Genomic DNA, 71469 nt, shown 5'->3' with positions numbered 1-71469 from the left:
ATTCAGTTTCAGTTCTTCTAGCAGTATTTTCTTTGGTAAAAAGAAAACGTTCTTCCTCTCATTCATGTAGAAAATGACCACAATTTACTTGTTTCCTGTCAGTTCTTGTGACGTTCCCTGCAACTGCTCAGATCTGATACACACTCCAAGAACAAGCAACTCATGACAAACGACTCACTTCATGTTTTGTTTTTCTCTAGATGCCATTCATAAATGGAATCACCCCCTGACACGCTATGTTTTCACGCTCAAACTGCAGAATGGTTCTACACATACTGGGAGTATATGACTCTAGCTCTGTTATACAGATCCAGCACATAAAACACGCTCACCACTGAGGTGGTATATCCCCAGGCGTGTCTGCCATCATGATAAACATAACTGAGCCATCGACCAAGGATAATGAAGCCTTGTACTGTAAGAACATACTGCATGCTCCTCATTCTGCCTCAGGCTTTACAGATGAACAGTATGATCTCCAGCTGTAACAGTGATGGAAACCTGATATAATTGACTGAGGGATTATTTGANGTACCGCTTATATGATGAACATTGACGTCTATGTGCCTTATTCTGTATTTGACATAATTGTTTCAATAAAAAAATATATATATAACTCAAAATATTGAGATAGCTAAGTCAATATATTGAGATAGCTAAGTCACTATATTGAGATAGTAAGTCAATATATTGAGATAGTAAGTCAATATATTGACTTACAGGATATATTTTTCTTTTTTCCTGTGGCGCAAACAGGCTTCCATAATTTACTCCTGCAATTATTAATACTATTAATTATTTCCTTATTTCCCCTTGTAGTTATTTGAGCATTCATTTTAGCATTTATTTAGTGATTATTTGAGAGATAACTTAAATACAGTACAGCTGGTGCAACAGAGTACTGTCATTGTTAAACCTATGTGTAACACAACTTGGTGAATGATTTGGCCATTGGTGATATTTTTAGGTGTGCAGGTGGGGTAAAAAATATAGCTGCCAACTGCTGCTCAGGCTGCATCCTTAACCAATAAAGGTTAGCTTATTCCTCACCTTTGGAAACTAACCTTGTGCTATTTTTGTCATAAATTTCAGATACAAGATCTAGGAGCTAAATCAACATTGTGGATAGGCAACCTCTCTATATAGGTAAGTAATTTGAACATGATACAATCATTTCATTTCTTATACTAGATAGCATTGAGATGTTTTTGAAACTTGTCTTTTTTTTAGGTGTAATATGTGAATGGGCGTGTGGCAGTGTAAGGTGTGTGGAAAGTCTGTTGCAAGTAGATACGAGCTGCTTAAACATGGCAAATTACAACATGAAGAACATGAAGCGAGTATTGTAAATAATTATATTTTGATATTAATAATGCTCTGCTGATGTAGAACTTGCTCACACTGTTTTGTGCAAGTGTAATTGAAGAACGTGACGTTTATTTTATTGTTTGTTTCAGATTAATGCAGAATTCATGCAAATGACTACTTTACCACTCCAAGCCAAGTTCCTGGCAGAGCTTGACAGGCACTCGCCTAACCTACTGAAGGTCTTCCGCAATCGAGGAGGGGATGCTGGAAGGAAGATCCGGCTTCTCATTGTGTCGACAGCTAGGGTAAGTGCATAGTGCATGAAATTATTACGCCATATGAGCATCTTTTTTCTATCCAACACTGTATTTAACAGGTTTAACAAAATCCTTGAAAATATAGATTTATTTTGTACAGTTCATGTTAGCACTGTCACACCACCAATGAAGAGCAATCTGAGGTGCAGCTCATGTTAAAAGTCGTCCTTATTTTTACCACAACATGCAGGTTTTCTTGAGATGATAGTTTTAAAAATTGAACACAATCAAGTCATATTGTTTATGTCCTATTAATAAAGGGAAACTCAATGTAGAGAGAAAGGTGTCCCAAGTATTCTTTGATTGAAAATATTTCTAATGCAAGCAAAATATTGATTTCACATTAATAATAAATCCCAATCATGTATTTATTTCAGCACACAATGGTCAATTTGAATGTGTTCACATAGCTACACATTCAATGCTGTACATGCGTGGTTTGTTTTTATCCAAAGGCTTGATCTTTTCAATACCCTTTAAATGGTGTGCTGCGCTTTGACTAATCGTTACATTAGAATTTACATTAATGCTTTTATGACTCTCAAACACAGTTCACACATACCAAGCGGTTTGTATATGATATGAATAAATGTAGCAACATTCTGATATTAAAAAGTACATTAGAGTTTATAGCACATGTATTTTGATCAGACATACATATGTCAACCTTCTTCTTGCAGGTTTTTTACATCAACAATAACTAATATACTTGTACAATAATTTTTTGTGCAAAGTCTTGGTAAAAATGTAATGTCCTTTTGAAATATTGAATATGCCTTGTTTTTATAGAGTGAGGACATCAAGCTGAAAAGAGACTGTGTCCTGAAAAGTCTGTGTGCCTACCTGAACGAGAACAGCAACAGTCTCATCAAGGAGTATCTGGTAAGTCATTTGACTGTAACATTTTTGTATTAAAGGTAAGAATGTGTCAAGTGTATAATGGCTTAAACTTAAGTTTGTTATTTTTATTACCCTAGACTTTTTTTTGATCATAAATGTCATTGTGAGGTATATCTAAATAGATTTATACTGTGCAATTTTCCAACTCACATTGGTTTCTCATACAGCATCTCTGTAAAGTATGTGTATTCATCGGTATTCACTCTCTTTCCTACACGGCTTGTTGGAGCTCCTGCCCCCCTGTGAGCCCAGTGTGCTCTGATTTGTCGCGACGTGAGAGGCTCGTTGCTGCTCGCAGCTGCATGGGTAAAAACCCTATGGTAAAAACCATAGACTGTATATATAAAGGTAAGAACGTTTACCCATTTAAACAGTCATGGTAGATACCTTGTTTGTTTTAAATATCATAAATACACAAACAACAATGAATACTTACAGGTTGTGCACCTGAATATCCCGCTGGTCCAAACAAAGTAGGAACAGCATCGTTCTTTAGTGCCCTATGCTGTACATGTCCGGCATGAATCGCTGAAAGCTTTTTGAAGCTTTGTTTCGTGAAAGGCTGGCAGAGGGTGTGGCCTCTGGGTATCCCCACGTCAGAATGCCCAGGAAGTAAACAATGGAAAATGAGAAATCTCCAACGAGGCGTTTTGGGGAGGTCTTTTCTGTGTTAGAGTTTTACTCCCTACAGGGTGTACTTTGAGGGTTTTTGACTCCGCAGACCGTTTATATGCATACAAACCTTCATAACACACAAGGGGACGGGTAATAACCATAGACTGGTAATAACCGGAAAAGCATGACATGGGACCTTTAACGTAACATTATCTAATTGGAATCAATACATAAACTTTATGTAAAAGTTGGCATTAACTCAATTAATCCGATCTAAAAGTTACTTAATTATTTCAAGTCAACGTAATGAAAAAACATAGCATTGAATGTGAGTATTTACATTAAACATACAAGATCAAATTGAATGGAGAATGTACATGTAATTAAATTACTTAAAGTCAACGCTTTTGGCTTAATTCGTTTTTTGAGTGTACAGTAGCAGGAGGAGGCATGACAATAGAGAATGTGGTCTTCCATTCTTTCTGCTGCACAACAGCTCTGTTACGTGTTCGATTGTATTTATTCTGACAAATACAAATGGCTTTTTATGATTTATTTCTCTGCGCTGTTTCTGTTTGTATGACTGATTCCCACCAACTGCAAAAACATCATGCAGTTGTTACATGGCTGCTGTTTTCTGGTCTTATAACTCAGGCTTTTAAGCATCAAGGGAATGCACAAGTGAATTGTTAAGTCTAGCTATACATTTTTAAAACACCAAAAGGCAGTGGACATTGCCAGTCTTGGTGGAGTTGAGGCGGGGGAGACGATGCAACAGTGAAGATGGTTAGCCAAGATTGATTTTAAAGCAAATATTTTATATAAATATAAACACAATATTTGATTTCCTAATAATATTTATTGGGTGACAAAGAGATCAAAAGGCGCTTTCACACCAGAGTACTTTTCCCCCTGAACTAGGCTGATTGAGGGGGGAGATTTGGTTTCACACCAAAAAGGATCTGGAACTAGTCCCTAGTTTGCACAAACCTTTTCACCCCCAGATAGTCCCTGCTAGAGAGGTAGTACTTTCCTGAGGAGGAAATGGTTCGTGGCAGCGCCATATAGATAGAATATAGATATACATATAGACAGTCTCTCTATATGGCGCTGGTTCGTGGGTGTGTCGGCCACACTAACAATTTCTGATTGGCTGGGCGAATTGCAAACCACGCCCCATAAAACTCAGAAAAGTGTTGTGAACCCAAAGCAGAAGAAGAAGAAGAAGAAGTGAGGTCAGCGGCTTCATTGGCCTAATCCTACCTCAGGGACGCGATCTACTAAAACAGTTCGAGGGACTAAAGAGTTCGGGGGGAACAAGTACCGGCTAAGTACTTGGTGTGAAAGAGGCAAAAGAGAGTTTTTGAAGGTTCACACTGATTCCAGGACAGTTTAAATCATTTTTCGGGACAGTGTTAAAAAAAAAGGGCCTTGGATGAGGGGCTGGCTGGCTGATATGCTTTGCACAACTAAAATCACTGGATATAAGAAATGCTACATTCTAGCACCTACAGCAAACCAAAGTCACATCTTCCGGTGCAGACTGAAAACTCATCTCTTTCGAGCGATAAAATTATTAACAAAGCACTTATATACTAATAAAGGACTGGCTTATCTAAAGCCAGTTGAGTAGCACTTGAAATGTTTGGCTCTATGAAACCTGATGTACTTATATGATTCTGTTTTCTTCAAGGTTGTATCTTCCTGGTCGAATGTACTTATTGTAAGTCGCTTTGGATAAAAGCGTCAGCTAAATGTAATGTAATGTAATGTAATACTTAAGTTGCCATATGTAAGCTGAAAATGGTGTGTGCATGTTATTAATGCTCTTGTGGAGGAAGAATGTAGCGTGTAAATCTTTTCAACAAAATGTAATCTGTGCTAGGTTGATGCTCATTTCACATTATTTTGAAAGACATTTCACTTTGCACTAAAGCAATCACACACTCAAATTCATCAGCGTACCATTTGCTTCTCAAGCTTAAAGTGTTTTTCAGACTGCAGACTGTTTACTGGAAGGTGTATTATGGTATTGTATTTGACACAGTGAGATGAGTAGTAAGCATACATTAAGTGGCAATCCAGTTATTGATAGTTGTTGCTGTATTAGAAAAACAGCATTAGCAGTATTGGATTTCTTTAACATGTTGTTCATTATATGCAGGGCTGTTGTGGTCCATATAATAGAACATTCTCAGCCAAGATATTAGTCATTAATCAAAATGTTGGCTTTACCCTCAGGGGTCACATGGAAAACCACAATATTTAGCAGTTTCTTTAAAATACTGAAAAGCTACCTCAAGCAATTTTTAACCAACATTTGCAGGAGGTTTCTTTTTGGCGAGCCACTTTATAATTGGGAAAATGAACTTGTAGTAGTGCTTGCTTGCCCCTTTGGCAATTTACCTTTGCATAGTAAATGTAGATACGCTAGCTCCCTTGTTCAATTTGCTTTACATGAGATAGCTTCCCTTTTCTCCCCAAGGAGTCCCAGCAAGGCTGTTCTCAGGTACTCAGTCATGCGCTGCGAGGATTTGCTGTTTGTTTTCTTAAGGTCTCAGTCATCAGTCACACACAGCTAAAGTAGATCATTGTTTTGCTATAAACTAGGATAAGTAAAGCATGGACAGCTAGCTGAAGTGACCCTTATTAAGATGGATTGGAAGAGGATAATCTCCAAGGTTAAACAAGCTTCTGTTGAACTGCCCCTTTTTACAAACATATTGCCTGTAAATATCCAGTTAGAGATTACATCAAATGTCTCAAGGGAATATTTTCTTTCCTTCTCTACTCTCCCTCTCGTGCAGTATAAATCAAACATACAGTATATTATTGGATCTACTTCCTTTGATTAATTATAAGGAAGGTAATTTGTCTACACAGTAAATAGGCTGCACAGTGCACACAGGCTTTCTGTAGTTATGCCATCAGGTGTTAGTTTTGTGTACCTGAGGTCTGATTGGCCGTGTAACTAATTCAGTCTCGCCCTTAGAGCAGAGGGGGGGTGGGGGTGTCACTGGGAGTCGTTTTTCACTGTGTCTGCTGGGCAGATTACCTGTCAGATTAGAACCCGCCCCTGTCAGCCGCTCAGACAGGTGGCCAGCCCAGATACATCAGGATGGCACTCAGCTCAAACACAACAAACACGCACACTCGTAGCTAAACACACAGACATTTGGAAGCGCCTTCATAACCACCAACATGTGTGTGTGCTGCCTGCAGGATAAAAAGTGACTTGTAATTACATACATGTAAACCATGTACACTCAACACTAAACATGAACCCATTATTTATTCATATGCTTGTTGTTATGGTAATTGCATTCAGCTGCTTTTAATATAACAGCAGATTATGATAGATCTAATAAAGCAACAGCATGTGGTGTAGCCCTGAGATCAAAACAGAAGGGTTTAATATTCTGCTAGTTTTCCTTTGTGGCATTCGCTAACTAATTCAGTTTTTTATTAGTTTGTCAGTTAATATGCTAGCAATAAATGTATATTTTTCTCAATGTATCTGCCTCTTCCAGTCTTTTAACCTTTTCACTATCAAGGCTATTTAACCAACACCTTTCCTGTATACTTTTTACATTAATAAGACATGCTGTTTCAGAATTCAAAAGGTAAAATAGAGGTAAATATCTTAGCAGACCAGTTCAAAACAATGCCAACAATGTAAGTTAATGGAATAATTCAAATGTATCTTGTCTCTATATATAAAGAGTTATTCCACATAGAAAAAGCATCACCCCTTTCTCTGGCATTTTATTCACTCTGCTGGCATGGCTCTAGCAATTGCAATATATCAATCTTTGAATCCACCACTTTGGTTTAGACTAAAATGTCTCACCGGGTATTGGAAGGATTGCCATTACATTTTTAACAGACATTAATGGATCTCGAGATACTTTATCGTACTGGCCTTTTATTTATAGCCATCATTGGGTCTTATTTTGTCAAATACTTATGTTTATGACAAAGTAGCTGTAAATCTGATCAGCAGAGGTGGGATAAGTCACACGTTCAATGAATCTCAAGTCTTAACCTTTTAGTCTCAAGCAAGTTACTTGGGTTAGGGTTTGATTTGAGCTCACACCCTACTGTCCTGCAATTCTACAATGACAACTCAACCAAATGGTTACTTTTAGACTAGCACTATACTGTAATTCTTACTGAGTAACTCGGCACTTTTAGGATTTAGATGACCTTCAGAAAGGCTCAGCTAGCTGCCTAACGTGAAGTCCTCTTAATATTTAATAGGCTAGCATGCAAAATCCTGCAGCCTGTGTTACAGTTTCTGCTGGCCTTTCAGGGTAAAGACCATTTTCCTCTCTGTCTCTGATATCAAATGAATACTCAATGTTGCCTATCTGCGCCAATTAAAACCTTTTGTCATTAATGTAGTGTACTGTCCTGCACCAGGTGTTCTTACAAACGTTAATCAAATGTATATTCACTTTGTGTGGACTTCTGTAGTCATTATTTCCCTGGCTTTGCTCTCTGGACAGCTGTGAGACACATATCTCCCCTCAGTGCCAGAGGCAGCCTGTGTTTCACCTCCTCCTGTTAACCCAGCACCTGGGAGCCCTCTGTGGACGATTAATGAAGTCCTTCATGCTCCGACTCAACCAGAGGATAGAAGGCTGGGCTAATGGAGCTCAAACTGAAAACTGCATCAACAGGAGAGGAGACTCACACACAGGTCTGTGACATCACAGACAGACACCAGACCATCAGCAGCATGCAGCAGCCACTGGTGCAGGACCAGACACAGGGATGTGGTTCATATTAACATGTTGGAGATGAGAGAGAGAGAAGTGCAGTATTGCAGGCAATCAGTTGTGAATTATGTCATGTGAATATATAGTATATTTGCACTAATGTCCCCAATGTGAGGGCTTGTGAGATTACTTTTTATGTTATTGTAGTTTGTTTCAGTATTACCTCTGCACTGTTGGAAATGTACTTTTAATTCAGCCTCACTGCCCTTGGGAGTAGAGGCGCATATTGTACGGCAAGAAGATATGAAGAGTTTCATCCATTTATCTCTACAGAATGGGCTGAGTACAAAAGTAGTGTAAAAAAAAGAAATATCAAAACAAGGTTTTGTATGGTAATTTAGATTTATTTTCTTTTTTATACACATTTTACATAAACGTTATGTATTCTGTTCTGCTCCTGTCTGGGAATGGATAGAAAAGTCTATACTGTATGTGGCATCATTCTCTTTGATTTGGAAAAAAAGCAATACAACTGTTTGCAGGAGTCACTTTACACAATTTCAACCATTCATATACACATACTGCGATACACCCGTTATCATTAAAATGTGTCTGAGTATAATTGTGTTTGTTATACTGACTCTCAAATAAATCAAAAACATGGGATGGGCATTGGTCGAATCCCATGTCAGGCCAACACATAATTGAATAAAGAAAAAGAAGAATGTGCTGTGAAAATGTACGGAATTTTGAGTCTATTCTGACAGCAGTGTTCTCAACAATCAAAATAGGTAGCTTTTTTTGCATTTCTTTACAGGTATTTCTGATGTCAAGCACAATAATGGGAGTAATATAACTGCAACCTGGCATTACACTGTTTGGGAAGTTGGTCTTTTTTAAATGTTACATTTTTTAAAGTACTGAGCCACACCTTCCCTAGTATTTTTGAAATATGTAATTCTTGTTCCTTACCAAAGATCTGGTTGAGGTAGATGGGACAAGTCTGAGATCCTGTTGAGAAAAGAAACAATCTGTTAGAGCTTCATAGTCTGTGCTTTTGGAAGCCAACACGGCACTGTTCCATAATCACTCACATAAACACAGGATGAGTTTTACAACCCACAACAAAGACAGCAACAGTGGGATTTAATTATATTATGCAACACATTATTCTCTGTGTGATGTATCTTAATGCAACAGAGTCTTCCACAGCCTAATTTCCACTGTCACTCTGCCAAAGGATGACTAAATATCTTTCTTTCCTTTTCTTCTACCTTTTCTACCACTCATTTCCTTTAGGACTGCATATGTCTCAAACATAGTTTCTTTCTCTCTCCCTGTTCTCTTGAATTTCCGTCCATGCTTACATTATATATTTTCGAGCAGCTCGTTCAAGGGCAGCTTGGATAATTTTCCTGGATCGAGGCACTGAGAGCTAGAAACTAGAGGCATAGAGTGGAGTGGATACCTGCTTAAAAGCATCTAATTGCCATCGAACTAACAGTCACTAATTAATTGGTCTTTTCCAGCCTCCGGGGGCAGCGTGATGTGATGGGTGGTCTGATGCGTTGTTGTGGCTACAGTACCTGCACCTCTGTCATCAATATTACACCACATCTAGGCAGCACATAATCTCCCCTGATGACTGCTTCATTAGCTCCTATTACAGTGTCACCGCACCTGTCTGCATGCCAAGAGCCATGGCAGGGAAGGAAGTGTTTTTCCTAGCATCTAGCAATATTTGTGCATCCGGTATTATAAGTGTTATCTTCTTGTTTCTGCACCGGGGTTGTCTGAGAGTGATTTGTCTGGCACTGTCAGGGCAATCATTTGTCAGCATTTGAAGTCGTTTTTTAAAGAAGGAGGCGTGCAAATGCCAGGGAAATGAGAGAGCCTCGTGGCAGCTCCACAGCATGAATACGTTAATGGGTTCATCTGAATACAGATGGATTTCAGTGTCGAATTTAAGTGCTTAAGAGAACTTCAAGCCACTTAGGAGTGATGAAAAATGTTCCTTGGCTTTACTAATTTCCAATCTCCCTCTCAGTTATGCTGTCTCTCACACGCAAATTAAGCTGTAGCTTTTCCAACATGATATAACGTGGTGTTGCTCTTGTTTTTCAACTTGTACAAAATGAACGATGTGAATTTTTTTTATATTACTAGTCTTGTGATATAGACTCTCCCCAGCCGAGGAGCTACACACACATACACACACAGTAAGGTATAAGGCCTGTGAAAGCCACTTATCTCAGTAAGTCATTTTGGGGTTGTGAGGCCGTGAGACGGTCCACTGACTGTAGCAGTGGAGGAGTTCATTGCAGGCTCTGCCATTCATACTCCACTGCGCTGTCTGGCAATCTGAGCAGCATCTCTGTGACATCTGTGTGACGCGCTAAGTGCATGATGTTGGGTACAGCTCAAAATATCGGTCTCCTCGATAAGGATTGGCAGCCTGTGTGTGGCTCTACCTTTACCTACTGTAAGTTTCAATGTTTTTTCTGAAGATGCCTGTCAAATGATGTGCATGAGAAATTGTCAATACGTGTGCAAGCGCATAGCTGTGTTGAAGCGTGTAAATGGATACATGTCTATGTGAATGTACTTTGAGGGTTCAGACTACATTCCTAACAAGTCAAGGTGTCGTATTGAAGAAATTAATTGAGTCTGACACACTTTAACTCCATCATGGAATAAAGATAGGGGCTCTTTTAATGAGCTGTTTCTGAAGAGCTGTTGTAGTGAGTGTCTTAAGCAGCGGGATCCATTAATATTGGCATGGTGATTAAAGGATTCCAACAATTCATTCTCTTCCATTAAATCCACATCACAGTGGTTTAATCTTCAGTAAGAATCCATCAGATTTTCACAACATAAAATATGCATGTTACAGCAGCTACAGCAGTGGGTTTGACAAGAACCAAACAAACAGAAGAAAAAATGTGGGGTGTTTGTGTTAGCCGAGTGGTTAAGAAACAAACCATGTTCTGCTTTTCCTCCCAAAAGAAAAAAAATACAGTGTGTATACAGTTTTGATGTTTGTTACCGTATACAACATTTGCTAATTAACACATTTTAAATAAACTGCAGCTGATGGGAATGTCCTTAGTTTGGGCAGGTATTCAAACATCAACCTAAGTGTTTGTCAAATTAAAATCCTGAACATTTAGACATTTCACAGAAGATGTATGATGTGGTGTTAACCCCCTATGTGTGATAATCTTGCAAGTTGTTTGAGGCGAGGCATTGACCTTGAATTGTAACAGTTTGGATAGGATAGAATTGAAGGCAAACATGTCTGCTGATAAATACACCCATGCATCCAATGGTTTCAGAAATGTAGTTCAAAACTACAAATGTCAACCTTATGGTGGACTCAGGATAAGTCAGTAGGATTCATCATCTGGGAACCCTGTAGCAGTAAACTCACCTTGGAACATTTTGACAACTGATGACTGAATAAAACAGATCAAAGCTTTCTCTAAACCACTTTGGTCCAAACATCAACACAAAGTAACTTATCATTTAGTGTACTTAATGCCTTATGCAGTGAAAATAGGGATGGATGATGTGTTGGCTCACCATCATAATAAAATTAATATGAAGCAGGAGGAAACAGTGTGGATGAATATAGGGCAGAAGAAGGGTGAGCTGATGAGGATGTAGACCTTTGAGAAGACAAGGTCAGGGGTAAAGGCGAACAGATATTAATGATAGTGAACTAATCTTGTGAGGAAATGTCATCACACCAGGAGGTTAATTTAGGATCAGCAAGAGAGGGTAAGAATTCAGAGGGGCGTTGAGGTGTCAATATTAAGAAATAATGTCAAAACATCTATAAAACAAAACAAAATTACTCTGGCATCCGTATTTATAACTTGTCTGTATGCTGACAGTCAGAGTAATTGCCACTGCGTATCAGTCAGCTCTTTGACATTACCACATCCTAACTGTCCAAAATGATTTATTACCCCGCACATTCAACACATTTGGGGTTCTCTTCCTTCCCCAATATATTAAAACCTTTTTCCCCCCATTTTTATTTCTTGTAAAGATATTCATGTCTCTCCATCTCACACACACACAGGACGCTTCCTTCACTTCATCTCCCAGCCATTTAAAAAACGAATGTATTAAAATGCTGCGTTCTGCAGTTCACAGACACCCACTTGGCGGATTAGTGGCAAAGCAAGGAAGCCATGTTTAAACAGTGGCTAATCCGTTAATTGAATGCAGATTTATTCCAGCCCCGCGCTTGGACTGGATTTAACACACTCTACTGGGAGCATGTGGGGCGGGTGGGGGGGATGTTCCCTGCCAGGGTCAGACACTGCAGCGGCATATTGAAAATTGATTTTCAACCCTTTTTAGGAAACCACTGTCATTTAAGTGTCACATTAATTCCTGTCCTGCTGTCCCGGTGAGCGATGCTGGGCTAACCTCACAGGGTTGTGCTGTCAGAGCGCACACATTCTCCTGACTGAACGGAAAATGACCTTCTGTATCACTTTAGCTGTGTAAATGAATGTCAGATTCAGGCAATCAAATAATCCCTCAGTCAATTATATCAGGTTTCCATCACTGTTACAGCTGGAGATCATACTGTTCATCTGTAAAGCCTGAGGCAGAATGAGGAGCATGCAGTATGTTCTTACAGTACAAGGCTTCATTATCCTTGGTCGATGGCTCAGTTATGTTTATCATGATGGCAGACACGCCTGGGGATATATTCGATATCAAAAAAGTCTTCCGTTTACACGGATACGGCTCAATAAACGTGTCCCTTCACACGAGACCGCTCGACCCGCAGGAGACGCTGTAGTACATATGCCGGGCCTGTAAGTGGCGCTGTACTTCCGCCACAAAATACACCAAAAGCAGCGAAGAAGACCCCCGAGCATGGTTGCCTGGTTGCCCTTCTGTTTATTCTCCACAGTGGATTTAGCAACATGTAGTTCATGTAGTTCTCCATGTCCACTTGTTGCTGATGGTTGTGGTAGAGGAGCTGTAGATGTTGCACTAACATCTGTAGCATGGTCATTAGCAGTAGCTACTGACAGTAGCTACTGACCATGCTACAGCAGTGAGCAGCAGAGGTGGGGGAACATGGTCCAACAATAGTATGGTCGTCTTACCCAGACTGAGCAAGAAAGCAAGGACAGACTACTTCTGGTCCTCACCCGACGCTAGTTCCAAATCGGATGGATCGATCACCGATCGTGCAATCAATCTTGTAATGTCGGAACAGTAAAAAAATAATCGGAATTGGTACTTCGATTGTAATTTCACGCTGCATAAGTAAGATATAAACTTCATTATAGTCACGAATCCTGGTATCTGGATGTTCATATATCTCCGATATAATTGAATAATAGAAATTAAAAGTTTTATGGTTTGTCTAGTACTGGTAAAATCGGTAAGGAGTAAAGCGAGTTAAATTGTGACAGAAACGTACACGGACTTAGACACTCTTGTCGTGGTTAAATGTCCGGACCGTATTATAATACATGGATTGTGTTGCATTGGCGTCTTTGCCTGGGGAGTTTGCTATTGCACAGAGGGTTGCACCCTATCTAGACGTCTGGCTTGCGGAGAACCCCCCGGTTTGCCGAGGCACAGATGCAGGATAGTGCTATTAAAGGACTATTGCTACTTCGGGGCNCCAGAGGGTTAAAACATCCATTAACCTTTATGTGCAATAAGTGAATCCACACAATAGGTTTATTTATTCAATTAGGTAATGTTACGTTAAGGGAAGTTTTAAATAAACCTATTGTGTGGATTCACTTATTGCACATAAAGGTTAATGGATGTTTTAACCCTCTGGAGTCTAAGGGTATTTTCTCAATTTTTAGATGTTTCCTTAAATCACCTTTTAAATGTACTTCTTATAATATGGTGTTACATATCCAAATGTTCAGGACAATCTCTGGTCTTGCTATAAAAGCAAATTACTCAACTTAGAGCACTGTGTGATGAGACAAGTAGCTCTAGAGCTTAACATTTGACATCCGATTTTCGGAAAATCTTCAAAACTCTTGTGAAAACCAAGCGGCAAACTCTGGGGAAGAGCAGGGACGCTAATACGGAAGTGCCTCAAACTGCAGTTCATCTAGTGGCCAGTAGGAGCAGTCTGCAGAAGTGTGCAATTTCCATAGACCCCAATGTTAAAATGCCCAACTTTACAGCAGAAATAAACATGTTTACATCGTGGTTCAAAAAACCATATTCTCTGTCTAGTTAGATCCCCCCCCTTCATGAATATGGACTGGGGGGGTGAATTTTTTCTCAAGTCAACTGTTTAATTAATATTAAGCCTTAAAGCTTTTGCATAAATTAGGGCGTGGTCACTTTGATGGACNAGAAATGCGGGAGTCTCCCGCGAAAATCGGGAGGGTTGGAAAGTATGACACACACACACACACACACACACACACACACAGTTTTGTCACCATTTCCATAGCCCCACCAAAAATATTTTCCACCAGCCGCCACTGCTGCTTGTGTATACTTACACAATAGGTGTACTGTTCTCTCTATGTGTTGTCAACCCAGTCTCATGGCATTTCGTGTTAACCAACACAATTTTCCCCTTTTTTTCGTGTTGCACAGCACGATTTTAAAAGCAATGTATATATACATATCAAAATAAAGTGTTACCGTTGTATGTATTGATTTAAATTGACATGCATCCGCTAAGAAAAATAGTCCGTTGCTACCGTTTTTTAAACAGTCTGAATGAAACGGCAGCTCTCTCCCCCCTCCCCCCTGATCTTTCTTCTCCAGCAGCTAAATTAACTTAGGTTACTCTGAGTGACCATAGACTGTATGTGACAAGCTTACAGTTAGTGACGTNGACTAATAAAGAGCCAATATACTGCTAATATGCATGTTAATTAACAACTATCATATAAGCGGTACAACTTCATATTAAGGTACACAAATTCACCATCAACTAGTTGTTAATTAACATGCATATTAGCAGTATATTGGCTCTTTATTAGTCTTTATAAAACACTTATTAATGTCTTATTCTACATGACCAGATTATACAAGTAAAGTAATATGCCATTAGTTGAGAGTTTTTCCTCAATAACCCTCTAATACCAATACAAAGGAGGATGCCTCATCAATACCAGACTTCCAGGACAGACCATTTAATAATATACTCAATAATTGGACTTAAAATAAAAGGTCATCCATAAAAATAAAAAATCGAACTTAGATGCCGCAAAAGCATCAGGACCGGATGGCATCTATCCCAGGATTCTCAAAGAATTGTGTGACAAACTTTTAAAAATTGCTTGATGAAGGTGTGGTACCACAGCCTTGGAAAGATGGTCATGTACGGAATGATGTATACTCGGACGCCTATAGGAGAGGACGCTGGCGCTGGTTGTTCGCCGCTTCTCCAACGGAGCTAGTCTAGGGCTAGTTTAAGACTAGTTTTACATTCAATTTTAGATTGTATTTACTTATTACCAGTGGCGGCTGGTGGAAAATATTTTTGGTGGGGCTATGGAAATGGTGACAAAACTGTGTGTGTGTGTGTGTGTGTGTCATACTTTCCAACCCTCCCGATTTTCGCGGGAGACTCCCGCATTTCTCCCGATTTCTGACAAAATCAGATTTACTCACGACTGTTTCCACTCGGACTTTAATACAGCTACACCATTGTTTGGTTTCCATGGTAGCGCGTCTCTTTAGCAGCGCGCGCAACTCAAAGTCTGAGAGGGTGAGGAAGATGAAAACTGAACAAGAATCGACAACTCGACCCTCTGATCACTCCTTTCCTGTAAAATACAGGTCCAGCCCACACATATGCTCCATGGTGCCACAGGCATTGCCCTTACAACTACAATAAGCATGCAAATGTTAATCGACAGCTCCGGCGATCCACTAGCACCGGAGTCGACACCTGCAGACGCAGCCATCCCCCACTGTAGCGTCACCTTGGATACGAGTCTAAACAACTCACAGACACACAGGCCAGGGCGCTGAAAGGGCGCCCTTTGAGCATCAGATCTGACGACGCTGATTGGCTGAAATTATGTTTCGGCGGCATAGTTTACAGATAGCAACAGTCAGCTTGTTGGCTGCAGCTGCTCTGGCTGAGGGCTCCTTTCTACCGCCCGGACGAGAGAGGGTAATGATACACGCTGCGGCCAGGCAGGAAACATGTGACTTATCAGTAACTTTAGACATCGTAAAACAATTTTAAACGAGATTTTATTGTAGATTATACATTTTACTGATACCAACTATATAATATTTACCTTGTTCTTTAAAAATAAAAATAAAAATAAAAATATTTTTTAATTTATTTTTAATTTGTAATGACTATCAAACATGTGGGAAGAGCCGCCACTGCCCCTTAGTGTATATCACCTTTTAAAGTTATAATTTCTATTTTAATGTTTGGTGTCTTTGTTAAGCGAGCTGTTGATTTAATTTTATACTTTCAATAAATGATTTCACCTCCTGCTAACAAGGTCACTCTACAAATGCTAGAATACGTTTTAACCATGGTACAAATCCTTATAAATGCCATGACTATGCCCCATCTTTCCAGCAGAGGGCACAGTTGCACACAGTCTTCAATGATGAATGGAGCATTGTAACTTCTGCTGTCATACAATCATGATCAATGTTTATTTCTGTAGTGAAAAGGTCTACCCAGGTTGAGGATGTACCTTGTGTCTCCTGTCCCCAGGACTGAGGCTTAGGTGGGGCCCTGTACTGTGTTGCCGTGGTCGTGGCACTCCACTTAGGTCCGTCCATAGCACCCATCTGACGTGGGATCTTAACAGACATGTCAGTCCAACCTCCTCCATTGACTGAAGGCTCCTCTCTGCGGCTGGACGTCACTGAGGACATGGACAGAGTCAAAATGTCAGTTTTGTCAAACAGAGACAATCTACAGTCTAACAGCAGATTCTGTAATTTAGAGCTGAGATTACTGATTCTAAAACCATTGTTTACAGGCTTGTTTGGTTACCAAACCCAGGCAATCATCTTCATGTATATCCTCCATCTCATGTAATAAAATCAACATTTAAAAAAGGAATCTATTTCATCGTTTTCCAGTAACTTCATCTCAGTTACTAAAGAATAATAGTTTATCTTTGTCTTTACCAGCTCCAGTAGTTGTCTCCCCCTTTCCAGTGGCTTTTGAATGCAGGGAGTCTGTTTGAGAGAAATATGTGTCAGTAATATAGAATATGTCTAGATATGAGGGAAATGTTTTTAAAACTTTTTTAATTCAGGAATATAAACAACTTCCACATATAGACTCTTACATTATCTAGAATATTCCCTGCAGCCTATAAAGTAACATTTATAGAATAACTGTGAATTTATAACTGTGAAACTATGTGTTGGTCAATTACAAAAAAAAGTAGCACAATATTTTCACTCTCTTGCCTTGTGCTTTCCTCATGTGGACACATAGGGGATCCAATCACTATTTGAATTATCCCATAATCACTATGAAGGATAGGTACATCCTTTCTTCAACAGGGATACAAAATAATTGAGCCAAGGCGGTGATATAAGGGCCAGAGGAATCCCCTCCTGGAATTTACACCCAGCTTAGACGGTTATTATTGCATCTTAAATAAACGTTTGTCAAACTGCTATGTACCGTGGTTTCCTTTGTTTTTCTTGGTGTTGGTAGGTGCTGTGGCCACAAGTGCCTCAGCGTTGCTCTTGGGAGCCTCCGCTCCTCCTGGGCTACCAGAGTCCCCAGAGCCCGGGTCCTTCCTACGCTGCTGTTTCTTCTCTCGGTTACTAACTTTGGTCTCCCATGCACCTGGTGGAAACAAATAAACAAAATTAAAACGGTTAGGCGACTTACCATCTGCAATGCAATGATAAATAAGTATGTTAGATGGTTGACTGGGGATGAAACTTGTTTGATTCCTTGGAACAGGTAAACTGAATGGTAAATGTAGGTGAATCAAAAAACTGCAGAGGTCAAATAAGTTGGGAATACTGAGAACGAGGTAAAACAAACAAGTCATATAAAGAAAAGAGAAAATGAGTTACCATCATCAGTTTCCTTCCCATCAGTTTTAGACACATGCTTGACAGGTTGCACAATTGTCTTGGTTTTCTTCTTGTTCTTTTTCACCTGCCCCGGGGCTTGTACCTCATGCACCTGTTTATGGAAAAAATAAAAAGCTAGTTTGAAATACAGTATGCGAACTATAAGAAAAATACAAATGTCAATTATGTATCTTTGTTTTGAATAAGGCCATGCCAGGTAAATGTCATTTAAACAACAAAACTGTCTCATAAAACTGCCTGCCGCTCATCATCTGTTCCGCTTCATTTAGGCAACAGCTTCTCAAATATACCTTCTCGGTTCTGATACGAGGAGCTTGCTTGGAGACAACCTCGACCACTTTAACTTCCTCTTGTGCTACAGCCACTGGTTGTCCGTTGGATTGAGTGTTCTGGGGTAGAAAGAAAGACAACAAATTAACGTGTTGATGATCCATTCAGCAAACACAAAACTAATCTGAAGTCTGTTAACCCATCTTTCATTTCAGATCATTTGTAGAATAAACTAACTGTTTTTTATTTTGGAGTATACTTCATAAATGTACAATACAAAAATTGCCCATCAACGTTTTTGAATCCACTGAGACTTGTTAAACTAGTACACAGGATGCATTTATGTTGTTTCATTTAACATGACGTGTTACACCTGACTACAATGCTGAAGTCGAATAGAGACCTACGTTCACAGCTTTCAGAGCAGCTATGTGTAAACCGTGCCATGTTCACGTTACAAGTACCATTTTTAATTAGACGTGTAAAGGCAAGCAGTGTGCTTATTAAGTACAGTGTGTTTTATATTATAGTTGTTGGCCTGCGATAACATTTTAACGAGTTAGCATGAACCGTTAGTTAGCTCTAGTGGCTTGTCAGTTGGCTATATCAGCTAGCTAGTTAGCATCCTATTCTAGAACCAGATACCATGATTCATTGTATATTTAGCCAACTGGTTTATTTCTATATTTTTGAAAGTAGGTCACATGATGGTCATAGATATTTTGTTGTTGTGTAAACAAAGTGGGCTGGCTAACGCTGGCTTTAGCTAGTCACTGATATATGATAAATTAAAGCTGGCTACCTAACGTTACCTTCAACTTTACTGATAAATAATGGGTATACATGTATAAATTAGCTTATGCTAACTGAGTGAACACTTTGTTTAGGGTTAATTGTGTTAAGAGACATCAATGAATAGACGCACTTGTTCTGTTAAACCGTGATTCAGCAGCTCGTAAACCCTGCCCACCTTTTCAATCGTTTTCTTTTTGTTCCTCTTCTTCGGTTCTTCTGGTTTGGCAGTTTTGGCCAAATTGGCCTTGCTCGGCTCACCGTTGCCTTGGGGGACCGGGAATCCCCGCTTTTTCCCAGCAAACAGACCGCGACAGACGGCGGCCCAGGACAGTGAGAGTACCAGGAACAGACCCACCGCGGCCGTAGATAGGATGACCCAAGTCGGGTACACTTCAGGCTTCAGACCCAAATCTACCCCGAACTGAGCCCGGACATTGTCTTGTCCCCAATAAATCAGCACTTTCAAGCGGCTGGAAATCAGCTCGGCTTTTTCCAAAGCAAAACCTCGCAAATCCACAGCCATCTTTCCAAATCACGAAACACTAGCGCTAGCTCACTGCTGTCAGCTATCATTACCAACATCCGTATGCTAACGGAGGAGTGGCTAATGTAATCTGATTGATGGATAAATCACTAAAAAAACTACACTACGCAGTATAGGACACTGGTTTATTGTGAGCATTTGGATCTCAACATTATCTGTGAAATAAATGTGCCTCTTTGATAGCTGTGTTGAACAGAACATTCATCACAAAAACATTTTGATAACAAAAAAGGACATTTCAGTTTTTAGAAAAAAACATTTTTTTATTGTACAATAAAAATGACATGTTTTAACAATCCACCATAAAAGGCCAGTTGCCAGAACTGCATCTCCATAAAACCTATTGTAAATATTAACCATCTTTACATTTCCAATGAGGGTCAGAATAATCACTCATCACCACACATTCATGTTTAACTGCGGAGTTGACTGCCTTTGGCATAGCAAGCTTTCTGTATTGTGAAAATAAATGAAAACCTTTCTTTAACCCTGGCTTTTAATTTTGGAGTGATATTATAGCCTTAGATTTAAAAATTGTTGTCATCATTTCTTATCCCCGGTGTTTGTTTATCTTTTTTTTTTAAACAGATTTTTAACATGTTATTATAGTTTTCGTTAAGTCCGTGCATGTGAAGAACTTTAGGCACTAGGTGTGTATGAAACTACAGTATATCAATAAATAAAGTTGAGTAACCAAACTGTGCTACGCCAAGGTGAAAAAAGAAAAGCCATGAGCAGGCCTTGAAGGATCCATTAGTTCACCCTATGTCACTTTGCAAACAATATTTACTGATAATTAAAGGTCGGGTAGGTAAGTTTGAGAAACCGGCTCGAGATACACTTTTTGTTATATTCCATGGAATGCTCTTAACAACTCGATAGCAATGAATATCTTAAGTGCTTTAGGCAAAAAATCCATAAAAAAATGTCATCTGTGGAAGCTGTAGTACTGTAAAAAGCACGGCTAAAATGATTGGATGGCCTACTTGCCTGTCAGCCTTCCATCTGTGCACACAAACTTATCTCGAGCTGGTTTCTCTAAAATTACCTAATCCCTATTCCCCAAGAGTTGTAAATGTCTGCTGGACGAGTGCAGCTTTAACCTTTCAATCATTAATTTGTCCTTTGTAGTTCCATGATTGTATTGTAACAAGACTTTAGGCCAGTTTTAGTCAATAACTGCTTTAACAAAATAAATAGATAGTCAAATGTAACAAAAAATGTAACAAAATCTTATTTCCTTTTCAGAAGTCTGCATCCAGAGTGAATTCACTGTCTGTCATGCTCGACATTACTCCAAATCTCTGATACTCCCCTACTCGTTTCTCAAAGAAGTTGGTTTTCCCCTCCAGTGAAATGGACTCCATGAAGTCAAACGGATTTTCAGATAGGTATACCTTAGATAAAGGAGAGAAAAGGTTACTCAAATGATTCACTTTTTCATTGTGATTTATTTTGTCAGATAATGTGTAAAGCAGTGGTTCTCAACTGGTCAGGCCTCGGGACCCACTTTTTACTTGGTCAATACATCGCGACCCTACATTTTGAAGCACTCAAATCTATTCAACAAAAAATCATGCTGTAATATATACGCTTTTCAGCATACAATATTAATACAAGTGAAGTACAGTGCATATATCCCTTATATCCCTTCACAGAACTAAAGTATGCTTTTAAAAAAGGTTTAATGAGATGATGGAATCAAAGCTGAACTATATAAAAAGGCACACATGCTGTAAATCCAACCCCAGCAGGGGGGTCTGGGGGGAATCTCCACCAGGAGATTTTTAGAAATACTAACATAAACTATGCATTCTGGTACACTCGGAGAAGAAAATAAATAAATCTANGGCCTTCAAAATAAAAGTTTGACTTTCCCCCCCCCATATTAATACAAGTGAAGTACAGTGCATATATCCCTTATATCCCCACAGAAAAAAATAATATTTTATGCCATTGTTTGTTTTTCACTTTGTTCTGACATCTTGCTGCGAGAAGAGCAAAGAGCAGATAGTCTGTGTGACTTACTTTAAATTGTGGGTAGGGTAGATAGCCCCCATTGTTCTGTGACCTGTCAATCATCAAACCGGGGGTCATATTTCATTATGTGTTCATTTTTATCTGAAGTTGTACCCATGGATGTATAAAGAAGAGTTCTACCGCAAAGTTATTCTCCGGGGGACTTCCGGCAACAATCTTGATTCTGATTGTCGAAAAAACATCAGCAAAGATATTTTATTGAGAAGATGATCACTATGTGACAGAAGTTTTCAAAACCGTTTATGGTCTCCGGTACTTCCAGTCCAACACCGACTGCATGCACAGCGTTAGAAAATCGGGCCTTCAAAATAAAAGTTTGACTTTCCCCCCCCCAAAAAAAAAATAAATTCCAACTTTTTTTTTCTTCACTCACACTTCCGCGACCCACTCGAAACGGGTCCGCGACCCACTTTTGGGTCGCGAACCACTGGTGTAAAGCATTATATTGCTTTGGTTGTACTTCAATTATTCTCAACCCAGGGTTCCTCTGCTTTAACACAGCAGCCACAACAGTATAAAGGGGTTCAATGAGTAATAACCATTTATGTATTTTATATAAAAAGTTACCTTGGCCAGTCCGAGGTCAACAAGAAGCCGGTCGGCAACAAACTCGATGTACTGCCTCATCAGACAACAGTTGATTCCAATGAGGTCAACTGGTAAGGCCTCCGTCAGAAACTCCTGCAACACAAAATACGTTAAAGAAAAGTCTAGATTTAATTAGATCTAGACTTCATATAATGTAAATCTAATCGTATCTTGTGTAAAGCAATGGTAATCAATATAAACAAAGCAATCAGTAACAAACAAGCAGAGATTAACTGTATGTTTACACAAATGATAATGTGTGATCTGGGTTGAGTGTATCTCTCCAACATAAGCTGATTACCTGCTCAATGCTCACAGCTTTGGTGATGATGTCCTTCACCCTGTCCTCTGATGGCTTCTTCACCAGGTAGCTGTACAGCAGGCAGGCAAAGTTACAGTGCAGACCCTAAAAACACATCAGTATACATGTCAGAGTAGTTGATAGAAAGAGAGAAAAACATACATTGAATCAGAATACCTTTATTAGTCCCACAGAGGGGAACATTTGCAGATATAGGTACCATTTCCATATTAAAATATAAAAAAAAAAACACAACTAAAGAGCTATATATTTTTTTGTTTTGGCAATTATTCCAAATGTTTCTAACAAATGTCAAACCTAGACCAATCTGTAATTTCAGAAAGGTCAAGATACGTTGTATTTCATCACCTTTCATTGCCGTAGTATCCTCTTTGCTCCATGCATCATCATTGTGGTTGTCTACACAGCCTAACCATTACGCAAGTGTGTCCAAGATGTTAGGTAAACCTAAACTTGATCCTGAAACTGGCTATGATTTTATATTTGTAGCCCGAGATCCCTCTTTTCTTCCAGCTTCCCTTGATTAAACAACATGTCTTTTGATTGTAAATTCATCTCACCTCATCCCTGCTAATCAGCTCGTTGGAGTAGGTAAGGCCGGGCATTAGTCCTCTCTTCTTGAGCCAATAGATTGCAGCAAAAGAGCCAGAGAAGAAGATGCCCTCGACTGCCGCAAAAGCCACAAGGCGCTCCGCTGAGGACAGAAAGTGTCAAACCTGTTATTAGCTATACATAACAAGAAGCTCCTCTAGGCGAGGATTTCTCCTTTTAATTTCATTAACAATATGATGGTTCGAAGTTGCATCTTCCTCACCAAATGACGATTTGCTGTCATTTATCCAATGGAGGGCCCAGTCTGCTTTTCGTCTCACACAAGGCAATGTCTGAACTGCGTTAAATAAGTTGTCCCTGAAACACACATAGTATACAATTTGATTTACTTTCTTCAAACATATAGCCTCAGCAGACCAAATACAGTACATATATATAGCTCAATCATTTTTTTGCATGTCAACAGGAAATGCAGTATTTTACCCACAATTCTCAACAAATAAATCCAAATCAAGTATTAGCTTAAAACTAAAAAGTGGAAAGCTTGTAAAGGTACAGACTGAAAGAAATGCAGCAAAAATATGTACGGTTAATACTTTATTTGAATTGCCTGTTGATCAAGAGGCTATGAGATTGTTATCTTCCTAAACTGTAGGTACATCAAAGCTGATGCAGCTGGGAATGCAACTTTCATCTCAGCTAGTAGACCTAGCCCGTGATAAACAGGTGCAAATCTAACGGTTGGATTTGAATCTTCATAAGAAGTTGTCTGTGGTTATGCACTTTCTCAAAATGCACTGAGACAATCTTTACCATCTAACTATATTTTATTTGCTTAAATGTTAGTTTTTTCTCATCGAGCCACAATCGGTCGAGCTGTGTAATTTGATTTGATGCTCATTTTCTACATCACAAAAAACTAAACTAGTCTAAATTGCTTAAAATTAACCTTTCAACAGTCACCTTCATGTAAGTTTGTCTTCCAGGATCTTACAGGATGGGACCATAAACAAAACTAACCTCTCCTTCAGGTCCCTGACGTATGTGTTGATGAGCATACTGTACATCTCTGAATGAACCGTCTCTATAAGGATCTGGAAGCTGTAGAAGGAGCGTGCTTCAGGGACCTGCACCTCCTGGCAGAACCTCTGCACCTGTTAGACAAAAACAACAAGTTTTTTGTTTTTTTTAACCCTGGCACATTATCCTTGTGTAAAGTATAATCATGCTCTGAATCCATTAGTGCCATCTGTTGTTTACACAGAAAACGTTCCAAAAAAGCACACAATCTACAAACGTATGCAACATCCAAAATCCCTCACCAGGTTCTCATTGACGATACCATCACTTGCAGCAAAGAAGGCGAGGATATGGGAGATGAAGTGTTTCTCCCCAGGTTTCAAACGGTCCCAGTGTGGCAAGTCTTTGGATAGATCAACCTGAAAGAAGCAACACCAACAGTATAATCTTCTGTCATATATGCTGCGTCTTAATCAGGTTTTCCCCATGATAACAGGCTTGGAGAATGACACAGTGTCTCATAGTTTTGTTTTTGCGTGGGGCTGTAACATATACATAAGTACTTATTTGTGGGAAACCAGGAAAATAAAACAAACACTTTTATAATGTAATGCAAATACAGTAGTATTTCATTTACATTACATTAAAAGATACTGCACATTCTAATTTATACAGCATATTGAATTACATGTACAATTCAAAGTCATCTAACCACATTTAAAAGAAAACTTCCCAGGCCATTGTATTTTCTTGGTACAGTAAAACTGAAACCCACCTCCTCCACCGTCCAGAAGGAGGCCTGAGCCTGCTTGTACATCCTCCAGATCTCGGGGTACTGGATGGGGAAGATGACAAACCGTCTGGGGTTGTCCCGGAGCAAAGGTTCTTCCTCTTTCTCTGTATCATTTTGACAGTCTGGGTCTTTCTCTTTGATGCCATTCTACAAAGAGCCAGAGCACACCAAGGAAACACATGTCACCTCACTTTTGATATAGTATTTATTTTTAAATATATATTATCTACATTATATACTCATCCCTGTACAACCAAAGAACACATTATTACAACCACTGTTTAAATACACCTCCCCACCTTAAATAATAATTATTGATACATATGTAATGCTTTCTTTTAAGCATCTATTCTTAAACGCAGTTATAATTAAACTTTGTAGCTTTGTAAATGTTATCTACAACATTACTGATGAACATTAGCTAACATGAGTAGAAAAGTCAAGTGTATGACATTTAAAATCATATTTATTCAACTAACAATAACAAATGTCTCTGTAGCAAACGCCTCTATTTATCGGTAAACTGACAGCAGTGTAGCTTATTTTTGACGTTACGTAGTCTCTTGCTAGCTCTCACGCTACTCCCGAGTGATGTAATGAAAATGCTTACCGGTTCTTTAAGATGTTCAGACTGCCGACTCATTAGGTCCATTTCTTGAGAAGACTATTATTTCACTGTCGGTGTCATTCGGGGTGCTAAACGTGGTGCATCTATCTGTTACTCCGTCTCATAACCTTGTGTGGACAGTGAACACAGCAGCTGTAGCTTTGTTGGCTAACCCTTTAAACTGACTCAGAGGGAGTGTAGCGCCTCTAGTGCTCATAGACGAGACATGCTACATTATAAAACCACAAAAATAAAAGCCCAACAGCAGTATGCATCGACTTTAATAACTCTGCTAACATCAGCATACCAGTCTCTCATTTGCAAAAACAAGTAGAACAAGAAAAAATCAGTCAGTCTTTCAGAATGATAAATTCTTTAATTGAAAAGGAATGCAATTTAAAATGAAATCTTTAACAAATAGCATGCCGATGTGAGTATGTGGAGGAATTTTTCATATTTTCCTTTGTGTTTGGAATGACAGCATGACTTAAATGAAATCCAGATCGCTACACCGGTATGTTGTGAATCCCCAACCTGAACACATCATTTGTGCACGCCCATGCGCCGTTTTGGCATTTCAGCATAAACACTTGATGAAAGGCCATCGGTGGATCATCATCTACCTGTTACAGAAGCAGTTGAGAAGTATTTGTGAGCACAACGATTATACTCCAATTTCTACCGAAGCAGAAATGTATTATACACATCACACAAGATAATTTCTGTAACCATACATGACATATTCAATGTTATGTTTTTGTAAATTAACACAAGTTGTTTGGACTATAGTAGCAAAGACAATCAGATGTAGCAGGTCAATCAACAAAATGTTATTTATATATATCCAGAAACATATAATTACAACTTAAATATATATTCTCCTTTGGCGAAATATGCATTATATGTAAACTACAAAAAACTCAATTTGTTCATCATCAGATCAAAAGACAAAAAAACAACAACACTCTAGAGAAATGTATATTAAATACCACTATATTTATATAGCCTATTTTAGTAATATATATTAGAAGGAAATTACTGCAAGTGTTTCCACAGCACATTGCTCTGATTCAGACAAGAGGTTGTCTACAAAAATGTTCAAGCTCACCTGCAACTGTCCAAACACCATGATCAGGATACAACTGTCTACCGTGGGTTGGAAGTCTTGTTCTGTGATAATGTGTTTAATACGCTTGAAAGGCAGGTTCTGTAAATGGGGAACAATAGCATTTATTAATAGTGTACAATAACAAAAACGGGATGCTTTGATATGAAGTTTCCAGTCTGGAAACTGTTTTGCTCCTCATTTCTGATACATGTCAGGAAAGGCTACTTTTTAAACGTTTGTATGAATTAATGAAAAATAAGCACTTACTGCTAATTTGCCAGAGATAGCTTCTCTCCCTTGAAAAGGTGAACCCTCCCATGTCAAACAGGAATCAGGGGCCTGAGGAAATTACAATCAATGTTTATTTGACCATGAATCACAGTATTTACAACAGTAACTTCAACTATGAATGTAACGCTAGTGGATATTTGGTTTATAAGTGTTGATATTATCCATAATAACAGGCAATAATTTAATTGAGAATGAACAAACTTACATAAAGGTTACCCAGTGCTGTCCTGTTGGTATTGTCAAACTGGTTGTAATATTCTTGGACAAAACCCTCCCCAATCTTTTGCCATATTTCCTTTTCGCAAGCCATCTGTGAAGCTTTGGATCTGTAAAATCAAAAAGTATTGTTATTAGCAGTCAGTCAAAGCTGCATTCAAATAATGGCTGTTTACTGATGACACTTCAAAAATATATTTTCTAACATAGAAATGTTCTGGTCATTCCAGTTTTGAACAATACATACATGTAAAAACAACATCATAATAATCAGGCATGGTCACATTAAATAAACACTATGTATTGCTTGTTAATGCTTTTAACATGTACAAATAGTACTGATCCAAGGATTCTACCCTAGATAGAAATGCCAATCACTCAATTAGTTACAGTTATAACAACTTGACTCATGATAGAGAAAAGCTCAATCTGATGTTGTAAAAAGGAAATTAAAATCTCAATCCAAAGCTTTTTACACCTTTATCCTACGACAGGTTGCCCTACATTTAGCACTCTACATGTAATGGTTACTGGACAGGTAGGAGAAGACATTTGTCAACATAGTATGTTGACACTTTCACTATGGGAACATTCTCCCCAGATATGCTTTGTATTGATATGGGGAACATTTTGAGAGTTGTGGTAAAAGGTGATTTGTGAAGGTGGTCTCTCAGTGAAATTAATTCAGACAACCCATAATTATGTATATTTACGTCTCTGGAGCTGGTTAATTTGGCCACGAATGAACAGCTGGAAAACTTCCTTTACAATGTGTTAGATGTCAGTGTTCCCAGTGTTGCAACGATAAAACAGTTTAAAACCGTGACAAAACCAACAATTCAAACTTGTAATGCTGAATTGTTGTGTGATGGTTGCTAGTCATGCAATACGTTGTTGTCATTATCTCTATGTGTAACGCCTGGACAAAGCTGCATCATTTAAAAAAAAATATTAAACGAGTCTCAATAAAGATTAAAAACAGAATCAGGTCCATCAGAAAGCACTGGGCTAGCCTGGGGGTTAGCTACAGAAAGTGTCACGGCCATAAGCCATTCAAAAGCGTAAAGTTATAGCTAACGTTAGCACACAGATTTACTTTTCTCGGAACCGTTTAAGTTAATGTGGTCTCGCTGTTATATTCGTCTCAACAACACCGTGTTACTACAACTGGGGAAGCGGTTCTTTGGTAACATTGGACTCAAAAACAACACTTTACCGTGTCCAAAAGTTTTAGCTTACTTTTTCGATCGGCGGGCGAGCCAGCATGGAGATCCAGGCAATAACGATGGAGGTTCCCGCTTCCTCCGAGTTATGACAAACCGATCACGTCACTTACAGCTGACCAATAAGGGCTAACAACGTTGAAATACTTCTGCCCTGTGTTCAGCCTGTCAGGAGCTCATTCTCCCCGACTCCGTACCACCTTCAACCATGTATGTATTTATGATTATGAATAGGCTACTGTAGTACAGATGGTTTGACTCTAGTCCTGTCAATCATATGGAAGATGTAAATGACACGCTCAGAGCAAATACAGTCCACAATTCGGAGTCAACCCTAGTATGAAGGCGGGATTATTAATCAGGCTAAATGGAGGCGTTGTCTGAAAAACTAAATGTAGGGCTCAAAGACTCATCTTTTTAGTGGTGATGAGCTGACATTATTTAATTTATACATTTCAGTTGTTTAAGATTATGTTACTTATTTTAAAACAGACACTGTGAAATAAAAATTGAGTGCTGTGTTTTTAATTGGCAAAACCTATAAAGTTGTTGAAGGTATTATAAAGGCGGAGTGAAGAAACTTCAGTTGTACTGCCTTTTTGGAGTCATAGCTCAATTCATTAATCATGTTGCTATGCAACAATAACTTTATGAAAATGTAAGTAATAAGCATATTACCTCCTTCTTCCTATAATACTTTTGGCAGGAGGACAGTCAAAACACTTTGAAGCCTTCTCAGTTTCAATGTTAGCGTAGTTACTCCCTTTAGCTGTAAAAAAATAATGGGCCATAACACATAGGACAACACATATTTAATGATTATTTAAAAAAACATAAACCAAGATCCACCTGTAAATGAAACGTCTTTATTTTGAATTTTTGGCAAACAATTAAACAAATAATAAACCATAGCTTTAGCCATTGATTGTTCAATGGGTAAGGTTTACGTCACATCTCTTAGGTACAGTTGTCTCCCAAGGACGAGATTAAAGCTTTGTCCAGTTAAAGTTACAAAACTGAATCACATGAACTAAACAATCATCTAAAGTGTGCTTCATTTTAAAAGGTGCTATCAAAGATGTAGCCCAATATCATTTAGGCAAATGTCCCACATAGCCATACAGTCAGGCTATCAATAATGTAATTTTCCTGAAATGGAAGACATTAAATGCTTTACTAGAGGAGATCCATATTGCGTCTGGGAGAGTGATGAGACATTAGAAATACAGATTAATTCATAACAGCGTGCAGGTCTTCTTTACAAACACAACAGGAATGTTATTTATAAAAAAGCTGGGTTAATTCTTTGTGTAATACATTTTAAGATCTTTACAGTTCCTCCAATTGTACCTTGGTTACAGTGTCCTATTGGCAAGGGGGATTCCTTAGTCCTCCTGACTTCAAATCAAATCAAACATCTGACATTGTTTTCCACATAAATGGAGAAAACAAGCGTGACAGAGAGAAGACCCATTTAGGCACTTTTAAAAACATTTTGCTACAGTTCAGTGCTTGTTGCTGCCAGGAAAATGACACTCAAAAAATGCAGAATGTCTTCCCGCACTTGACTTCCAGTGACTTGTTCAGAAAGGCTACTATTGCTTTGTCGAGGCCCATGCACCAATAGCTCCTTTGCAATGGATGGCAGTAAAAGTAGTCTCTACAGTCTTCACCCAACAGGCCTCTGAGGTTAGAACCAAGTGTTGTGTTCAATGTTCTCGCATGTCACTGCTCTGGCTATGATGTGAAATAATCGTCTGTCCGGAACACGCTGGGGATTTCTTGACGCTGATGTGGTGCTGTTCTTCTTGGGCTGGTTGGTTTCTGTGATTAGAAGGACACAAAAGGAATTATTTAATATAAAACTCCTGCCAGGAGTATAGTCACAAAAATGGCTGGACAATATTCTTAACCGTTTGCTGGTTTTTACATGACAGTTCGTATGTAAACAAACATAACATTTATAGGTACTGAGCATACAAAACGCACATTTAAGAAGCCTGGGACACTGCGGAAAATCTTCTTGAAAGCACCGGGTAGCGTTCCTAGTTCTCCCTCTGCCAGCGTGACCTGATCCTCCATCTCGTTGACGTTGGCTCCCACCATCTTTACAAAGGCCTGCAGCCATTCCAAAAGCAAAAACCAGATACAATTGAGATCTATTCACACTGTTTGAGACCAAGAAAATCCAAAACAATTAAATAAAGCTAAAAGTCTCACAAGCCTTGCAGCTTTTTGCTTATTGATGAAGGTTTGTACTCCGATTAGTTGCTTGATAGGTTATAAGCATTTTAAAACAGTAACAGCGCTCCTAGACCGGTGTTCACATCCATTATTGGAAGAGGAAACAACCAGCCAATGAGGATGATCTTGTTCACAATATGTTTTGAAGTTGTTCCTCTTGGGAAGAGGATATTTTGTTTGGTTAATAATGAATAAAACACTGCATACAAATCCTGTTCACTACACATTACATCACAAGTTTCATGGCCCATTGCCAATAAAACTATTTGTGTTGTATTATTTAAGTCGTTGTCAACCCTGACGTTGAATATTGTGTAATCAAAAGGATCACTTACCTCCAGCTTATCAATTCTTGTGTATATTTGTCTCATTTCATCCGACTTCTGCTGGATTTGAGGTAGGTTTTCATTTACTATCTGGGAGGTATCGTTACGGATCTAATTTAAAACCCCCCAAAAGAATAAGAGAGACAAATATGCATTTTATTCAATAAGAATACAAACATGACACAGTGCATTCATAAGTTGTTTCAGTGTCATAGCTTACCATATCTAGCATTCCAACAAACTCATCCACTCTTGTCAGCATTTCTTCCAAGCTCTTGTCCAAGCACAGGATCTAGAGGGAAAATCATTTAAAAAAAATCTGTAAATCTGCACAAACTATCTAGAAACAAGGTAACTGAAATTACATCCAATGAAACTGAGCCAGCCTGGGGCTTAAGAGACTGTTTCTGTGCACTTTATTATCAATCCCACACACCAGTTAAAGCTTGAATTCAATCAATTGCCTTTAAATTGAGTGAGCATGCCTACAGGGCTGAATCACAGGGCTCTTTGTCGTCTTACAGAGCCAGAGGCTAGCTCACACATTTTCAGTTAATGTCTTCTCCGGATGACAACATTTTGGTCAGTCGACCATCATAAGAAAATAGATAGAATTCCTACAAATATATACAACTGTCTGTTTAAGCTGAGCCTGGTGTTGATATTGTTATGAATTGACTGTCAGTTCAACCTTTATGTCTGTCATAGTACATCTTAATGAGCGGTTTTATTTGAATATAGAGTCACATGACTTGGACTCAAGCAGGTCAGTCTTGAGTAAGGAATTACCAATTACTCGTAACTTTTCTTGGTCTTTAGACTTTTGACTTGTAATAAGAACTTGAGAAAGATTATTTTTGTCAATCCAATCTTAACTTTCCTGACTAAAGACATACTTCAATCAATCTGATAGCAACCAATGTCATTCTTTTGGCAGGAGGAAAACATCAACCAGGAAACATGCAGTAATCCAACTGTAAAAAGTCCTTTACTTTTGAAAGCTTTCTCCAGAGCTACAGAAAGCATTATACTGTTCATTAACAGTTTGCACACACTGAGTAGTACCGAACTTCATGGCGTTTAAAGCCCTTTAAAAAAATATATATAATTTACTATAATAACAATTGCTAAAGTTCTATAGTATTTCTACATTGAGCTATTTGTTAAACATCTGCATACGTTTAGGGGGCATAATGACTTGTTTTAGACTCGAGCATATAAATATTAGGACTTGGGCTTTACAGTTTTGACTAAGAACTTGACTTGCTACTACATAGCCACTACAGTCTGGCTAAGATACAACTGTGTACCATCTCTGCCATGAAATACCTCCACATCACAGGGGCTGTTATACACGAACGAGTGACAGCAAACCAATCATGTCACTACTTAAGTGTCGCTTAGCAACCACATCGATTGGCAGCTGTGGTAAAGTAACTACTTTGCTCGTTAGTGGATGTGAAGCCAAGTAATAATACTGCAGTATGCGATACAGTACTTTATACACAAACAGCTAACGTTAACTTAGCTAGTCACATTGTTTTATATAAACTGGCGCGGCTCTGAGCACAAACCTCTTCCCCAGCTGTGGCCTTGATGTAGGAGGAGTAGCTGAGGGCGGTGTGTCTCAGTTCCTCGTCCTGCTCCGGGGACAGCTCCTCGGGGGTCCGCTCCTCGGGGGTCCACTGCTCGGGGGTCCCGGGCTCCGCTGCTTCGTTGAGGCTGGGGCTCTGAGAGATAACGTTGGCTGCTGCGCCAAAGCTGGGGCTCTGCGACACGGTGCCGCTGCTGAGGATTTCGCTCACCATGGAAAGACTGCTCGCACTTTGTGAGACGATGCCGCTGTCTCTGCTGATCTCAGCGCTGGACTCCTCCAGGGGAGACAGCAGGCCCACCCTGTCCACCCGATGAAGGTCCATATCGGCTGTCTTTCTGAGCTACTGCCGTGTTTTGCCTTGTCAACTGACTGGATCACGTGTGTCGAGCAGCCTACGGTGGCTCGTAAGGGTCAGAACAGTGTTGCGAGGTTCAAACTTCAGCCATGTACCTTTAGTCCAACTTTATCACATTAAATTGTAAACTACAGATCACCTTTTTACTTTATTTGTACAACAGTAATATCTGTTATGATAGGCTATATAAAATGAGTTAGAACCACAAATATTTTCTGTATAATTTTACCCGAAATGAAGGCTACTATATCATCATAGTGAAGGATAAAAAAAACATTTATTTTATTGAAATCCATAAATATAATGTAATGTTTCTATAAGTGCAGTACAGTATTCCTGTAGTGCAAATCATTTCTGTATATGAGAAACTGCTACTACAACTAATAAACAGTATTAATGCTTTAAATATATACTGTATTCATCCAACGTGACTTACATATCGTAGACATTGGTTTGTATCATTGAAAATTGTCTAAAAGCAAAGCCTTATCGGTTGGATAATGCAGAAGATATTTTTATTTTCTTGCACTTTTGTTCATTGCTCTTATTGTACATGACATGGACATGGACATGTCATGAGTCATGTCATTGCAATGTCGGCCAGCAGATGGCAGCCGGAATTTTTGCATGGCAATGAACTGATGCAGAGGTATGTCATTGGTTAAGGTTTATTACACATTTCAACATTTTCTAATTTTAGTAGAGTTGATGAGCTCTCAAATAAGTTCGTTTGCATTCAGCAATGGATCCCACTCAATATTAAATATACATTTATGGCTAGTACAAATAATCTGATGGATGTCATTAAAGTTTTCTCCTTAGAGCACATCAAATTTAGAATAACTATTTCAGATGTGCAGTTTTTAATTTAAACTTTAACATTACTTTGTCAGCGTTAATCAGTGCACACTTGAGTCTCACTTGCCAGCTAAGCATCTGTGTCCCATGTGAGGAGCATAGTTGTGTCACACATCAGTGTTACAACTATTTACACATCAAGGACTTACTTTATGTGCATATCTTTTGCAAATATAAACATACTTCCTATGCTGGTCACCCATGATGGAAAGTCAGAATTAAATATTGAAATTGGGGATTTCGGGGTCTACAAATACACTACAATCTACTGCCGATTGGTGGTGCAGAATACAGCCAAAGCAAACCACCATTCGGGTGTCAATGATCTATTAGCTGTTTGAGCAGTGTGGCATGTTGAGTAAACAAAGCAGACAAACATTCATTAGCAGAGAGGTGAAAGTAGTTTGCTCCTGCTGGAAGGCCTTTGACCTCGGACAAAGCTGAGGTATTTTTTTGTTTAACATTCACAGTTGTTGTGTCTGAAATAATAAAGTCAACCTTCAGATAGTGCGGCACCATGTGATGTCTAGAGCAAATTATTTTGTGATGAACTAGACCTGTGTTTCTTACCCAACCTAACAACAGCCTACAACAGGCATGGGCTTTTAATAAACTTCTAAATGACATAATCGGAAGGAGGTAACATCGACCATGAAAGGGCTGTTAATTGTTTTATCATCTTTGAATAGTCATATTATCAGCAATCAGTGTGGTTTTGTTTGCTGTAGGCCACGAGGTTAAACTATGTTCATGAAATTAATGCAGCTACAAAACAGTATATTAACACTTCCATTAATACCAGGAAAAAAGAAAGTCATACCTCTTACGACAAGTTGGTTATGCATTCATCGTCTGTAGAAGATGCTGCTACTGGAAGAAATGGGATGTCAGCCTCTGCATGATTGTTTACTTTGTTGACTGCCAGTAGTGGTTCTTTTTCTGTGGGAATTAAACTAAAACCTGATGTATAAAAAAAAAAAAAAAGCTTAAACCTGTTCAAGATGACCTGGAAATATCACGGGTCATGTGACATTGTATTTTTATTTCAACCAAGCCTACAACACTGAACCACTACTAAGCGAATAAGTGATGAAATTAAGGATTTAAAATCGAGTTAAAAAAATGAGTCACACAAACTAATTTGTTAGAATAAGATGCAACTTTCAACTCAAGTATTTTTGGCCTTTACTTCTTTTCATTATATAGAACTGACTATTTGCAGTCTTAAAATACTATTATCAAGTGGAAATAGATTTATAGTTTCATCTCCAAAAATAAAAAATTAAACATTATGTACATTTTCACTAGTTTATAGTGGCTATAAGAGAGATTACATTCTAAAAGACGAACAGCTGCAACGAAGATTAAAGTAAACAATGGAGGAATCAGCGAGTTTTAAAAATACACTATGTAAAGCATGATAACCATAAAGATAACTTTGGGAACAAACATCACATTTCTAGTTAGCAGACTTAGAATAATTTATTGGAACAGAAACAAGGATTTGATCACAATCATCAATGCATAAAAGAACTATAAAAAAAAAATCATAATCTAAACAGCATTAATCAGAATATAAGAAATATAGATTTACTCTTTAAAAACATCCATAAGCAACTCCAAGTTGGTCCCAGTAATAAGAATGAAAAGGATCTTAATAAAAGTGGTCACTAACAAAAGATATTAGGCTGTAGGCACATTCAGAACTCTAGTATACAGTGGACTCGCCTAAAAACAGTAATTTGTTCTGATGCTTCTGACACACATACATACACATGTTTTGATGTAAGACAAAGACAACTTTAAAAAATACAGGAAATATATACAATACATTTTCCTTGTTTCCTGGTGCGTAACATCCAATTATCAATTATGTCTTAAAAACAAACGGAAGTTACAAAATTAGTATCCGATAAAACACACTCATGCTCATATTTTTCCGGCCTGGTGTTCCAGTTTAAGTCTCTGAGCAGATGGGATGTTTTCTGTCCGTGTGTGTTTGTTTCTAAGTATTATAGGGTAATGACGGTGCCGTCCTCCTCAACTCCGCCCCTGGGCAGCGCGAGACTGTGTCGTGGGTCCGTTTTCAGGGAGCTGAGGATTTTGTGCAGGCTGCCGTTGCTATGGCGGAGGGCTGGGTTGCTGCTGTGATGCACAGGCTGTATTTGGTGGTGACGGAGCTGGGCCTGTTGGTGCGGGTTGTGGTGAAGGCTCAGGTCTCTGTGGAGTTGGTAGCTGAGGCTGCCCTGGTGGTGGAGGTGATGGTGGTGGTGCTGCGACCCCCCATTGAGGCTCGGTTGTGAGTGGAAGGAGGCGGTTGAGACCACCGATGAAGGACGTGTGGGGGGGCTCGGAGGTGCCGCTTGGCCCGAAGCTGTCGTTGGTGTCTGCTGATGTGTGCGAGACACACTGGACGCCAGCGAAGCATTGGACCTTTGAGACGGCCGCTTGATGCTGTTCTCAATGACAATATCCGTATCTTCGTCACTCTCCAGGTCGTCCTGGTACCCATGTGCTCCAGAGGAGATCATCCCCACTGAGGCCACTGACAAACTCGGGTAACCGGTCGACCCGCTGCTGTCTGACGACTGGCCTGAACTCCCTGAGATCCTGCTGCTGCGGACCACATTATTCCGCTGGTTCACTGGCTTGACCGTAACGATCAGGTTGTGGCTGTTGGCGATCATCATATCCGTTACCTGATCCAAGGACTTTCCCGTCACTTCAATGCCATTCACCTCCAGCACCTCGTCATTGACCGCCAGCAGCCCGGTGCTCTCCGCTAACCCTCCAGGCACCAGCCGAGATATGAAGATGCCGGGGACTTTCTCCAGCCCGTGGGGTGTCACCCGGACGCTGGTTCCATCTCTGATGTAAAAGCCCAGGGGTTTGTCCGAGCCGTGGCGATACAGTCGGACACGCCGGTGAGACTCAGGTAGGATGTCCACATCAATGATGGAGGAGACGGGCCGGAAGTCCTGCGGCATGCCGATGCGGATGTGTGGTCGCTTGCGGTTGATGTCATTGTTGCGCAGTGCAACCACTGGTTTCTTCCTACGGGTTAAAGTGTTGGAACCATAGCTGGCATAGTCGATCTCTTCTGTAAAACAAAAAGGAAAGACAGAACGGGTTAGACATTAGGTTGTATCTTTGGTAATCTGCAGGCAACACATTAAAAACTATTCATTCTTTGTCCCCAATTCTTAAGGCATTAAGGAAAAGAGAAAACTAATACACCACACAAATATTGAGAGAGCAGGATTTGTAAAGTTGCCATTCTCAAACTACAAAACCTGTTCATGAGTCTTTGCCTTCAACTGCCTAACAACCTTTAATCAATCTATGCACAGGAGTGTGAAAACATAACCACCTGAAAAAGACCTGGTAAACATTTACTATATACAGACTTTAAATCCATTGTGCAACATTAAAGTTGTTATAACTGAAGCCCTTATCATGGTCTGAGTGCTTGCTGGTATATTCTACAAGAGAGTTAAGAATAAAGCAAAGATTTGACAAATAGTCCAACCTATGTATGAAAAAATTAAATGTGAGCAACTGGATTCACATGCAGCTAATACTTGGACTCGCTCTCTTAGTGTGCATGTTGGTATAAAACGCTGAGTGTGCAGAGCATTCCTCTCTGTGCTGACAGAGGTAATGCAGCCTTCTGCTACCAGGCAGCAGCTGTATGGACACTCACTCACAGTGCATTTACCACACAGGCACATACATGTACTGTCCTCAGAACAAACATTAAACTCAAAAGATACAAAAAGTCAACATTCGCCCTCTATCTCAATTAGTAAGACACAACAAAGGATACAAAGCAGTATGGAAAGAGTGAGTTGCCAGGTAAAATCAGAGCTAATCTCAGTTAAAGCATGTTTCCAACCAGAGATTGAGAACAATCAATAAAACAACAAAAACACTCACAGAGGACTGGCTTCTTCACAACAACATAGCCACTGCCAAAAATGTACTAGTTTTAGAAAAAGTAAGGAAGGCACGATTGAGGCTCTGCAATAAAAAACACTGAGGTTAAAAAAAAATAAGCATGAAAGTATAAATGGATGTATTGTTCTGATAAAAACACGGTGTGAGATAGTTAGAAATGATACACTGTTTGCCCCAAGTTGGGAAACAAAACGTGTATGCTCTCTAATCTCTTCTCCTCAGACGGACAGGAAATCTGGACACAGCAAAGCCTGATGTGACAGGAAGTGAAGCTCCCCAGGCGGGATCATCGGCTCCTGCATTTCCATGGCAACAGCGGTGATGAGTCATCGTTGCCCTACTGTTTTGGACACCTGCTTTCTAAAATTGTTATGGTTGAGTAGTACATTTTTGGCCCTGTGTTCAAAGTACACTGTGGAAGGAGTGAACACTGAAACAAATGTGGAGTCTCTGAGCAGAGCAGAGCCAGCTGGCCAGCTGGCCAGCTGGCCACCCCAGCCTCAAGGCAGGCCCTGGACACACACACACACACACCCTACCTATGCAAAGCTGATTCATCATTAATACACATTTGCTTCTCTTGAGCTGAATGTTGACTAAGCAGCATGTTTTACTACAGCTTCAGAAATAAAAGAGAAAATAGTCTAAAATCTGATGCAAACCACCCTCGCTGTAGGAGAGAAGAAGAAGAAGCTTTTGTGGTTGTCACCAACCACAGCACACATGGGGAATCGGTGATGACGAAAGTGGGGAAAAATAAGAGATAAATGAGTGTTAGTGAGGATGTAGATTGATTGTCTCTTGGCACAGCATGAAATAATGCCTTTAAGTGCTCACAGACTCAAGCTTAACTGTCTAGCAAAAACGATGTTTGTACAAATAAAGTAAAAGCCTCATCTTATCAACTTTCCCTGCTTTTAAACGAACCTTTTTAAGAAGAAGCTTCTGAATACCAAACTTCAAGTGGATGGTATTCTTAGTTTTCTGGACATGTCATGGCAGAAGCTGATTTGATTAAATCCAGATAAAGCATGTGCTACAGGGCTGGAATTTCTGCCACAAGTGCAAGTCTCCCTGATGAGAACCATATACGAGGGATCCGCTGCAGAGTCTCATTATAGGTCTATGGTGCAACACCCTTCTCCCTCCACACCCTCACTTCAGTCTGAAACCACACAGCACACCACTTCACCAGTACATTTAGTAGGACAGACGAGCTTTCAGTCAGGAATCCTAAGTGTACAACTATAATTATGCTTTCTCTTTGTAATGTCTCACAGCTGCTCAGCAAAATCCCATAAGTACACGTAATTTGTTTAAAGAAACGTACAGATACAAAGACGTGGTGTGTTTGACACATCCCGGGGTAATAGCTGAAGAGGAACGATTGAAGTTAAGCTAAGCAGGGGTTACATCTGATAACACTGATCACAATTCACTGGGAGAGCTCCATTTGACAAGCGTCTGGTCTAAATTCTGTCCCACTGGTGTCCATTATTTCATTATGTAAGCCACAACAATAACATATCAAAACATACATAACTATCCCTTATTTATTTAAGTGAAACCAACAACTAAAAAGGGAAGCATAGTGAGCAAAAAACTAGCACAAGCCCGGTGCAGACCAACTAAAACACAGTCAGACAGTCGACTGTGTTTAGTTATTGGTTTACCAGACTAAAAAACTTAAAGTATTCTCTTCATGTTCCCATCTGGATAATGAAAGTTAGAGCCAAGGCAGATTCCCTGAAGTCAATTTAAGTTTCAGGAAATCAAAAACACTACATTTGAACCCTTCATCAAGATGGAAGAAAAAAAGTCAATTAAACTCCATCAACAGAAAAATAATCTCAATTTATTTTGTTAATCGATTAATCATGGAGCACATTTTTTAACGAATGAAACACATTCTCTGGTCCCAGCTTGTCAAAAGTGAAAGTAAGTTGTTTTGCTTTGTCCTTAATGGCAGTAAATCGAATCGCTCATCACCACAAGATCTGGAAAATTGTGATTAACCAGCAAATTAAGGATAATCAGATTTATCGATCATAACAATCATTGTTTTTTGCAGCCCTTAAGTGCACTATGCCTTCCATCACAACTACGACTGCTGCAGTAACTTAACCTGTTGAGTCAAATCACTGCAGCATCATGGGATTGCATTATTTGGAGATGCCAAACAAATTAAGATGTCGAGTCATAGGAGCAGACTGTGGCAGCAAAGCCTTTCCATGTCTGTCTGCAGGGTTATTATATTAAGGACCAGTACACTCATCAAACTGAAATGTTATTGCAAAGCTAAAAATTATATTCTCTGCTACTGCAGTATATGTTATGTGCACGTTTCATAGTAAAGTTGCAAGTGCTTCCACTACCGTACTGTGTAGTTTAAACTAAATGTGATTGCACTGTAGGATAATGCCAGAAAATTACCCTGCTCTTTAAATTACAGCCACGTTTTAAATAACAGTCCAATCTCATAAAAGGTCACTGAGTATTTCAAAGAATCTAATGAGGATGAACTATCAGGTGTCATAGCTTTCTAGTCCTGACTTGATCCTGCAAATAGAGACACTCACACACACAAACACACACACAGTGATTCAGGCGCAGGGCTGAACTATGTGAGCACCTTCCAGCTGATCACACAAAGGTTATCGTTACAACTCTTGACAAACATAATCCCTGCTACACTGAAGCATGATGGGTAAGCCAATGTGAACTCGTTCATCAAAGTCACTGCCCGGCATCTGCAGGCTAAACAGCACCTCAGATCAAAGCCCGTCAGAAAAGCTTTGTGTTTAAATAAGCTGCTACTCAATATTTCCAAAAAGTTGTTCGTCATCAAATGTAATTTATCACTTAGGGTATGATATTAGGAGTTATGTTATGCACAATTTAAGGACGCCCCGAGCATGAATGCACACTCCAGCTGTTTGCATTTACCCTAAACTTTAAACTTCAGGGAATTCCACCAGATCTAATACAGCTAATCCCTGTCAGGATAAATGCTGACAGGCATGGAAAAAACATTCATTCACTTAAACAACATTTAACATCTGTGGTAAAGAGCATCAGTAAGGGTAATACGAGAGCTCTGACACAGCTGGGTGGATAAAGAAAGAAGGTCAAAATCTGACAGTGACATCTTTTCAAAACTTGCCATGTTTTTCAGCAGTGTAAACCTTAACTTAGTCGTTCAATACTGGCATAAATTAATCATAAAGGAGTTTAATTTAGGAATACTGGTGCTAAAAACCATATGATGCTTAAACTCTAGCCCACACAAGGTCAGGGGAGAGAGGTCAGAGGTGGAAGGACGGCTTCTGGGTGTCTCCTACATTCTGCTGAAGTGTGTGGCCGTGTGCATGAGTCTGCATATGACACTCTAGGAATGTGGTGGAAAAAGTAGTCGGGGAATGGAGATATCTTTAAACAGGTTGAAGATCTGCAAGACTTCTCAAGACAAGCATTGGCTGCTTTAAATGGAAAGCATCGGGCTATTTAAAGCTTGTATTGATATGACACATCACTGGCATATTGGTGCTCTACAAGAGTTAACTAACTGATCCTAAAACCCAAAATATTTCTTTGTAATACCGCATTTAAAAAAAAGGGGGAAAACACACATATTAGCAGCCAATTTAGTAGTTTGCATCTGGCTCTGAGTAGCTGCCACTTGACGGCCTCATGCTGTTCCTGGAAAAAAGAGGAAAAATAGTCTTTGTTCCACCTCTAGTTAACCGAAGCTGTGAAGAGAAGGCCCTTTAAAGTCCTACTGCTTTTCCACCATCTCCCATAAAAGACAGGAATCTAAAGAGTTTTATGATCAACCATTAGGGCCTCTGTGCACACTTGTTCCTGGCAGCTCTCCTTACACTCCCTCCTGACTCGACTCGACTGTAAACAGAGACTGAAGAGACGATGGAAATGAACCGAAAGAAAAACACACTTTTATTTTGACAAAGGGTTTCAAATTCTTCTCGTGCTTTGGTAATGGCTGTGCAATGGATAGTGCGTAACATACAAATGGAATGAGGAAATTAGTCAACAGAGACATTGTTTGATGTGTGTTTTGTGAATGCTTCTCTGTAAAGGAGCGATGTGAACACATTAGCTACTGGCTTTACATGAATCTGCAACAACACAACATGACTCGTATGTTTTTGGTTCCACTCAGAGGTACAGCAATCACCAACAGAAGTTCAGACTAATAATATGTGAGGAGGTGTTTGGGGCCAGCCTCATGTGTGATATTTCACATAGGGCTTTGTGAAAGTTAGCACGCTATGTTAACTACTTTTGTATGTTGGAACCAGTGACATCATTTGTAATATGTTTTCATGATTTCCCAGTGTTGTATGTACAGTAATAGCATGTGTAAATCCAGTCCCTGCGTGTCACGGCATATGAACATGTTCATCTATATGAATGGAGATCTTTGTGCTCAGTGGGCAGTAAATGTAGTACATGCTGTATCCATTTCTATAAAAAGCTCTCATTATCAGCTCTGATCGGCTGAGTAACTGTCAAAGCAGCTGTAAAAAAAAAACAACAACATATTGTTAATATTAAAAATGTTCATTATTACTCTTTCTAAAGCCTTTTATGTGCATATGAGACTTGGGGTAAAGGCGACAACATCGACACCCTGCTAACAGCTTCAGCGTGTGACCCCCCCCTGCTAATGATATTTTGACTCAGTGTTATGACCCAGACACTAGCGGCCCCGCTGAGGAACTTACAAACACAAAATCCTTTCAAACTGCTTCAAAGAGCCAACTACAACATGCAAAGAAGACTGCATTGCTTTGTGCCACTGCTTTAGAGGTTATAGAGGTACTGTAGGCACTATGGATAGAGCCAAGGCAGCTTTTACAGTCTTTGTGCTAGTCTAAGCTAACTGCCTGCCTGATGTCGTGTCATATTTACTGTATAGATGTAAGAGCTGCAGATTGTGACCAACTGAAAACTGCTTTGCCTTTATGAGCGGTGGCATTAAGGTAGCGTAAAAACAATAAAGGACTTCTCTAAAGCCAGTGTCTGGTTTGTCCCTTTTAGGCAACCATAAACATGAAAGTGCTACATGGCAAACACTGTGATTCATAGTTTCAGGTAAATATACACTCATTACAACAAAGTTATGAATGTTGTACTCAATATAGACCCACACAAATAACACTGGACTGCTTTACAGGTAGAACATCTCCTACTTCCTTAAATACATCATTCAAAAACAAATTGGATTATTAGAAAACACAACAGGATTGTTTTAAAAAGGAAGGTTTACATATTTAGATTTTTTAAATCAAGTTCACTTCTATATGATCAACTACAGCCCATGACTTAGAGCATGTTGCTCTGTCTACAGATTATCCAGCTACAGTTCATCTATGCAAGTGACATTCCTGCACCCCAACAACCCCCCTGCCCCCATCATGGCTTTAAACCAAGCGTGACAAAGTGCTTAGTGACAGGAGAGACCATAATCACTGTAGAGGGTGGGGGAGACAAGGCACACAGAGAAAAGGGTGAATAGTGCTAGACCCTGCTGCCTTTTGCATTAGGTCACTGGATGCTGTGGCAGTGGGCTTCAGTCCTGGGGCCCACGGACTGACACATACACACACACACACACACAGATGGAAGCTCCTCCCTTTTTGAAACCACCAGGAAGTGGCATAAAGTAGAACGGGATGAAACAGCACATGACAGAGCAAAGCCAAAACGAGTCAGCCTAGTACAATTGAGTAGAGTATGCTTGTTTGTCCACTGAAACACCCCCCACTTATATCCACATTTGCATTTTTGTGTTTGCATTAGAAAAGATTGATTTAATGAAATACAGAGCACTTTTCTATGCTTCTCCTGATAGCGTGGGTTCAGAAAAACTGCTTTTCATGACACTCCAGTGCATTCCATTACCATTCAAATGAGATGCAGATGATAAAAGCAGGCATGTCGCCTCTAACTTTTGAGTTTCCAGGTCAAGTTCCCATGTTTGTCAGTATAATGGAGCCATTTCCAATGAGACAGACACATATAACTGTGAGGAATTAACCAAAACAATCAGTATTCTTGGACATTTCTTCTCTCCCCCCGTTGGAGACGGCCGGGAAGTCTATCTGTGTGTTTAGGGGCTGAAGCTGCCAAGACGTTCAGCTAACACTAACATGGAAAAAGATTCCAGACAGAATGAAGAAGAACTTTTTTTTATAACATGAAAACATATTTCACATTCTTGCAGGGGTGGTTGAGGCAGGGCCTGGATGGAATTTGGAGAAGCTCGATAAACGTACGTGGTTATTATGGACAGCTGCACTGAACTTACTGGAAGTTTTAAGTGATCTTATGCATGCTGTGTTACGCTAAGTCATAGTAAAGAATGAACACACAGGCAGTGGAAGAACATAATTGAAATACATTTCATTTTGAGGGTCCTTGTGTTGTACTTGAGTATTTATTTGCTAGTTCCTTCTTCGTTGGCTGTTACATTATAATTAAAGCATGTACTTTAACTGTAACAGTGAAATAAAAACAAGTCAAACTAAGCCATTCTGCATCATTTCTACTCATCCTTAGTAACTGCCTACTTTATTTTAGTAACGTTATTCAACTTTAATATATTTTTGAATGTAGGACTCTTATGTATAAGTATATAGTCACATTGGGGTAGTACAACTATCTCTTGAATACACACAAGCATGAAATGTATCGCTTTTATGCAAACTCCTTAAATATGCTCTATCCAAAAAGAGATGGTAGAAAAAAGAGCTTTGCATCTGGACTATCATGTTAACTCATTAACAGACTGCACAGACCCACAATCATCTGAATGTGCATGTCGATTCCTTCATGCTTTCTGCAGATAAAATAACCACAAAAAAAAGGAGGATTAGATAAAACAATCAACAGTCAGGTGAAAGTAAGGCCAAACTGTCTGCAAGAGAATAAGGTAAAACAGGACTTTTCGTCCCGATAAAAGCAAAGAAACAAAGCTCTACGACTTCTGCATGCATATATATATGCTGGGTAGCACTTTGCACGCACCCCCTCCATTCCTTCACTCTCTGCACTCATTTCACTACCGCAGCACACAGAGGCCGGGCTGCACATCTGGGACACGTTAAATGGAGCTGCCTTGTCTGCTCCGCTCTGGCTCGGCCTGTGTTGTTGGGTGGGGTGGGGAGGGGAGGGAGTCACCACACACACACACACACACACCAGAGGTTAAGACCAAGAAGGTATTTTAAGAGAGGGGAGTGTGAGAGTGCGTGTGCGTACATATGGAGATTAACCTGTGTGTGGGGGGGGTGACGTGTAGCAGAGGAGGGGAGGGAGGAACATCAAAGAAGGAGGAAGAGGAGAGCCATGAAGTAGACAGGTCTTGCATTCCTCCAACAATCTCCACTCCATCAAGTGTTGCCCCCCTTTAGAGGGGGAAAAAAGTGCTGTTGGGTTTCACTAACTTTCCTCCCTCCTCTTTCACTTTCTCTGTAACCAACTACTGCTTCTGGTTTTAATCTGCTGATCATATGCATGTTTCCAACCAAGAAAACACATGCTGTTGATGTTAGCTCCACAAAGTCTCCACCACCATCTGGCCCACAGGTACCCGCCCGAGCCTTCACTGCTTACTAACTCATGTGAAGGTATAAATAATACATGTCAGTGTGGAAAGCTAAACTTAATGGAAATCTTAAGACTTTTAACTCTAGAAAATATAGATTGGGATATAAGCAGTGGACAACGTTTTAATTTTAAAGAGAACAATGAAGACATTAAAAACACACTCCTATAATCATGTTACAAATAATATATTTTACAAGCATTTTTGGCTAAGAAGGGATCGGGGGGAAATAGATTTTGGCAGTGCTCTGCTGACACAAGGTTCAGCAGCAGACTTGTGTCCTTGCCACCTGTCTGGCCTTCTGTTTGTGTGAGAGTCCACGAGAGAGAGAGAGAGAGAGAGAGAGAGAGAGAGAGAGAGAGAGAGAGAGTGAGAGTGAGTGAGTGAGTGAGTGTGTGGTGTGTGTGAGAGAGAGGGACAAATCTGAATGACTCTACAATATGAGAAAACCTAAGATCTTTTTTTCTCTCAATTGCATTCGCTTTACATTTTCTAATGAAGAAAACCATGTTTATGAGTCCTTTGTGAGTATTATCCATGCGGGCTCACTTCATCAGGAGTGAGGAAAAAGGGAATATGGTTCATTTGCAATTGCTTGTTAAGTTGTATAGTTAAGAATATGAATAAACGTCACCAGCATGTGTTAAAATTGTTCATGTTAATAACATAGGGGCAAACATGTTTTGTAAATTGCCATGAAATGTGGCAGCGAGAGCTAAAAACAATAAACCCACATGAGAGAATGCAGTGGTTGCAGTAAAGGAGTGTGTGGACTGAAACACTTCTTCTAACGTTTAAACCAACTGAATTGAACTAAACCACTGAGGCTTAAAATAACATATCCTTGATGGTGTATTTAGCTAACATGGGAATTTTTGGAAGCCAAATAGGAACTGATCTGGCTAAATACCAAGTAATTTCAACATGTTATACACTTAAAAAGGAGACATAGGTTGACTTTTTGTGTCTGGATTCTGTACCTCAACAATCCATGTGTACTAATGGCAACAGGCCTTCTGGGCTCTGAAATGATTGCATCTGCTCCAACATTCAACGACCCATTCGTTGACCCATGCTACACACACTTCCACCAAATCTAAGAGATCAAGCCTGTAGTTTTTCTTGTAATCCTGCTGAAACACAAACTGAACAATAAAACAAAACTCCTTGACGTCAAAGCTAATGAGACCCAGGTCAGATCTCAGTACTTAAAAACCACATATAAACTCATAAAGATCTCTACTACTGTCCACGCCTGTACCCTTCACCTTCATCCTCCTCCAGCCTTTGGCGCTGACCTGAGTTCAAGTCTGATCTTTATCGGCTGCAGGTGACACACAACAAGCAGACTATAGGAGGATTATGGTCTGTCTGGCTCTTGCACTGTCTCAAACACATTAAGTGTGGACATCGAAACACTAGAGGATGTGACATGTAAGAATACAGGTAAGGAAATGAGACAACCAAGAAGTAAAAACACATGTTTACTCGAAAATTGACTAATTTCCTTCTGTAAACAGGTGGAAAGAGTGGAATTCCATCATACTGCCTCGAGCTGCATTTTATTTGTAGGAAACTGCGGCCTTGAGGGAAATTGAGAAACTGAGAAAGTGCAAGATCCTCTGTCTCACGGAAGACGTCTTGCTGAGAAGATCTTACATCAACCCACAAGAAAAGTGATCTCTGTTATGAAGCCGCCCCTAGAGACATTCAACTCATTCACACTGTGGGCAATAAAAATAATCCATCACAGTGCTACTCGATTTATAAGTGGCCAGAGAAAATGATGTCTCCAAAGCTGAATTACATCATTTTTTTGGTATTTATTGTCCACTTTTGTTGTTGAACCATTGGTAACCCTTTGAAGGGGATTCAGCATAAGCTTACTGGTATGTGGTTGACTCTTCCATTAACACAAACACCCATTGACCTTTATTCAGTCCTGAACATGGTTCAATGAAAAGCCCCTTCCTGGCCTCCAGGTGAGGCCCCTGTTCCCCGGCTGTGATTGGGTAAATGCACTGCAAGCTTGGACAGGCCTCCCATACTCCCCTGCACCTGAAACACCAACAACCTCTTACACAACCACAAGGCATAACAGAACACTTCCTGTGTGTGGTGACACATATCCTTGTTTCTTCCTGCTCCATGCTTTGCTCCACTGACTCCATTTTATTTAACTTCAACCAGTCTGTGGGAGTATTTCCACATGAGCTGTCAGTGTCCATTGTTTTGGCCCCTCACACAATTCATATCAGGACAAGAGTCAGGGCTCATTCCTCCCCTCCTCCATTCAGTTCCTTCCTCTCCCATCCTGAACTGCTGAGTAGGCCTGATTCAACCACCAACTCGTGGCCCACATGTCTGCAGAAAGGGGGGAGGGTGGGTGGGAGAGGGGGCAGCATCTTCTCACGGTGAGTCCGTCTATTGCTGCCAGACATCTATGAGTCAGTTCAGGAGCTCATAAGATGGTACACTTTTGAAAAGAGCTAGGCTTTGGGTTCAATCTTAGTTTGTGAAAGTTCATTGAAGTTGAATATTTGCAGGCTGAGTGCTCCATGATATAGTCATCCAAAATGGGCTCACTGTCAAACAAAGCAGAAAGGTGACTAAAAAGATATGCAACAGGGTGCATCACTTTACTTTTCTTTGTTCCACCTTTAAGACTCATAACTGGATTTTGTAGGAACAACTTCTTATAAACTATTAGGAGCAAACTATTCTGCCCAATTTTCGTTATTATCAAATTGTTGAGCTAACCCTTTACCATCAACTATGTAACAATCAAGTGTATGAAATAGTTGAATGGGTAAGAATTGCACTTGTTTGCATCAGTATTCTGATTACTAAGAGACAAAGCAAAACATCCCTACAATATCCAGTGAACAAAAGATAATTGCCGAATCAATAACAAAATGAACAAACCATAGACAAGACGCGTGCTTTAGATCCTCTTAGTGATTTGTCATAAATACTTCGGCTCCATTCTAGCCAATCAAATCACTCCAGTGTGTGCAATGGCCGAACAATCGCCAGTCTGGTGAGGGGGCATGACAGCTTGTCCCTTTGTTTTAGCCTCATGACCTATATATGGCTATACTCAGTCTTTTAGCCAGATATAATTGTTCCTTTAATTCCTTGAGCACCCACCCAGACCAAACACAGTTGCACAAGCTCTAACTCTAAAACACAAACCTAATTTCTTTAAAAAACAACAACAACAAAAAGGCTTCTTATTTTGTCAGTGTAGCATGGCCACAAGGGAATACCAGAGGAGTAAACATCCCTAAAGAAACAGTCAACTCCCTTTCAGCAGATCGGATCAGACTATTTCAAGACAAAAACAGAGTCCAACACATACTAAATGTGACACCTAACCATGCCTTTAAATGCTTAAAAAGGCATGCATTTGTTTTCAGCATGGAAATGCAGCATTGCATGCAATCATGTTTGTGAATGTTAAACATGTAGTTTGTGCCCAGCTTGACTATTTTTGACCCTGCCCAAGTTTAGAGAAAACTGGGAATCGAAAAGGTCCCCATGACCAAAAACCAAAAAGAAAACACACAAAAAGAGAACAACAACAACAACAACAACACAGACCTCAACTCAGAAAAATACACTTGTGTCCACAGGCCAAATGACATAAGAGTCCATACTGTGCACTTTAACTCAGCCCATACAGCCATGTTTGCACAGGCTTTCATGTTGAGTAGGTTTACTTCTGGATGTTTTTGCCTGCAGGACTGTGAACTTCTGACCAGGGTCATCAAACGGGGAAAATAAATAACATCACATGCTACCCGATCAAGCACATCTGATTGGTTTCAAGGGATGAAATGTGTATGTGTTGGCAGTGTACAGGACTTATAGTGGCCATGTGAGTCAGCACCACACACACCAACGTTGTCAGTGGTGCGCATGTTTGCTGCGGGTGAGTTGCCGAGAAGCAAACTCAGGCCCTCCTTTGTAATTATGGACGCCCAAAATAACCCTTTGCAGAGGCAATGCTAGGTTGCTGTTGTGCTAGCCATCGTGTTTTTCGAATGGCTCGGCTTGCTTGGATAAGAGAGCCTTATGTTGTCTTTCAGGCTAGTAACTAAACTAGCTGTAGCTCTTTTAATAAGAAGATAACTAGGATTCGAACGAAAAGCGTAACTTCCAATAATAATAATTCACCAATGAAACGGGTCCAAAAGTTGTTACAAGATGTCAAACTTGTATCCCAGTTCCAGAAAAGAAAACTCGGATTTAGTGGGTAATTTGTGAAAGATTACACAAGATTAGATATGTTAAGTGCGTCAGTCGCAATCACACTCTTCTCAACCAACCTACATGCTTTGATAATGGGAGACAAACTTGGATTTCCTCAAAGGACACAAATCCTTTGCTCAAGCACTTGAGTCCGTTATATTTGTATGTGTGAATTTGTGTGAGTTTCTCAGTACTACACACAAAGAGCAAGCCTGGCCTTGTCCTCCAGTGGCAGAGCTATAATTAAGGAGGAACTGCAGTGAGCAGTCTCGCAGCGAGCCATCTCTGCTCAAAACCAGCAACTCCTCCCTCCAAAACCCACTGACATCCACCCAGTGCCCAAATTCTCTTTTCCCTCTAACCCCAAACCTTCAAACTCTTCCCTCATTTTGCTCATACCACGGCTCTAAACTTATCCTGGGAATTTTCCACTGCTATCCAACCACTCTCTATTGTCCATTTCCTGTTTTAGGGGTAATCCAAATTGATATAAATCACTTACCTGTGTAAACACACACTTCAAGCAAATCTAAGAAATTAAAAAAATCAAAGATTTGCTTTTAAGTTAAAATATGTCAAATGTTCCAACATACACAGACATGCTTATTTTCTTTCTCGAGTTCGATGAGAAAATGTATACTACTCAGATACAATTATGATATAGTGCAAAGGAACAACTATAGCTTAATTTAGCATTAACATTTGAAACAGGGAGAAATCAGCTAGGCTATTCTTCATGTAACAAAATCCACAGACGAGCATCTTTTAAGCTAAAATACTGTATTAATATGTTAGTTTAATGTACAAAAACAAACAAACCAAGCAAGCAATTAACTGTTTCAAAGCTAAGCTACAGTAGGCTAACGAGAGTATCAATCTCTACTGTTGGTCAGATACATATAATTCTCCAACCCCGCTTTTCTTGGTAAATTTCCATTATTAGAAACATAATGTAAAAACCCATAGTACTTCCATCTCCATATTAAGGAAAAATCCCATTGTATAAGGAAACAGAGGTGTTTGAATAACTGGTTATTTGCATTAAGTTAAGACAGGGGAGATTCTCTTCAGTCACATGACACAGGATCTCATTCCACTTTCAAGCCATAAACCAAGAGGAAGAAATAAAGGCATGGAGGTATTTCCAGCATGTTTTTCTCTCTTTGAAGGTTCATGCTGCCGAGGAGTGGCCTGGTGTTGGTGGCTTAGGAAGTTGTTTGTTTGTCCCTGAAGGACCAGCTATATTCATCGCATGCAGCATACCATTTCCAAAAGCCGCTATCTGTAGATGCAGCATTAGACCAACGTCAACTGAGCCACTGAGTTTCTGAGAATCATAGTAGTCATAACAGAGACTATAGAGGTGTGAAAGCATTTCTGAATTGAGAGAAGCTTTGTTTGTAAATGTAACGCTGGAAATAGACTGCATCATTCAGAAAACGTAGATGTCAAACATTTGATCCTTTTTGTTATAAGAAAGGATTTTCCATGTATTCAACCATTTTCCAAACAGTTCATGAACATGCAAAACAAAAAAGGAAATATTGTTGACTAGTAAATAGTCCAAATAAATCCATGAAATGCTTTTTAGACGTGGCCAACAGTTGATGGAAGGAGAGTCCCTACACAGACACTCCTGCCCCACAATGTCTGGAAACTTCATTGTGGGGGAGTGGGGACGCAGTTCAAAGCAGGGTCGTAAACCAAAATGAAAGCAGGGACTTAGGAAACACAAACACCAATATAGTTCTGCCAAACACAACAGCCCTTACAAGTTTAATTAAAACACAGGAGTCCCCTCCCACGCCTCAACAACAGAGAGAAGGGTTGAAGATGTGCGTCAGCCGTGATGCATACGAACACGTGCGGTCCGAAAGCAATGTGTGCATTTTCTGCTTTGTTATAAGCTCAAATTACTGGTGCAATTAATATCAAATTACTCAAATTAATTGTGTTCTTAAGTGTGTTGGCATGCCCGTGTCTCGCTGCATGTTAAGTACGGGTGTGGATTTACGTTTGCCACTTATTGTGTCAGCTGACATGATTCACAGCATCATCCAAGCTGGTCTGCAGTGGCTTTACAGTCAGAGGCACAAAGAGAGGCAGCTCCCCATCGAGCGTGGCTGTTGCTTCCCTGTCTGGCTCCTGGCAGGCACCAGGCATCTCCATCACACTCTAACTATAGCTGGCATTGTCTGAAGACATGCAGAGAAAAGGCCACACACAGGTTTTATTGAGAAGCCCACACACACTATCTAACAGGTTTTACGGCACTGAACATTTTCCCAGCAGAGAGACGGAGATTTATTTGGTATGGCGCAGAGATGCACTGTGGCACACACACACAGGCAAAAAGCTAGGGAAGATTTCCGACACTGACGACGCCTTGAACACCTCACTTGCCTTAAATGAGGCATTTCAAAAGCAGTGCATTTTCCCATGCTGCTGCCCTCTGAATGTGACCCAGATGTGTCATCAAAGTATCTGCTTAAAGCTTACACAAAGCTCTGAAAAAAGGTGTTTTTGGTGTTTTGTCTCCATACATAACATTTGCTTGTGGCAGGCTGGGAGGCTTGTGGCAGGCTGGGAGGATGTGGCTCAGTGGATAGTGTGCTGGACTTCGAATCAGGGGATAGCAAGTTCGAGTCCCACTGCAGTCAGCATGTCGTTGTCTCCCTGGGCAAGACACTTCACCCCAAATTGCTCCTGTGGGGATTGTCCACAGTATTGACTATGTAAATCGCTTTGGATAAAAGCGTCTAACAAATGACATGTCATGTAATCTACGCCTACATGGGTTTCCCCTCTTTTCCAGAATATTCCTGATTTCTGTTGGCCCAGATTGCAACATATGGATAACAGCCAGACCACAGGATGGAGGTGGACACAACCTGCCCTGTCCTCCCTCCTTTCTTCATACTCCCGTCTATCTTACTGTCAGACTGACTCCCCACTGTCTGCAGCGGTTTTCTCCCCCTCTGCTCTAGAACATTGAGTCATGTCTGAGCTCTAATGTGAGAGGAATGAAGATTGGTCTAAGCAGCCATCTAAAACAGCATTTTAGATATTCAACAAACATGATCAGACGCATAAGTTGAACTGTTGTAATAGCAAGATGGAGATGAAAAAAAGAACAAAAAGCCCAGAAATAGTGAAAAAGGAAAGATGAGCTATAACTGACAGCTGTTGTTTTCTTGTCCTTAAGGGGCAGTAGGCAGTGAGTATGGCCTGTTTTCCTTTCACTCTACCAGTTCCTTCGTTGCACAGCCTGAGGCCGCTCTCTGGTACGAAGCACAAAGACTAGAGATAGTGGCAGCCCCGGCACAACAGAACACACTCAGACTCACGATCAATGGCTCTGATGTTCTGGTAAAGGAGTCACAAAAGCATACCGAGGCAATGCCACAAGGCAGTGACTTTACATGACCACAATAGATCTGCTGGAATGAGGAAAAGGATGCTTTCTGCCTGTCATGGTATTTGGTTGTGTGGCTGTTATGCAAGTTTACTATCTAATGAACAGTACACAGTGAGAAAAGAGCACAACATAGAAACAAATCTGCATTTTTGGCATGAATACATTCTGAATTATCTACACGTAACAAGAGATCAATTATAATCCAGTGTCAGAGGACTAAATCAGCTTTGTAAGTTTGGACTGGGATAAAGAGACAACGCTAATTACTGAGGTGGATCTTCCTCTTTTCGACACAGATCGAATGTTGTGGGGTCAAAGCTTTAATCGACTGACTGACTGACTGACTGACTGACTGACTGACTGACTGACTGACTGACTGACTGACTGACTGCTGACCACACACACACACACACACACACACACACACACACACACACACACACACACACACACACACACACACACACACACACACACACACACACACACACACACACACACACACACACACACCTCTAAAATGTATAATAGCTGATTTATAGGTTCATCATTATGTAATAAGAATTATAGATCCTTTAATCTAATAAACTGGATCGGTATTGTTAATGAAACTGACCCTATTAGCAAAACGAGAATTTAAAGAATGTCATGTCTGCCTCTAATCTTATTCTTTTATTAGAGGAAATGAGTTGCTATAAAAATGAAGCAAAACCATAAACCAACAAAACAAAAGTCCTCTCTTTTTTAACGCTTGGACTGCAGCCATTTCAGGGAATTGGACTTTGGCTATGGTAGCAGAGTTTCTGTTTTTCCTGTATTCTGCCTTGTGTTATAACAAGCACATTCTATGCAAAGCTGCTAAAACATTGAAATGTGTTGAGTTTAGCTGATGCTTGACCAAAGCTGCTGTTCATAGTCAGACTCCACGGTTGAAAAGGTCGGGTCAGATCTGGTTGAAGTAAAGCTAATCACCGTATCTATTTACATCTGAATACACCTAATAAACCAGAATATTTTCCAAAATTACTTATTTGATAATTCAGATTTGTCTGTGATTAATTTGAAAACCCTTTTGCCACCAATTGTTGTTATTGTGCATGTTTTCCTGTCCTTGGTAGAAATAAAAACTATAGTTTTCTTTTCAGGATGGTGACTAATACAAACTATTTCGCTTAACCAATTTCAACATGCTGCATACAGTTTTCCTCTTGTATTCCCTCAATAGTTTATGGCAAATGACACCTTTCTATTCACTGCCGGCCAGACTTTGTTCTGGTAATAACACACAAAAAGAAAAAGAGCCAAGTGTGGGAAGTCAGCAGAGTGCAGACAGTCAGGGCAGCCGTAGAAATAATACTAGCCTTTCTTTGATCTCCATGCAACTGTGCTGTCCAAGTTGTTGAGAAACAGCACTGGCCTGGGAGTCAGCATTAACAGGGAAAGCTGTTGTTTTATCACTATGTTGTTTTTTTTTATGTTGATATCTGGCCCTTTAGTTTTCACAGGTGTGCAGAGCAGTCTGGTTGAGCCGTAACGCTGCACAGCATGAAAGATATGAAGTCACACACTCGACCTTGGCCTACATCCCATGCTTTATTTATTTAAACTTTTAGCCCTTTGCCAAACAGGGGTCTTTTCTCTTTGTTTAAGTTTAGTCTGTGTGCAGGCCACTGGCACTGTCTACAAAAACAACTCCATTCCTCTACTAAAATAGAGCTTTCAAAAACAGACCTGCGTTTTGATAGGATCAAGTCGTTTTTGACAACCATTAGTGCAATTACAGATACAATTCAAATTGACCTTAATGCACATATCCTTATTTAAACCCTACCTGCTCTCCAAGGACTATCATTACAATTACTGCGTGGAAAAATAGAAGCTATGTCAAAGGCTGCCAGCTACAAAAGCATCGATTACATTTTCAACCTACATTCACAGGTCATACTCTACTTCAACACTAGATTGGTGGGAATAGATAAGACATAATGTGTCTAATGTTTTTTTAGTGTTATGGATCATAAACGTCCTGTTTTTAATCTGTAAACAGTAAAAGATGTTGGTAAAATGTGGAAAGTCATGAACTCTGGGGTCAGTTTCCTGTACCAAGTTATCTTTGCCTAGTATAAATAAGCAGGCAGTGTTCCCTCTCTCTTATCTACATCCTAATTTGCATCACTTTGCACAGGACGCAGAATATGAATGAACAGTTAGTACTTCCACTACTTTCCCTAGATAAAGATACTATAAACCCTTGACAAAATATCAGACTACCAAGCAGAGTAAATTCAACTTGACTGATGACAATGTGTCAGAAGAACCAATCTCTTGGAACCAGAAATCTAAAAGCCGAGTCAACATGAAGGAGGAAGAATATCCTATATTTTATTCTGTAAGAACATGTATAAACTCTCTTTCAACTGCATAACTGTCCATGTGAATGTGACCCCGATCTAACATCCATCATCAGTTGGGCACACATGACTGAGCCACTGCAATCACACTGGACACGAAGTCCACCTCCACAGCCCGCTCCTTCACTCCTCTTTCCTCACACATCTTTTGATGCGTCCCATTTCTTCCCATCAGTTGGTCGTCCCCTCCCCCCCATACTGATGGTGCCTGCATGAGAAATGTAGAAATATCCCAGTACAAAACTTCCCTCTGTGAAGTCACTCCCCTCCCCCATCTGTCTACAAACTAGTATTTTTCACTGCAGCTTTTGACATTGCTGGCTCCCAAGACAACCCTCTGTAGAGCTTGAAATAAAAGCAGTTAAGGTAAAACACTGCAACAATAGAATCGATTTGATCTTTTACTATGCTACTGGTAATAATCTACTTTTATTTGTCATCATTACATAACATGCAGACTGCCTTTTTACTTATTAGATTAACAATTTTTAAGAAGGGCTCCTTTCTAAAGTGGGCACAACCAAATGTAAAAATACATCTGTTTTCCAACAATTCGGGTTTTAATAAAGGTGAGGTATATCCAAATTGAAAACAGCTCAATATACATACCAATAGTTTTGCCTTGGTGAAAATACAATACTTGTTACAATGCAGGTGCAAATAGTATTCCTTTAAAAAGGATAATCTCTTAAGAGGGTATCGCTCTTTGACAAATGGAAAAAATACTCGGGGTATGGGTAATTGAGAAACAAGGACCTACATTGGATTTTTTAAGAACAACGACAAGTTAGTCAAAAACATTCAGAGGCATTGTTGTAGTAACAATCCTTAGGTTTTCCTTTAACAATAACCAAAAACTTGAAACTACAACATTGTCATTGACTCGGTTTTAAATATCAGTGAACTTCCTGGTTTGAATGCAGTAACCTGCCCTCCAACTATATCTACACTCAAAAGCTATTGTGTATTGTTGAGACTAAACCACCAAGTGTTGGCTTCTGTTCTGTAGGTGAAGTCATTTTGAAATAAGCGTCCATCACTGCCCTCGGGGACTAACAGGTATTATCAGCTGGATTGTTGCTGTGTCGCCACACGACTGCTGCACATGCTCAAGTGATCCCAGCAACAATGGCCATCTAAGCCCAGAAGGAGGGTGTCAGGTAGATAAAAGGGACCCACACACGTTGAAAGCTATTGTTACATGGACACATTTACACACACGGCCAGTCACTGAAACGTGTCTGTTGACAGCATAACGAGGACGGTCTAACTTAAGAAGTTAAATACAAAGTTTAAAAGTTATTATTCATTTGTTTCTATTTGCATTTACTCTCTTCCTTTTAACTTTCTCCTACACTTCCTTTTTGGGGCCCCCACCTCTCTTATATTTCCCTTCACTGTATACCCCCCTTTGCTCTCATTGCGTTTCATTTTTTACTTCTATGGATCATTTCAATTCTTTATTGGACAGTGTACCCATGAACTTGTTTTTAAAATCTATTTGTGTGGAAAATGATTATAAAAGAAAAACAAAGTATGTTTTACACATTGTAACACCTTTTCAAAAAGGAAAATAAGATTATTGTTTGCCTTTCAAAAAAGGACATAAAGAGACACATAAACTTTGCGGCTTAGCTCTCTGGGAGCAGCCTAATGAAATGTTTTTTTCCCTCTCACACTCATATGCATGTGAAAGACCAGTCCAGTTTAAGTTACTACACAAAATGTCCCTTCTTTGACTAAGTGTGAGTCATAGTTTTCTTTCATCTGGGGTGGTCTGCTGACCGGGACGGAGGAGATGCACGATGACACCACTGACCTGTGCTAACAGGCTGGTACTGACACAGTCACTATCTCACACACACACTTTCTCGTGAATGGGTGAAGGGCACCTCTTCTGAGACATGAGGTACTCACAGTAAAACACACGCCTCTTTGTCTGGCGACTAACAATAGACTGCAGTGAGGCTTAAGATGCTCAGACCATTGCAGCAGCATCAGTCACAACAGTGCACATTCCCCTGCACCACATCACCAGGTCATGTTTACACCACAACAACACAACAAAACTACAGCGTAAGAGCTTCGTCCTTCAACAAGGTTCAGCTCCAATATGCTTTATGGCATTTGCTCGGTACACAATAATCTCATGGGAAGAGACACCGCCGTTTAAGATGCAATTGGTTGAAATCCCATAGCAAAACAAGTGTCAGAATGCTTTCATCTCTGCATATGAACTACAAAGACACTTAAGGTCTCAAGACATAATTTAAAATGATGACATACTAGTATAAAATCATGGAAAAATGGATAGTTTGCAAACATTACATTTATGAATCAGTTGAGATTATAAAAAGTTAGACAATTAACAATCAAACTCTAATTTTTACATTTGAAATCTCTACTGTACAATGACTTAATTCAGCTGCAGCCATACAGTATGAGTTTTAAAGATAGTGAATCACACAATAGAGGAGTCTGGTGGGGCCTCTCAAAGACTCAAACCCTATTAGTAGTTGGAAATCTGCACGGTGGCTAGCTTTTGTATTTGAATCACGGGACGACAATTAAAACAATACCCTGGAGTGTACATGTTCATTACACAACGGAGGGAGGGACATTCCAGGAAGGATTGAGGTATGAATAGATGTGAATGGTGATGGATTCATTTGTATGCTCGCTGGATGGCTGGCAGGCAGTCAAGGCCCACTCCAGACTTGGGATCAATGAGAGGGAGATGGAGAGAGAGTAGGACTGGTTCCCATTCAGGGTGGACACACACACACACACACACACACACACACACACACACACACACACACACACACACACGTAAGGAGTCTCTTTTCATGCAGATCTTTTGTCTCTCAGTAATGTCTGGTATGCTGGGATACAGGCTTTGCTCAATGACCTGATTTCTATGGGGCTGCCAAGGCACCGGCCTGTGTATATGTGTGTGTGTGTGTGTGCGTGCGTGCGTGCGCACGTTCATCTGCCTGCAAGCTCTTCCTCTGGATAAGACAGAGGATTTAGCCAGGCAGACAGATACAGACTGAGAAAGATCCATCCAATAAGAGGGCAGGAAACTCAAAACACACACACAGACTGACACACACAGAAAGCCTTGCATGAAGTAAACAAAAAGGCCTTGAGTTCCCAAAGTGGGAGGAGAGGCATAATTGGAAATATTCTGTGGGGAAATTTGATTCGAGTCAGCACAATAATTGCGGCCCATTGCAATAGATTATTGTTTTATAGGTTTACCAGTTCAAGGATGATTCAAAACGAATACATGAAATGTGTATTCAAACAAACCAGTTACAAGACACAATGTTGGAGAAAAAGTCTAGCCTTTTAATGTCTCTATAAACGCTTTCTGTGTAACTGATTACATAAAAGAGCCACAAAGAAACCAAGCTGCCTCTGAGAAAACCTACCTTGTCTCTGTATGAAGATCCTGAGCAGTGGATGAGCCGTTGACACCGCCTTGCAGAAGTTGTCGTCGTTGTTGATGGGCAGCAAATCACCGTGGATGTCAGCATAGCCGATCATCACCTCCATATTGGCGATGCGGTGAATGTGCAGGATGAGCTTGTAAAACTCTTCGAACTTGCCAGGCTTGATCCGGTCCACCGAAAACCGGCGAAATTCTGCCCCATACTGAAAGGAAGATCAAAAGAGAGAGGACATTAGACAGGACCATCACCAAACAGGAAGAGGAAGCCGGGATTTCCTGGCTCATGTACTTATCTAAAACATCTGACTGGCACACATAAATGAACAGCGTGGAAGTACGCAGAGCTCAACAGTGGTCATGACCTTACGGACAATATGACACAGGGTAGGGAAACTGTTTGTAAGCACAATACAAAATGAATTTGCTGCAAAACTTTGAAAAACTGGTTTCAACAGAGCCAAAGTGATACAATTACATATTACACTCACACAAAGCATGCCAAAAGTATTTATGGCACAGCAAATCACATTTTAGAATAATTCAAAATGACTGAGTCTTTTAAGAAATAAATGGTTTTATAGCGGAGGTGAAAACATTTAGCAAACACACTCAGATGTTGTTTCGCACCTCAGGCCTCGACAACATGACTTTCTAAATACAAGATATTCATATGGAGAGATATCCACTTATTTTTCTTCTTTCAAGACTACTTCCAGTTCCCAACATTATTCATGTGCCTTACGTTCTTTCTTATTTGAAGCCGAGATGGGCTAAGTTGTCTAAAACGACTACAATAACATAGTAAAAAAAATGATTTTATGAAATAGAGAAAGGGATTTTAAAAAAAAGCAAATGCCATATATCTACAGGAATAGTTTGCCTTTTTGTTCAAAGTTATGAGGGGAGGTCGATCAACCTCTAATTTCTGTGATTGTGAAGCTACAGCCAGCAGCCGGTTAGCCTAAATTAGCTAAACAAAGGAAACAGCTCGCGTGGCTCTGTTCGAAAGTGACAAAATCCACTGAAGCTCACTGACTGACATGTTGTAGTTCCTTTTTGTTAAATGTATAACACCCATCCTTTAAATAAAAAAAATGTAAAATACTGCTGATAGTTGTTGTGCGTTAGAGGGGTTTAAGTTACCTTTAAATAAAGTCTGGCTTGTCTGCTACCTGTGGGTTCATGTCAATCAATCTCAAAATGGGAACTTTTCCTTTACTCTGTGTTGTTACTCTGCCTAGAGATCACATCATTGCAAAAACAAAATGTCAACTGCACACTGCATGTAAACAGCAGGAAGAGGGTTGCTGCACAATACAACAATACAGGTGGATGAGTAAGCTGTCTCGCTATATATGAATGACACTGGATGGCTGCCTCGCCTCCCACAGGAGCGCAGACTTGGAGCTATTGTGCTACAGCTTTCCCGTCAACGAATCACCAATGAGAGCGCGGCTGAGGGTCACAGTGGGGTCATCATGTGACTCAGACAAGAATGGACTTGAGGAGCAGCGATACAACAGAGGCACAAAAAGCCCCATAAAACCACAACACACAACTGCAGCAGCACTGGTGTCTGGATCACAGCGGTAATTTGTAGACGAAGGTGCCGTTTGTAACTGTAATCATCAGATCACAGCGGAGGGAAGCTGACAGCGAGGGGGGGAAAACAGGGATGATGATCATGTCGCAGCAGGAGGGAGGGAGAAAAAGCGCTGACGCTGAAGCAGAAGTGGCAGTGTACTGACTGGGAGGTGAAGAAGAAGAGCGGGGGATACATTAACCCGCTCTGTAATTAGAAGATGACATATAAATTTAAGAGGAGGCGTGTAAGGTGACTAGGGGGATGCCAGGCGGGTGTGTGGTGTGCTGCCAGATTCACTGAAGGCAAAGAACCAAGGCTGCAACCACCAATTATTAATATAGTCAATGAATCTGTTGATGGTTTTCTGGATGAGATGTTTGGTGGGTAAAATGTCAGAAAATAGTGGCAATGTCCATCAGTGTTTTTAAAGCTTATGATAACGTCTATTAATATCTTGACGTGTGAATATATTCAGTTTGCTCTCAGAGAGGTAAAAAAGACAGAAAATATTCACATTAAAAAACGCTAGAAATAGAGTTTTTTGTTTTTTAGTTAAACTAATTAGTAGATTATCATGTTGGCATTTTAATAGTTGACATCTATGAATCCTTGCAGCTCTACAAAGGAAAACATATGAAGCTGCACTTTGAAAGCGTAACTTGGATTCCAGTTTATAAAAACAACCTTCTTTGTAAGATGACACAACAAGTTGACAAACAGGTTTATCCTTCTTCAGGAGGTTTATGTGCTTAACATTTAGGAAAGTAAAACTCATTCCCGACTGAACAGTAACAAACACGGCCAGGCTTCAACATGTCACACTTGACTTAATAATAATGAAAGTTCTGTACATCAGTAAACTCCGTCGTTGCTCTGAATCTGAATGTTCCCTTTGCATCGTGATAAGTCTGAACAATCTGTTTTCACAGAACTCGGCCCTGAGGTATGAACAAGTCTGAACACGGATGATTAACCACAGGCCCTCTGCACAAACCTCGAACCTAAGAATACATCACTACAAACGTGACATCACCTGTCTTCCCTGCCTATCAGTTGGAAGTGATGTCAACAGGTTGAAACACGCCTAAAAAATGCTAAACTCTGACACACTGAAGAAGTGGAACATAACTGACTTCTGTCTTTTCTTCTTTGTCCATTACCTTACGCAAGAGAGCGACGAGTCACCTGAGAAAACACGTACAGGTTATTGCAATTAAACATCAGCTGTTATTTATCCTGGAGTGGATCAAGCCTCACACTTCAATATGCTAATTATGTTTTGGAAGAATAAAAAGAACTTGAAAATCTGGGTGAATCAAAGTAAGGGCAGAGGGGGATATCCCACCCAACCCCCAACATCCCTTCACAATATCTCGGACTCTGATAAGAGCTGAGGGAAACCAGCTCCTGGCAGAGGCTCCATGACAGGCAGCCAAGACACCTCCAGTGTTATCCTGATCAGCTTATCAATGGGACAGTTTCCCCTGGGAAAACCAAACGCTAACCAGTGAGAACCGGGACATAACCTGCACCACGCTCAACTAAACAGACAACAAACACACCGATATCACTCCTTGGTAATCTAGTAGATGTGAACACTAAACTTTGAATGTTGTTTTTAGGACTCTTTTTTACTAGGAAAGCAGAACATATGAAATGTATATTATTTGATTTATTATGGAATTAGAGGTGATAAAGTACAGCTCATAATACAAAGCAGGATTGATTTAAAATCTGAGTGCCACACAGAGCAAAAGAAAAACAAGCGTGCAGTGCTTGCTTTTCTTTTGACTCATGAGTTGCTGGTATGTAGGTTTTTCACAGTTTCAGAGGAATACATTGATTACTTTTTGCAAAATACGTTTTTCTAAAATTTTAAGTAAGGCTATATGGAGAGAGCTGTGCCCTAAAACACTTAACTTGCTCTTCAGCTCTAAAGTTCCCTAGTTAAATGTAAAGTCACAGTTTCTGTAGATTTCTTCCTTGGCTTACTTTTTAAGAGATCTAGAGCTCAAGTCCTGATCCCTGTGACTCAGCACAATAACCAGTTCCTATATGAAGCTAGAGAACGTTTATAACATGATAAGATTGTATGAATCCCTGATAAAAGCGGTATAGATTATTCTGTATTATAATAGGTGAAAGTAAGATTACCTGTTGTTTGAACTAGAAATGTAAATCTGAAAATGTCTGCTTGTTCTTCATCAGACATTTTCTAAACTGTCCATGGAAGGTGAATTCATTTTTGAACAATTCAAGTGGATCTGTTGTTATTTCTTTAATTTAGATGAATCTCTCTGAATACATCAGACACGTGAGTTCTGTATATTCCTTATGGTCGCTTTTGCACAATAACAGACTGAAAAGTAGTGGAGCTACTTTAGTATGCAAATGCTCTGAACTGTCTTTCTGGTTTAGTCAGGCGACTTACTCAAATGTTCTAGATTGGCTCATTACAAAACCAGAGAACAAAATGACATGATAAGAGGGATATCTGATCCAAAAAGGGAAACATGTGACGTTGTATGATAGTGAGTCAGCTGTGATGACGCTGTGCAACCTGCCCATTTCTAGACAAGCAACTTCAGGCCTGTCAGACCCACCTATAAACAAGTGACCACTCCTCTCTGTGGAACAAACACAAACCACCCTGCCTCAAAATAAAAACAAAGCTCCTCGATGATGTTATTTGAGCATCCTGGAATAGACCTGCCCTTCCTTTGTCCTCAGCCACCATCAGTGTCTTTACCCATGCAGGTCACCTCTGAAACTGGGAAGCCAAAAGTGAAAAGACCTCGAGTCACTTCTCCATCTTAATCTTGCATGTCAACTGTGACTCGGGAGCTCATCCTTCATACATGTGCTGATACTCTTATGTGTGCTGGTATGTCTAAACACATCTTATGAATGCCACTGTAGATTGTCATCACGTAATGGAATTTACAGAGAAATGTTGGTTACAAGAAGTCCTTGAGAGGCATAATTTGTGTTCACTGTTTGTTCACTTTGTGGTCAGGATTAGTGACTTTTGTTTATTTGGGATGGTTTTAACTATGCCCAGTTGCTCTATATAAAGCTGTCATTTCTGTAACCAATTATAAAATACAGTTTTTAGACTGAATGCAAACTCTTGATCAACTATATACCCAAGGACTCTTGTAGTTTTAGTGTTTGACTAAGGAAATGGTCCAAATTCAGTTGCTCTGTGCTCATATTTGATAGTAATTGGTGGTCTATATTACATAAACCTAAATTGTAAGATAGCTGTGGTCATTTACTTGTTGGTTAGCTTAATTTATGCAGCTATTACACTGTCAGCCTCTCTCAAACTACTCCAAACAATGAGGCTGAAAGTATGCAGGGCAAAAACCCGCAGTGAAAGCGACTAATGTTGCAAAAACATCCGATTAAACAGATAACACCTTCTCATTGTAACAAATGCTGTTGTTAAAGAGAAAGAAACAATGTCAAACCAGTTTTTCCCATCAGCTACGTGACAGAGAGGGAAGGAGCCAAATCAGCACAATCTGCATGCTCGGATGTAAGGAGACAATAATCAGTGCAAATTACAGAAAAATCCAGAAACTGGTGCTCGTTAATGAGCTGGAAAAGATATGTGTCAGTGAAAATGAGAAAATCTGTGTTAGTTGCACAAAGTTTGTCCGATTTAAACCAATCTCCGTTGCGGGACGACCATGTGAACTCTTAATTTTCTACACATATTCACATTTAGATCCTATAACCTCAAACACTCACCTTGCTTTTCACTTCTACTGCGTTACACTCCGCATTCCGCAGAGGTTGCGACTTATTAAAGCTCCGATTCATTTTTTATGGTTGCAGTTTTTTTCTTTTTTTAAAAGTTCAGCCGCCTTTGCCCGCAGAAAGAAGGGCTCTGGTCCCGGGGTGTTCTGCTTTAAAATCCTCCCGCTTCGTCTCCAGTAGAGAAGTTTGTGTCTTCTTTAATTTATTTCACCTCCCGGAGTTTCCTTTCAATGCGATCCGTCAGAGTTCAGAGAGGACTTCACGGCAGAAGAGGAGGTGAGCTTCTCGCCGCGTTGACTTGGGACTGCGAGTTAAGTTTTGAAATGACATCAGCCCTCCTAAAAAATGGGATCCTATGAGGCATTCACGTGCTGCTCGTAATCCCCGCCTTCTTCAGCCAGGAGCTCGTAGTAGCCTAACTATTGCGTAAGAGAGGACTAAATATAACATTAATAAAACATATTTCATATCCATACAATACATGGGAAAATTATAAATCATAATCCATGATAAATGCTATACATACAACTTTTGATTGTTTCAATAAGAATACATGATTTGGCTAAACTAGCCTTAATTATATCACCAAAACAAATTTTGTTTTAATGACTTTTATTCCTCTCTCCATCACACTTTGGTGTCTAATGTAAAGTTAGATACATTAAGAATATTATGACAGATATATGTTGCACTCATTGTCTAAAAAAACGTTATTGAATAAGACAAACAAATTAGGTGGTTCCATCCTGTTTAATGATCCTTTTGACAAAACACATAGTATTTTTATGTACAGAGGTGGGAGGAGTAGGCTACTCAGACCTTGTACTTAAGCAAAAGTAGAAGTACCAGAGTGTAGGAATACTCTGTTACGAGTAAAAGTCCATTCAAAATGTTACTCAAGTAAAAGTACAAAAGTATTAGCATCAAAATATACTTAAAGTACCAAAAGTGAAGTCGTCATTATGCAGATTGGCTCATTTCAGAATAATATATATTATATGTTTTTACTATAATTATTGATGCATTAAAGTGTTCTCAAAGCTGGTAAAGGTGCAGCTAGTTGTAATGACTTTGTATACTGCTGGGTAGCTTGTGAATTTACTCTACATTTCACATTATTAATCAAAAACTGCAAAGTAACTAAAGGTATGAAATAAATGTAGTGGAGTAAAAGTACAAAGTAGCATACAATGGAAATACTCAAGTAAAGTGCAAGTAAAGTGCAAGTATTTAATATACTTATATATAAGTAATATACTTATTTAGTTACTTTACATCTCTTGTTAAGTATTCCTTGGCACCTGCAACATCCATGGTTAGATTCCAGTAGTACACATTTGTTGCATTCTCTTTTTCTTCAAAATGAAACTACTCTTTAGGGGACTGTTAACCCAATAAAACCTTAATCATGCAGGTAATCCATTAAAAACGTATAAAAACGGAATCATGTCATACTATTATATACTGCAGGGGATTTAAAGAATGTTTCATGTTTCAGTGTCAAACATTTTCTCTCTGCAGGTTGTTGTAGGGGAAGTTATTTCCTTCTCTCTGGCGCTTTGTGTTGATCGGAGGTCCAGTGGTGGAGGTCTACGACGTGGAGACACCTGAGGTAGGCCCAAGACAAAGCGGTGTGTGTGCTTTAATTTATTTAAATACAACTAAAATGTTCATACGTTGCGATCACAAAAGAGTTGTTCAAATTATGTATCGATTTCCTTCTGTCCAACGATCAATACACCGAGACCAAGTAAGTCCAAGTGAACACAGGGTGGCTGGATAGTTTTGCTTTAATAGCCTAGTGTAAACAGTCTAAATGTATAAAATAACACAGGTACCACTACCTTTGAGTCCAATTAATGAGCGATTATGTTCGGGAAAAAACGCTGTCAAAGATATGATTTGTCCTTACATTATAGGTATAGTTGTAAATCCATAAAAAACCGTCTTTGCTTTTGCCTATACGTTTATTTTAGTCGTTTATGACACATAACTTAAAGGTCTACAAATTCAGAAAGTGCTTGAAGGCAACACTACGCATAGTCCTCCAGTGCGCCAGAGGACGCATTTCTTTCACACATGTTTTTTTAAAGCCTCTGATTAAAAGGGCAGGTTGCTGATTTGGTTATTATGGAAGATGATGAAATTAAACAGGAGGAATAGCAATACTCCCCACTTGAATCTTGTTCCCATGCAGGTTATTGTAGTTTAGATTCGAATCAAATATGACAACCCAAGCAAGAGCCTTCAGTTTTCATGTTGTGTGCTGGTATAAACATTTTCCTTATTTTTGAAATGATACATCAGGTTTGAGAGACAAATCAATATGCAGACAGGAGACATGACAGGATCTCTGTGATTGTGACCGATGATTCCTTTTATTTATGTACAGTGTCTGCAGTTGAGCTCATTACTATTGAAACAAAGCAAGAACATTAATCTGAGATATGTTGAATGTTGAAAAAGTCTAATTTCTTAATTGTCCTCTCTTGTTAAAGTGTGAAAACATGCAATACTCCCACAGGGATGACTTATTTCATATATTTAGTACCCCTAACATGGTCTGCCACTGGAATTCATATGATAACGGATCAGAATCCATCATTATCTATCATACCAGCTACAGTATTTACGCATGCTCAATTTATGACTGGCCAGATCCATATGGTTTATGTTTCTGATGCAGCTTTTAAGACTAATATATCCATAATAGTTTACATACATAACACATATCTGCAACCAACTATTTTAAGAGTTTCATCTTTTGGAAGACATTTCAAAAAAGCCTGTCATTTCTGACAAGTCCATCGTAAAGTGTAGAGTCGAATTTGCAGCAGGAGAGCTTCAAAAATGAAATAGCTACACCTGAGCCTGACTGTAACTGGAGCATGACGGATAAATATTGTGCAGATTTGAACCCCCCGAAGCACACATAATTTCCCTTGAGGCATCCTGGTAAAGTGGCCGTCCCTGACTGCTGTACTGCTTTACAACATTCCCGGGCCCTGAAGCCGCCTATACAACAGCTGCAGTCTGCAATGCCCCACAATAGCTGCAACTATTGCTTGTTTACTCACTAGAAGAATGTAGTTAGACAGTATCCTTGGAACACATCTAAGGTGTTTCAGATGAGTTTTTGTAGTAAGACTCTGTAGTTTTCTAGTTCTGGTATCTTAATATCTTGGTTTCAGAATCTATGTTTGTCTCACAAGTTGCAATACATTTTTGGTTGTTTTCTTGTCAAACTGGCCTCTGATGTTCTACTATCTAATTCCAAAAGTCTAATGGTTGACAAATACTATATGACAAGATGAAATGATTCACAACATACCAAGATTACACTTCCCATTTTGGTTATTATTATTTCTTACTGGTTTGAACAATCAGAAGACTTAATAATTCAGGTAGTTTCTGCATTAAACAGTATGAGGTTAATTTTGGATGTGAGATGATAAAATGATTTAGCTGTAAAGAGATGATCACTGATTAAGTTGTGTAAAAGTAATCATGGTCAATACTTTTTGGAGTCAAACTTATGGCGCCCACTCAAGGCCACTATTAGATACTGCCAACATCGCCTTTTTGAAGTTATTGTTTACGTTAAAACATATATCTTAGCAGTGGCGGCCGGTCCATAGGGGCGCTAGGGGCGCCGCCCACCTCTTCCCACATGTTTGATTGTCATTAAAAATTCATAAAAAAATATATTTGCAAAAAATATATATTTTTTATTTTTATTTTTATTTTTAAAGAACAAGGTAAATATTATATAGTTGGTATCAGTAAAATGTATAATCTACAATAAAATCTTGTTTAAAATTGTTTTACGATGTCTAAAGTTACTGATAAGTCACATGTTTCCTGCCTGGCCGCAGCATGTATCATTACCCTCTCTCGTCCGGGCGGTAGAAAAGAGCCCTCAGCCAAAGCAGCTGCAGCCAACAAGCTGACTGTTGCTATCTGTAAACTATGCCGCCGAAACATAATTTCAGCCAATCAGCGTCGTCAGATCTGATGCTCAAAGGGCGCCCTTTCAGCGCCCTGGCCTGTGTGTCTGTTTGGACTCGTATCCAAGGTGACGCTACAGTAGGGGATGGCTGCGTCTGCAGTTGTAGACTCCGGTGCTAGTGGATCGCCGGAGCTGTAGATTAACATTTGCATGCTTATTGTAGTTGTAAGGGCAATGCCTGTGGCACCATGGAGCATATGTGTGGGCTGGACCTGTATTTTACAGGAAAGGAATGATCAGAGGGTCGAGTTGTCGATTCTTGTTCAGTTTTCATCTTCCTCACCCTCTCAGACTTTGAGTTGCGCGCGCTGCTAAAGAGACGCGCTACCATGGAAACCAAACAATGGTGTACCTGTATTAAAGTCCGAGTGGAAACAGTCGTGAGTAAATCTGATTTTGTCAGAAATCGGGAGAAATGCGGGTGTCTCCCGCGAAAATCGGGAGGGTTGGCAAGTATGACACACACACACACACACACACACACACACACACACACACACACACACACACACACACACACACACACACACACACACACACACACACACACACACACAATGTTCGTATTTAGTCTCCTGATTTTAAATGCCCTAGTATGGTTTTGTCACCATTTCCATAGCCCCACCAAAAATATTTTCCACCAGCCGCCACTGTATCTTAGTGTTATTTCCCTGTGATTCGTGTGATAAAAACATCCAGAAGCAAGTAATTTTTGTGTAACCTAATCTTACATAATTTGATTTGTTTTTCTAAGGGAATTAATATTGTAGCAACATTTGTGAGGTTGAGAGCTTTACTTAGTATCATCAATGACCATTCATGAACATAATCACATCAAATATCAGTTTAAAATACATACATTTAGTCAAGTTTAGTGTCAGTGGTCTATATGCATATATCAGGATCAGATGCTGGTTTACATTTATATCTTGGCCAATCAAAGCAAAAGCAAAGACTTTAAATTGTTTACAATAATTGCAAACAAACAATAATTGTAAACAATGACGCAGCTAGTTCTGTGATAATACATTTGCAACACAAGCAAACTGGACAGACTACATGATTGTTGGTTATACACCAACATAACGTATAAGTGTCTCTGTTGTGTAGTAAAAGGGGAACTTTGAACTTCGTGCCAGTTTTTATTATCTAAAAAAATCAATCTCCCCTCCCTAATGCAGTAGTTCCAGAAATGCCCAGCAGGTGTCAGCACATACCAACATAAAGCAGATACAAATAGTATTTTAGTTCTGGATGTAGAGGGCTCTGAGAGTGCTGATACAACAATGACAAAGCATGCTCTTTCACATTTTGAACCTAAACATGTCTGAATTAAGTTTTGGACTGCTTGGGAAGCAATGACACATACTACAGGAGGAACATCTTTGAGAAAAAGCCATTTTTTTCCCTCTGGCCCTGTAAGAGCAAAAGAAAAAGGAGAGCCAGATTTGATGGTGAAAATGTGAGATTAGACAGTGGCAGACTTTCAGAAATCAGTAGAGCGGGATTAAAATAAAACATGAACAAAGCCATAATCATAGAATTTGTGTATCTTTTTTATTTATTTGAATGCAAACTCATAATCTGGAACAAAAAAACAGTGTGGGTGTGGGGCGTACTTAACATTTTAAGAGTATGTACGTTTTTTTATTATTTCAAAATGAATGGGTTTATTTGAATACACACTGATCCAGTTTCATCATGTCAAAGACTGCATACATTTGTTTTGACTGTCATTGTTGTGTTGCACTAAAAGTCAAGAACAGTAAAAAGACAAATAAATATCTAGAAGAAAAGAGGGGAATAGGAAAATAAAATAAAATAAAGATAGAGAAAAACTAAATAATTAATTAGTAAAGAATAACAAGACAGAACGAATAAAGGAGAAACACAAAAGAAAGGAAAACAGACAAACATCAGGGAGGCTTGAGTTAATCATTGCATTCAGATGGCAACTCTCCCTCTCCCCTCTTCATAAGGTTGTGTGTGTGGCGGGTAGCATGGCAGAGAGTCACTTTATACTCAGAACTCATTGCACTGGGTGGTTTTAATCCAGCTCCATATGTCTGAATTCAGGTGGTCCTTGGGTGGTAATGTGAGAGCAGAAGATTACAGTGAGATGAAAAGATACTCGCAGTAATCCATCCGCCGCATATAGGCTGAGAAACATCCGGAGCTGGTTATCTAGACGGCAGCAGTGCCAGCCTTAAGTCAGGCCGACCGGCAGAAAGGCCGCTGATTCAACCCTCCGCTCTGTTCTGCTCCACTCACTCTCTGATTAAAGAGAAAGGAGGGCACACACACAAATACTGCCTTCATCTGCATCTCCGGATTATCTCAGCATCCAGCTCTTATTGTACAGACATTGTGGTTGTGTTCTAACGTAAGCAGAGCTGCAGCCTTTCCTCGGGGTCGTACTGAGTCATGACATGCCATCAGACTCTCCAGCCGGGCCCTCTGACTCATTTACTCTGGAGGATAAAATACAATACAGGCCCAGTGCAAGTTGCAAAATGGAAAAGTAATCTTTGTCAGTTTCCATCGCTCTGTCTTCTCCCATGCTGTTTAGTTCTCAAAGTATATGTCTGTGCATGAGACTGAGAGGGTACAGGAGAAGGAAAAAATGAGTTGGAAAAGGATGGTGAGAGTCTGTTGAGGAGGTAGAAGAAATGACGTTTAAGTGAACACATGCAGTGCTGTTGGCAGAAGCTCTACAAGGCTGCCACCTCTGTTACGGGGGCGACTTGGCTAAGTACTGTTGATCACACATCTGCTACCATTGGATAAAAGAAGAAAACTCTATATATGTGTTTCTGAAGACAGCTCCACTTTCTACTAATTGTCTTAAACGATTACATTTTTCATTGCTCTTATGTCTTACTTAATCCGCCATGCAACCTTGAATCTGAACAATGTGAGCTTTATTCTCAATAGCTCCTCCATGATCTACTCCGGCTTGGGTTGTACTTTGTGCCTTGTCTTGAACAAAAGCGGTTCAACATTTCCAATAGTGGTTTAAATCTGACCTTGAAAATAAAACCTTCTCTGCTGCTCCTTTTATTTTACATTTTCCTTCTCCATTGCACTTGTGGTGTGCCTCAAGGCTCCACTCAAGGTCCACTCCTTTTTCTAAATGTCTTTACTAAACAGAGAAAATTACCAGCATGTGCATTTACATGTTCATGCTGATGACATCCTGCTATACAGTATACCACATGGTTTCACTAGCATTCCAAGTTAACGACACTTCATCTGATGTTATTGTGGCCTCAAAGCTCAGATATCCAATCCGTAATACCCTTGTC

The 71469-nt window shown here is 39.7% G+C and overlaps 5 protein-coding genes across 5 annotated transcripts; all 5 read right to left on the bottom strand.

Moving 5' to 3' along the window:
- Window positions 1-16399: 16399 nt before the first annotated feature.
- On the bottom strand, window positions 16400-19580 carry LOC104957092 (protein LYRIC-like). Its single transcript, XM_010784706.1, has 6 exons — window positions 19170-19580; window positions 18220-18318; window positions 17909-18020; window positions 17505-17672; window positions 16997-17047; window positions 16400-16728 (listed from the first exon to the last, which is right to left on the bottom strand). Exons 1-6 carry the CDS (start codon window positions 19515-19517, stop codon window positions 16415-16417), a joined length of 1092 nt encoding a protein of 363 aa, XP_010783008.1. The 5' UTR covers window positions 19518-19580; the 3' UTR covers window positions 16400-16414.
- Window positions 19581-20478: 898 nt separating this feature from the next.
- rrm2b (ribonucleotide reductase M2 b) lies at window positions 20479-25627 on the bottom strand. Its single transcript, XM_010784705.1, has 9 exons — window positions 25464-25627; window positions 24836-25000; window positions 24363-24479; window positions 24061-24194; window positions 23303-23397; window positions 23049-23182; window positions 22468-22572; window positions 22146-22259; window positions 20479-20935 (listed from the first exon to the last, which is right to left on the bottom strand). The coding sequence occupies exons 1-9, from the start codon at window positions 25503-25505 to the stop codon at window positions 20783-20785; spliced, it is 1059 nt and encodes a 352-aa protein (XP_010783007.1). The 5' UTR covers window positions 25506-25627; the 3' UTR covers window positions 20479-20782.
- Window positions 25628-25816: 189 nt separating this feature from the next.
- LOC104957090 (nuclear transport factor 2-like) lies at window positions 25817-28422 on the bottom strand. The gene is made up of 5 exons (XM_010784704.1): window positions 28315-28422; window positions 27065-27185; window positions 26836-26907; window positions 26569-26667; window positions 25817-26083 (listed from the first exon to the last, which is right to left on the bottom strand). The coding sequence occupies exons 2-5, from the start codon at window positions 27167-27169 to the stop codon at window positions 25967-25969; spliced, it is 393 nt and encodes a 130-aa protein (XP_010783006.1). The 5' UTR covers window positions 27170-27185; window positions 28315-28422; the 3' UTR covers window positions 25817-25966.
- A 722-nt stretch (window positions 28423-29144) lies between these two features.
- bloc1s4 (biogenesis of lysosomal organelles complex-1, subunit 4, cappuccino) lies at window positions 29145-32895 on the bottom strand. Its single transcript, XM_010784703.1, has 5 exons — window positions 32443-32895; window positions 31089-31160; window positions 30878-30979; window positions 30288-30416; window positions 29145-30122 (listed from the first exon to the last, which is right to left on the bottom strand). Exons 1-5 carry the CDS (start codon window positions 32785-32787, stop codon window positions 30036-30038), a joined length of 735 nt encoding a protein of 244 aa, XP_010783005.1. The 5' UTR covers window positions 32788-32895; the 3' UTR covers window positions 29145-30035.
- A 2252-nt stretch (window positions 32896-35147) lies between these two features.
- On the bottom strand, window positions 35148-64472 carry pard6gb (par-6 family cell polarity regulator gamma b). Its single transcript, XM_010784701.1, has 3 exons — window positions 64147-64472; window positions 58786-59008; window positions 35148-36778 (listed from the first exon to the last, which is right to left on the bottom strand). The coding sequence occupies exons 1-3, from the start codon at window positions 64216-64218 to the stop codon at window positions 35691-35693; spliced, it is 1383 nt and encodes a 460-aa protein (XP_010783003.1). The 5' UTR covers window positions 64219-64472; the 3' UTR covers window positions 35148-35690.
- Between the last annotated feature and the right edge of the window lie 6997 nt (window positions 64473-71469).

The sequence above is a fragment of the Notothenia coriiceps genome, unplaced genomic scaffold (genome assembly GCF_000735185.1).
Source record: "Notothenia coriiceps isolate Sejong01 unplaced genomic scaffold, NC01 NC01_scaffold00026424, whole genome shotgun sequence".
In the NCBI taxonomy this organism is placed as follows: Eukaryota; Metazoa; Chordata; class Actinopteri; order Perciformes; family Nototheniidae; genus Notothenia; species Notothenia coriiceps.
The sequence above is the reverse complement of the archived record's forward strand: the minus strand, read 5'-3'. Positions and strand labels throughout refer to the sequence as shown.

What these genes read in the sequence shown, in the direction of transcription:
- bloc1s4 (XM_010784703.1), bottom strand. Translation starts at nt 32,787, where the DNA reads ATGGACCTTCATCGGGTGGACAGGGTGGGCCTGCTGTCTCCCCTGGAG. An exon ending in AGGCCACAGCTGGGGAAGAG is followed by an intron (nt 31,161 to 32,442) that starts GTTTGTGCTCAG and finishes TTTTCCCTCTAG; the next exon opens with ATCCTGTGCTTGGACAAGAG. An exon ending in GTGTCCCAGGCTTCTTAAAT is followed by an intron (nt 30,123 to 30,287) that starts GTGCGTTTTGTA and finishes TTCTAATCACAG; the next exon opens with AAACCAACCAGCCCAAGAAG.
- LOC104957090 (XM_010784704.1), bottom strand. Translation starts at nt 27,169, where the DNA reads ATGGCTTGCGAAAAGGAAATATGGCAAAAGATTGGGGAGGGTTTTGTC. An exon ending in CTATCTCTGGCAAATTAGCA is followed by an intron (nt 26,668 to 26,835) that starts GTAAGTGCTTAT and finishes CCCCATTTACAG; the next exon opens with AACCTGCCTTTCAAGCGTAT. An exon ending in TGGTGTTTGGACAGTTGCAG is followed by an intron (nt 26,084 to 26,568) that starts GTGAGCTTGAAC and finishes CTTCTGTAACAG; the next exon opens with GTAGATGATGATCCACCGAT.
- pard6gb (XM_010784701.1), bottom strand. Translation starts at nt 64,218, where the DNA reads ATGAATCGGAGCTTTAATAAGTCGCAACCTCTGCGGAATGCGGAGTGT. An exon ending in CAGTAGAAGTGAAAAGCAAG is followed by an intron (nt 59,009 to 64,146) that starts GTGAGTGTTTGA and finishes TCTTCCTTTCAG; the next exon opens with TATGGGGCAGAATTTCGCCG. An exon ending in GATCTTCATACAGAGACAAG is followed by an intron (nt 36,779 to 58,785) that starts GTAGGTTTTCTC and finishes TTTGTTTTACAG; the next exon opens with AAGAGATCGACTATGCCAGC.
- rrm2b (XM_010784705.1), bottom strand. Translation starts at nt 25,505, where the DNA reads ATGGACCTAATGAGTCGGCAGTCTGAACATCTTAAAGAACCG. An exon ending in CTGAACATCTTAAAGAACCG is followed by an intron (nt 25,001 to 25,463) that starts GTAAGCATTTTC and finishes GGCTCTTTGTAG; the next exon opens with AATGGCATCAAAGAGAAAGA. An exon ending in GTATCGTCAATGAGAACCTG is followed by an intron (nt 24,195 to 24,362) that starts GTGAGGGATTTT and finishes TTTGTCTAACAG; the next exon opens with GTGCAGAGGTTCTGCCAGGA.
- LOC104957092 (XM_010784706.1), bottom strand. Translation starts at nt 19,517, where the DNA reads ATGGCTGTGGATTTGCGAGGTTTTGCTTTGGAAAAAGCCGAGCTGATT. An exon ending in AAAAGAAAACGATTGAAAAG is followed by an intron (nt 18,319 to 19,169) that starts GTGGGCAGGGTT and finishes TTTCTACCCCAG; the next exon opens with AACACTCAATCCAACGGACA. An exon ending in TGGGAAGGAAACTGATGATG is followed by an intron (nt 17,673 to 17,908) that starts GTAACTCATTTT and finishes TGTTTCCACCAG; the next exon opens with GTGCATGGGAGACCAAAGTT.